Source organism: Hyperolius riggenbachi, chromosome 8 (genome assembly GCF_040937935.1).
Source record: "Hyperolius riggenbachi isolate aHypRig1 chromosome 8, aHypRig1.pri, whole genome shotgun sequence".
Taxonomy (NCBI): domain Eukaryota; kingdom Metazoa; phylum Chordata; class Amphibia; order Anura; family Hyperoliidae; genus Hyperolius; species Hyperolius riggenbachi.
Genome location: NC_090653.1, coordinates 199,968,547 through 200,040,635, shown reverse-complemented (window position 1 = coordinate 200,040,635; position 72,089 = coordinate 199,968,547). Strand labels below are relative to the sequence as shown.

The 72,089-nt window shown below is 42.4% G+C and overlaps 1 protein-coding gene across 1 annotated transcript; it reads left to right on the top strand.

Moving 5' to 3' along the window:
• The first annotated feature begins 14,275 nt into the window (after nucleotides 1-14,275).
• Nucleotides 14,276-64,914, top strand: TLR4 (toll like receptor 4). Its single transcript, XM_068249712.1, has 3 exons — nucleotides 14,276-14,358; nucleotides 27,538-27,704; nucleotides 62,379-64,914. The coding sequence occupies exons 1-3, from the start codon at nucleotides 14,287-14,289 to the stop codon at nucleotides 64,612-64,614; spliced, it is 2,475 nt and encodes an 824-aa protein (XP_068105813.1). The 5' UTR covers nucleotides 14,276-14,286; the 3' UTR covers nucleotides 64,615-64,914.
• Nucleotides 64,915-72,089: the final 7,175 nt, after the last annotated feature.

The following is a 72,089-nucleotide window of genomic DNA, read 5'->3' as shown; positions in this document are numbered from 1 at the left end:
GGGTCTGCCTCTACCTCTTCCTCTACCTGGTTTGTCCATTTTGTCCATCTCGGGGGTATGCTAGCTATATGCAGTGAGGTGGGTTCTCACTCAACACAACAGGTAGTTAGATGCAGTGAGCTGGGTTCACTGAACAGTAAAGGTACTTAAGATGCAGTGAGGTGGGTTCTCACTCAACACAACAGGTAGTTAGATGCAGTGAGGTGGCCAGGTGGGTTCACACTCAACACAACAGGTAGTTAGATGCAGTGAGCTGGGTTCACTCAACACAACGCTAGGTATTTGCAGTGATGAGGTGGGTTAGGTAAACACAACAGGTACTGGGTAGTTAGATGCAGTGAGCTGGGTTCACTGAACAGTAAAGGTACTTAAGATGCAGTGAGGTGGGTTCTCACTCAACACAACAGGTAGTTAGATGCAGTGAGCTGGGTTCACTCAACACAACGCTAGGTATATGCAGTGATAAGGTGGGTTAAGTAAACACAACAGGTACTGGGTAGTTAGATGCAGTGAGCTGGGTTCACTCAACACAACGCTAGGTATATGCAGTGATGAGGTGGGTTAAGTAAACACAACAGGTACTGTGTAGTTAGATGCAGTGAGCTGGGTTCACTGAACAGTAAAGGTACTTAAGATGCAGTGAGGTGGGTTCTCACTCAACACAACAGGTAGTTAGTGCAGTGAGGTGGCCAGGTGGGTTCTCACTCAACACAACAGGTAGTTAGATGCAGTGAGCTGGGTTCACTGAACAGTAAAGGTACTTAAGATGCAGTGAGGTGGGTTCTCACTCAACACAACAGGTAGTTAGATGCAATGAGGTGGCCAGGTGGGTTCTCACTCAACACAACAGGTAGTTAGATGCAGTGAGCTGGGTTTCACTCAACACAACGCTAGGTATATGCAGTGATGAGGTGGGTTAGGTAAACACAACAGGTACTGGGTAGTTAGATGCAGTGAGCTGGGTTCACTCAACAGTAAAGGTACTTAAGATGCAGTGAGGTGGGTTCACTCAACACAACGCTAGGTGTATGCAGTGATGAGGTGGGTTAAGTAAACACAACAGGTACTGGGTAGTTAGATGCAGTGAGCTGGGTTCACTCAACACAAAGCTAGGTATATGCAGTGATGCGGTGGGTTAACTAAACACAACAGGTACTGGGGTATATGCAGTACTGGGTAGTACAATGTGCAGCTCCCTGTCACACACACAGGTAGTCACTGAATGTGCTGGGCTGCTGGCAGTGGCACACACAATATCAATTAGCAAGGCTGTGCATGCAACAAAAGTGTCAGTTTGACACACACAAAAAATGTACAGGATGAGCTCTGAAAAGAAGAAGAAAGAAGAAGAAAATCTTTATTGTCATTGTAACAACCGAAATTGTACAACGAAATTCTTAAGTGCAATTTTCCAACAAAAGCAAAGACAGCATAACATTCCATTCTTACATACATTGCATTGCACACACCCCTTAGACCTTCTATGAAAAGAGCTGTTGCTGGGTGCTTTAAAAGCAATAATAATCAGTCAGGAGCAAGCAAAGCAGCCTAGAACCTAACTAATCTGTCCCTAGGAGAAAAAGTCTGCAGCAGCTGTCCCTTTCCTCTCTCTAGCAGGCACACGAGTGAGGCTAATGGCCGCCGGACCCTGCCTTATATAAGGGGGGGTGGGGCTCCAGGGCTCAGTGTAGCCTGAATGGCTACAATGTGCCTGCTGAATGTGATGCAGAGGGTCAAAGTTGACCCTCATAGTGCATTATGGGGCGAATCAAACTTCCGCAAAAGTTCGCCTGGTGCAGGCGAACGCGAACCCCCTAAGTTCGCCTGGAACGGTTCGCCGGCGAACCGTTCGCTACATCTCTAGTTTCTTGTAGCATCAAAATCCGAGGATTGAGTCTTTTAATTACCGATAATATGCCTCATTTACTTGGGGAACATAAAACCCTTCACCCCTCACATTATATGTCAGAATGACAAAAGACAGTTAAAAACAAAGAAAACAGATAAAGAAAGAAAATATAAATAAATGAGGAGGAAGGGGAAATACAACTGGTACATTGTGGCTACTCCTCAGCATAAAGCTATTTTTAGACTACTTTTGCATAATCATAACTTTTTACCTGTGTCATATAAATTAAACAATTTTTTTATAGCCCTCTCAAGGCAAGGCTCAAGGAAAATCACCCTCTCCTCTGGACCGGCCAGAGGGCTCCCAGCTGGGGCTCTGTCTGGTTCAGAGGAAGGGATGCCTCGCCCACATAACCAACCCAAAACAACTCCAACTCTCTCTGCTGCCCCATCAACTTCCAAATGCAGAAAAGCGGGTGGGGAGGGCAGACCACAGGGGATAGGACAAGGGTGGCTCAAGGAGAGTAAGGGATGGGGGGGGGGGGGAACCCATGGATGAAACAGGCTTCCACACACTTTTATACTAAGCATGTATTCATCTCCCAACCCCCCACCATACCACCACCCCCTGCCATCTGACCACCCTTCCCACCCCCACCCCCCTCTCCGACTCAGCCCCCCCCCGCCCACATGGGTGAGAAGGATGGTGGGGAACCACTAAGAACATGACAGGGGTCACACAGAGATTGAGGGATTATGCATATATAGAAGGGCCGTCAACCGCATGCCAAAACAAAAAAAGAAAAAAAACAGCAGTGGAAATTCTCCTCAACCATAGCCTCGTTATATCATCATATTACTCCTCTTCCCATGACACATGAGGTCATTTTTGGTTCTAAGTGTTGCTGCTTTTTAATTCAATGTTGCTGTTAACATAAAGGGAAAGTCCCAGCGATATATTGCCCCTGCTTTTCTCAGTTCCTCTAATAGCAGACGAACCATTCTTCTCTTCATTAAAGTTCTTCTAGATAAGTCTGAAAATAAACTAATTAGTGAGCCTTTAAACTCCAACTAATCCATATGACGTGCTTTTAGCATAATGTTGTTTTTTTAAAAGTATCTCAGGAGTCGGCAAATAACATCCCGTGGTTTGTCTGAGCCTCTGCGTCTAATGATGTATTGTAAGGATCTGTGCATGCAGATCTTTATCAAGACAAATCAGGAATAAGAGATCACTTGTAAGGAACCACTGAGGTCTGCACAGATTGGATTGAAAGGTGAATAAATGTGTATTTACAAAAGTGCAAATTAACATATATACGCACACACAAGCAAAATGCATGCAATCACACAATGACAACAGTGCACCGATATCACCCTAACTAACTAATATTTACAACAAATATGCAAGACACGGTTTACACAATACATACAAAGTAGCAGCACACAGGAACACGGATCACATGATATATCTACACTGGCAATTATGCAACGGCACTGATAATGCAATATATACAGACACGTATCAGCAGAATTAGCACACAGGAGAATATTCATACAGGCCAGGATCAATGATCAGAATATCAGAAGTATACAGACAATGGCAAGAGAGTAATCAGACAAAGCAGGAGGCCGATACCAGGAGATCAATGCAGATACAGAAGGCAAGGAGTTAGGAACAAGGAACAAGGATAGTGACCAGAACACTAGGCCCACTAGCACAAAATGATCTAGCAATGTTCCTTTGCCAGAAGCAGTCTTAAATACTGCACAACGGTCAGGTGGCTGTTCACATAGTTCCACACAGGAGGTGAGACCTCTGCTGGTGGACAGCGGAAGTTCCTGTAAAGTCTGTAATGCTGCCACCAGCAGGAATTCAAGCAGCATGACATGTATGCTCTATGTTCTCTTCCTATTTCTATCAGTGTATGCAATGGTTGTTATAAAAATGTATTGAGAATAGCCAATATTGTAGTTTTTAGCTCTGAATCTTCCATATTCTTGGACAAACCTTTTAATCGAATACTTTGCCTCCTTGAACGATTTTCGTAATCATCCAATTGAAGTAACAGATCATTTATTTTTTATCCTTTTTCTCTTTTTTTCTGACTCAAGGCTCTAACAGTATACAGTGGGATGTGAACGTTTGGGCAACCTTGTTAATCGTCATGATTTTCTTGTAAAAATTGCTGGTTGTTAAGTTAAAAAATGTCAGTTAAATATATCATATAGGAGACACACACAGTGATATTTGAGAAGTGAAATGAAGTTTATTGGATTTACAGAAAGTGTGCAATAAAGGTTTAAACTAAATTAGACAGGTGCATAAATGTGGGCACCACAAAAGAGAAATGAAATTAATATTTAGTAGATCCTACACACATACAGCATCTCCTTGTGTAAAGTGCACCGAATGGTTGAATGATGTACAGTGACTCCATCTGCAGCAAGATGATGTTGTAGGTCTTTGGTGCTGGTCTGTGGGTTGACTGACTGTTCTCACTATTCGTCGCTTTTGTTTATCTGAGATTTTTCTTGGTCTGCCACTTCAAGCCTTAACTTGAACTGAGTTTGTGGTCTTTCATTTCCTCAATATGTTCCTAACTGTGGAAACAGACAGCTGAAATGTCTGAGACAGCTTTTTGTACCCTTTACCTAAACCATGATGATGAACAATCTTTGTCTTCAGGTCATTTGAGAGTTGTTTTGAGACGCCCATGTTGCTACTCTTCAGAGAAAATTAAAAAAAGAGGAGGGAAACTTACAATTGACCCCCTTAAATACGCTTTCTCATACTTGGATTCGCCTGTGTATGTAGGTCAATGGTCACTGAGTTTACCAAGCCAATTTGAGTTCCAATAATTAGTTCTACAGGTTTTGGAATCAATAAAATGACAACAGTGCCCAAATTTATGCACCTGCCTAATGTTATTTAAACAATTATTGCGCACTTTCTGTAAACTCATTAAACTTCATTTTACTTCTCAAATATCACTGTGTGTGTCTCCTATATGATATATTTAACTGACATTTTTTATCATAACAACCAAAGATTTATACAGGAAAATCATGACGATTAACAAGTTTGCCCAAACTTTTGCATCCCACTGTAGCATATTTCTTCATTCCTAGTCTTCTCCCATAGAAGTTATATCTGTTTTAAGGTCATCTAATTCCCATTCAAAAGAACTTTCTATACGACTTGCGAATTCCTCTAAGACATCTCATGTAAGTAATTATCTAAATAAGATTTCCAGTCCACCTCATCACCATCTGCTGGTGATGTATATGTGGCTGGGCCTGTATCCAATACTTTTTGTGATTGTGTCTTAGTTGAAGTTGTATTAGAAATGGCCATAGATACTGATAGTGGTGATAATGTCTTACTAATCCTGGATTGGGGGTTTAGCCTTTCATTAGATTCCTCCATTGTGCTCATTCCTTTACTCTTAGACTGGCCTTTCTCTGTATTTTTTTCTCCATATAGTCTATATACACCCCCCCCCCCACACACACACACACAAAGTTGCAGTATCTGGTTACTGTCTTACTGTTTGTCCTGGATCTGGTACGTGTCCTACTGCTTGTCATGTTACTTATACAACCATAGTAGCACATTGGTGATGCTTAGGTACCACATGTGTCACAGGTATCACACAAATGTCATTAAAAAAGGAGGGGGGCCAGAGAAAAGCAGATGCACTGTAATAGCTAGCTGCGGTCAGTCAATGGCTGGGTGGCAACAGGCTGGTCAGGCACCCCTTTTTGTTTCAGTAGCCAGGCTGATAGGTTGAAGATAAGTTACCAGTGGTGTAGCAATAGGGTAGTTATGGCTAGCCTTGGCAATCCAGCTGTGACAAAAGTACAAATCCCATCATGCCTCTGCCTCCCCAAATTATGCTTAGAGCTGTCAGAGTATTGCAATGCCTCATGGGACTTGTAGTTCCACCACAGCTGGAGTGCCAAGGTTAGCCACCACTGCAATAGGGGTTGCAGAGGTCTCGACCGCACCGGGGCCAGAGAGGTGCCATAAGGCCCTCCCTCAACTACAGTTTTAGCTCTTTCTTGGTACTGTGCTTGTAATAATCACTTCTATAGATGCTTTGAATGGTAGTAATCATTAACAGGCTGTTCCCCACCCCCTTCTTACACCTTAGACACTGTGGTTGTCCTTGGCAGGTTTTGGTGCGTCGTATCAGTTGTTACATATAGAGTGCTTGGGGGACCCCAATGTAAAACTCACACTGGAGCCCAGAGCTCCTTAGCAATGCCACTGCCAATTGCATATAAATAATCAACAGTTAGCGCTTTGAGTCCTATTGGAGAAAAGTGCTATAGAAATGTTATTGTATTGTATTAGTCGACAACTGGTTAGAGCAATATGCAGAGCAATTCAGATGCAATATAGTGGTTGGTGCAGCACAGACCAGAGATATAGACAAAAGCTGATGAGTAAATGCAGAGTTCTGGCAGTATTGCAGTAAGTCATGGCAAGATATGGAAGCACAATGACGGTAATAGAGGTAGCAATCTTTCCAATGTGTTTAATATATACAAATACTTGCATCTGACCGCTCACTGGCATGCTCCCGATGTCCTGGCATTTTTTCCTCCCTATTATGTTTTATTGTAAAACAAGAAAATACATACAGTATACAATGAAGAATGGCCTAAAACATATGGCTGCAAGTGTAAATAAGAAAATAATACTTAACACGACCAATGCAGTGGGGAATTATATATTTAAGCTTCTACATTAGACTAACAACAACAAAAGTACTGTGGGCCGGCACTCAGAAATCAAAAGATGGTGGACAGGATGACTGAGGCTGCAGTGTGCAGCTAGTTAGTGTGCTCAAAGCCAAAGCAGTACTAGGCAGCAACAAAAGAGGGAATGAAATGGCTTGGCACTACTGACAATAATTTATTGCTTCATACGCTTGACTGTACAAAGAACATGCATAAAAATCCATATTGTACATAGCATGCAGTGAAAAAGTGATACTCATCGTGTACAGCGTTGTGGGAATGTGGGATGGCAGTGGGTGCTGCTTGGTGCCTGGCCTGATGACGGTTTCGTTTATGTGCACATTTGCCCATCCAAGCCTCAGAAGAAGATGATTAAGTAAAATGGTCATCAGGCCGTGCACCCAGGGGCACCCACTGCCATTCCACATTCCCACAACGCTGTACATGATGAATATCACTTTTTCACTGCACGCTATGCACATCATGGATTTTTATGCATTTTCTTTATGAAGTCAAGCGTATGAAGCAATACATTTTCGTCAGTAGTGCCAAGCTATTTCAGACCCTCTTTTTTTTTGCTACATTAGACTAATGCTGTGCCCTTTATCAGTAAATGGTATAACAATAAAACAGACACATAAAAAGTCAGGTAAATTCAACCAAGCATAGAACCACTATAAGCTAACAGTAAGAGAGGAAAAAGTAAAGTCCAGTGAAAAGAAGGAAACGGATAGTACTAAGAACAAAGTTTTGACTCCTCAGGAGGCCATAATGTTCTTAAATTCAATCTAAGTATTGAAATTCTACCCCTACTGACCAGGTTATGACATATTGTTCATTGCGGTCAAGGGAGAGAAGAATCAGTTCCTCCATAGCTGCAATTGAGTCCACTCTTCTAAGCCAAGCTTTGATAGGAGGTGGTGTGGTAGATTTCCAATGTAGGGGTATTAAGGCTCTGGCTGTATTTATCAGGTGAATCATTATAGATTTCTAATAGGATTTTATAGACTCGTGTATCATGAAGCAAGAGAGTGCCTGGTGAGAAACAAATCTTAACACACAAAATATGTTCTATCAAATGATGTACCTATTTTCAATAAGGCTCAATCAGTGGGCATGACCAGAAGATATGGAGAATTCGACCATCCTGTAACCCGCATCTCCAGCCCTTTCAGAAACCAAGGGAAATGTTTTTTGTAGGATTGTTGGAGTTTTGTACCATCTGGAAAGAATTTTGCAACCCAGCTCCTGGGTGTTGACACTCAGAGACTTTTTATGATTTAAGGTAAAGAGTCTTTGTCACTGCTCCTCATTCACAGGCATACCCAAGTCCCTTTCCCATAGCTCCTGAAGTTTAATCCTGTTAGTCTGAGGTGTTACTAGTAACATTTTATATATCTAGGTGGTGTTTCGCTAAGTATTACGTTTTCGAAAGCTACTCAAGAAATCATCCCTGGATTCAGATATTCTGAGCGGCTACATACCTATTTCCAACCTCCCATTTCTGAGAAAAGTCAGTGAGAAGGCTGCATATCTCCAACTTGAAGCCATGCTCTCAACGAACAACATTTTTGACCCCTTCAATCTGGCTTCAAGAAGCACCACAGCTGTAAAACAGCCCTTGTCCAGATTTGCAATGACCTGCTCATGGCCAGTGACAGAGGTGAGTGCTCCTTCCTGATACTGCTTGATCTCTCAGCGGCTCTTGATACAGTTGATGATGAAATCTTGCTTAACAGGCTGCAAGAGTACTGTGGCATTGATGGTTCAGACCTTCAATCATCCTCCTGCTTCTTGGCTGGCAGAGCACAAAGGATTGCCTTGGGGCCTTTCAAGTCCAACCCTACACCACTAAAATATGGTGTACCCCAGGGCTCGATACTATCCCTTTAGTTGTTTACCATGTACATGCTGCCACTTGGAAAAATCATTCAAAAACACAGTCTGACATACCACTGCTATGCTGACGACACCCAGCTATATTTGTCGTTCAAACCCGAAATGACAGACCCCATTCCAAAAATAAACACATGCTTGGCTGAGCCTCAGGAAAGGAGTGTATGAATGAAAACTGGCCTAAACTAAATGCTGACAAAACTTCAGCATTCTTGTTATCGGAGGTCAGCGCCTAGCAGCAAAGCAGCTCCAAGACAAATAACATTTATATTCCACTTTTTTTCCAGGTGGACTCAAAGCACTTGAGCTGCATCCACTAGGGCGCACCCAGTAGGCAGTAGCTGTGTTAGGGAGTCTAGCCCAAGGACTCCTTAATATGTGCTGGCTTACTGAAGAGGAAGAGCCAAGGTTTGAACCCAGGTCCCCCCCCCTAGGAGCCCTTAACCATTACACTATCCGGCCACTGCTCCAGATATAGTCCACACCACTTAGGGTAGGGAACTCTTACCTTACTAGCTCCAACAGCTTAAGTTTACTGATTGATGGGGAAATAAACTTCAGAAATCAAATTTCTGCTGTTGTGAAACACTCCTTTCACCTAAATGGCTGGATAGTGTAATAAGTGGCTAGATAGAGTAATAAGTGGCTGGATAGTGTATTGGATAAGGGCTCTGCCTGACACAGGAGTCCAGGATTCAAATCTTGGCTCTTCCTGTTCTGTAAGTCGGCACCTATTCAGTAAAGAGATCTTGGGCAAGACTCCCCAATACTGAAGCCAGTGGCTACTGCTCTGGTGAGTTGAGTCTGCCAGGAGAAAAGTGCAATATAAATGTTCTGTGTTATGTGTTAAGCACCTCATTCCTTCAAAGGATCTTCCAACCCTAGTTTACACCTTCATCACATCTCAGCTGGACTATTGCAATGCCCTCTATGCAGGCCTTTCAAATAAAGTCCTACACCACCTGCAGCTAGTACAGAATGATGCCACAAGACTGTTAACAAGCCAAGGTGTGAGTTTGCCCAGGAAGAATGCCAGGCCTACACCAAAGAGATGTCTCCTCACTTTTTTTTATTGTTGCGATCATGATAGGATTATCCCATTGTTTCTGCTATCTACCTACATTTTTTGCCCACCCTAGGTCCCGTGCTCTACATCCCACCGTTTTCCTGTTCCACTAAAGGAGCCCATACAGCTAGCGATTTTGCTGAATGATCGACCATTCAATTTGATAATTTCATCGAATTGTTAGGGAATCAAGGGAGAATCGAGTGTGTTCCAGTATGCCCAATCGATGAAAAGTGGTTGATATAATTTCGAATCGACCAGCTTATTCAATCAAGCAGGATGCAAGATATCTGTCGATTGCACAGTAATTGGCTACTGTTTATGTATCATCTGATTGACTCTGAATCAATTTTTGCATTCAAAGCATGGAGACACAACATCAGTCAGATTTATAAGTGAAGGTGAATCGCATAGGAATCGCTTCTAGTTTGTGGGTCACTAGCTGATCGACTTTTGATCAACTATGCTTAAGACGATTCCTGAATAAAGTCGATCGCTTTGTCGATTGAATCAGAATCGCTAGATGTATGGCTACCTTAAGGCTCACTTCTGGGGGGATTTAATGTTGGACTATTCCACCACTCTACAAAGCTAAGAAGATAGATGATATTTGTGCAAATCTAGAAGACCCATGCCACCTATTTCGGAAGTGATAACTCTCTTTGTTCTTGGAGGCTTATTTTCACAGATACATTTATTGATATGCTTTTCCTTTTAATGCTTCCAAAAATGTTAATGATTATTTAACTTGTTGTCAACCAGTACTCCTAGGTTTTTCTCCTTGAAAGATGAAGGAGGCACACAAATAGCATATTAAACTTACGTTTACTAATATGTTAGCAAAACAAAGCATGCTTTGGGGTCTCCCCTTCCTGATGAAGCATGTTGTGTTTTGCTACCATATAAGTAAAAGCAAGTTTAATACGCAGTTTGTGTGCCTCCTTCATTTTGTATACTGTTTGCTACCTTTGTGGACTGGTGACCCACAGGAGGATTAGTGCACTGGCAGACCAGGTGTGTGAAGCCCGGTAAGGACTACTCCAGCACACAGTCTACATTGCCTGTCCCCATCTGCATCCTTGTGAGGCCTGGCGGATCCACTGCCTTATATCAGTTCCTATGCCCCAATCTCCACCACAGTCTTCGCCTTATGTGGCACGTCCCCGGGCAGCTGAGGGATGACTAGTACGTTGTCCCAACACCCGGTTACACTCAGGACTTGAAGTGCGCAAGTTATATGAACTGACAAAGGTACCACCAGAACCCACTAAGCAGGAAACAGGCAAATCGTACTCAGGAACAGTCCAGGTCAGTAACAGATCTTAGATGTAAGGTACAAATTGTACAGCAAAACTTTATCCAAAAACGGTCCAGGGGTCACACAAGGAGTGTCAGCAGAGACAGGTCAGGTAATTTCCAAGGTTGATCCAGGCAGCAATCCAAAATGAGGTCAAAAGGTCACTCAAAGGTCAAACACAAGAGCTCAGAAAACAAGCGCACCCAGCAGAGCAACCCTAAGGCAACTGAAGCTATAACAGGCAAGGACACACTGCAAGGAGGAGGTTTATATAAGTGAAGGTCAAACCCCATTGGCTACACAACTTGAGTGGCTTCTTTAATTAATTACATCAGGCAGCTGCTAACGCCTGTGCCTGAGTGAGTAGATTGGGCGGGCGGCTGCACGCATCCCTGCCTGCTTATCTCTGGAGGATGCACTCACGCCCACGCCTAGAGGGATGCCGTGCACCTGAGATGGAGTCCTGCGTCGTGCCAACCTAGAAGCAGAAGAGCCCGGCCAACTCTTGGATGAACAGAACCGGCCGCCTTGCCGATGAGTTACTAACAATCCTATTTATTTTGTATTGGAACCCACTGCTATCACTCATTTTAAATATTATTTATTGACCACAACTCTTTGCTTCCTGTCCATAAGCCAGTTCCTTATCCATACACACAGATTTTTTTTCCAGACCTTGCATGTATTGTGTATTGTGCTCCTGTACAGCTGTTTGCAGCAGCTATGGCCAAGAGCATCTTGGGCATGCAAAGATTTGAAACATATGGAATTGCACATGTCCAGTAACCCCCGGTGGCAGCTGCTATATAAAACAAAGCAGGAGCACGTGGAGAAAGGGCCTGCCCAGTGGATCTCACCGAAGTTCCGAATGGGGACTACAGCTGCAAGATGAAAGGGAGGCCAGGCAGAACAAGGAACCTGGAGGTGTCTGGACACCTTATAGATAATCTCAGTAAATGTTTTTGGTCACTCTTTCCCCTCAGGTTTACTTTAAATACCTGCAAGTGTCCCTTCTCTATGAACAGAGGATATGTGTGGATCCTGCCAAAATATGAGGAGATAAGTGTAAGTAGAAAACCCCTGACAAAGTAAGTAGTAGGCACCCCTGTTAAAGCTATAAGTGAAACAGGTAGGGTGAGGAGGAGACACCGCCACTGCATGCTTGCATTTTCTGCTGGCTACTAGTAAGTGCCCCTGTCAGACGGACCCTTGATGTGAGTTCTCTATTACGTTATGTTTTAAATTGGATGTTATTGCATGTTATTATATGTTTAAGAAACAATATTTTTATGGAACGCTACACTTATATAGTATTTTTCATTTCCTCACTGGGCATATATGGGACTACTGCCATGGAGGATATATCTGGTGTATGTTTGACTCTTTGGAATCTGTAAAGACTATTTGCAGTCTGAGAAGATTGTTGCTGTGTGCCATGAGGAGAGCTAATATGTTATATGACCCTGTAACTCAGCTCACTTACAGTCCGTTAAGCTCAGTTACATCCTGGGTTGCGGGCACAATGTTTATGTGCTGAAATTTACAGCAGTGCAATTGTGAACATGGAGAGTGATGCGCTGAATTGATTAGGACTTTTTGTTGAGGTGCAAAAATTAGCCTGCACACTTCGGATTGTGACTGTTTTGCGCTGATGCGGACTGTTTTTATAAGTGTAAGTAGATAGGGATATAGGTCTGCTTCTTAGGCAGCTTTATTTATCTCTGTAATTTTTGCTCACATTTTTATGTGTTTTTCCAATTCTTCATTTTGCAATTTTTCAGTTCCGATCTTATTTTCTTGTAAACATTTTGTATGAGTTTTTCATGCATACCAATAAAGTTAATTCAAGGGAAATTTTATGTAATTAACTTTAAATTTCCATTGACTATTATTAAATGCGATGTAAGAGTGAACAGAGGCGCCAACAGGATAAAAGGTTCTAAAAGGCTTAAAATCCCCCAGGAGGTGGTGGTGGACTCGCCTCCCCAAAGCAGACAGGATGCCGTCAGTTTTATGACAACAGGTTTATTAAAGCGGAATATAACCCTGCATTTCAACTTTGCTCTAAAACATTATTTACAGCATATTATATGCAAAAAGCATTTTTTTTTTACTAGACCAGCATTGGAAGGGTTAAACACAGAGGTTTAAAGTTCCGTGGAGAGATATGCAGAACTTCAGATTGTTACATTCTATTTAGTCAAATGTATCTATTGAGAAATGTTACTCACTCTTTGGCTGTCCTCCAGCTCCTTCTCAGTGAGAGAGAGTGAGTCACATTCAACACTTAGATACATTTATGTAAACAAAATGTATCTATGTCAGCTTCGGATGCGTCTGCAGAAATCTCCAGGAATTTTAAAGCTCTGTGTAACCCTTCCAATGCTGGTCTAGTAAAAAAAAATGCTGGTTGCATATAATATACTGTAAATAATGATTTAGAGCAAAGTTGAAATGCAGGGTTATATTCCGCTTTAATATACTCCAAAACAAACAGTGCAATGCGTTTCAAGGGTATGTTCCCGCTTCCTCAGGCAATAAACAGATAGGAGTACACAGTATAGTCTCAAGGTCACGAATAGCGCCTCTTGTTCTTTTGTCTTCTTTTGTCTTTATTATTAAATGCGATTTGCACATCATGTACAAAAAAATGCAGCATTGCCGGGCATTTTAATGGAGTGAATTGCTTTTGAAAGTTTACACAAAAACGCAATTGGAATGGGATGCCATTGAAACAAATTAGAGGTGCGACAAATGCAAAATCGCAATCCAGCACAACACATGCAAATTCTGTGTGAAAGGGGCCTTAGGGAATTTTGCTATAATTTAAAACTGACATAATTATAGATCAGTGCTGCAAAAGTCATTTTGTTATATGATGTTATAAAAAAAAAAAAAAAAAAAAAAAAAAAAAAAAAGATCTTTACATTTAAACTTGCAGCCAAGTAAGATTTTCCAAAATTAACATTTAGATCATATTCCACCATGGCAACAGTAATCTATTTGGAGTACAGTGTATCTCTGCTGCATAAGCAATTCACTGCAGAGAGCAGAAACACTAGTGGCTGGTTGCCAACTCTCATATTCCTGTCTGCCAGTTCCTGTTAGAAACAAATGAAAATGTTATATACTAAAAACAAAGTTAGAAAGCCAAAGTGATATTTTCTGTTGGCCCTTGCAATATAAAAATATAAACTGAATAGACTGAAAGTTGAACTTCCCTTTAAACTTTTGTTAAGCTGACACATAGTATGACATGGAAACGTCACGCATTGTGCAAATTAATAATTTGAGGAAGTAACACTGAGGAAGTATTTTTCTGTCCTTTCACTGTGAATCATTTGCTTTTGATTTGATAGCTCAAAGAACACAAATAAAATATACGTACGCATTTCAAAACAGAGAACTGAGCACGGGTCTTTTAAGAGGCATGGAGCATCGATGGATTTTACTCTTTAGTGTTTGCCTTATATTTCAGCAAGTTTGGAGCTGCTGCAAACAGGTGAGTGGCTAAGAAAAAAGTAATTTTTATAGCATAAAATGCACTTAATCTTAAAAGTAATCCAAAGCATGGCAATTCACTTTTTTCTCCTGAGTTTTCTCCTAGATGATAGTTTAAAACTTGTCAATAAAATGCCTTTTAAACTACCAGCAAGCAACAAAATACTCAAAATAATTTTGATAATACTTTATACCTACTTATTTACACTGTTTTCCATTGCAAAATGCTAAAAAGTTATTTTAAATCAAAGATGAAATGTTTTCTCCTATGAGAAAACTAAGGTGAAAAATTGAATTGCATATGGCCCAAGTTGTCTGTATTTCTTTCTAAACTTTTTTTTGGTGTATATATAGCCCTGTACATTTTTATTCAGTGTTTTCTCACATCTTGTCTTCTTATCTTATCTACAAAATACATTTTCAGCATCTAGAAAGTGAAAAGGTATTAAAAGTGGTGAAGAAAAGTAATATCAAGATTAAGCAAACACGAGACAACATAGTTTGAGTACTTTTTTGGAGGGAGGGTGTGGACAACAGATTGAATTTACAGTATAAAAGGTTAAAACATCTTCAGTGAGAAAACTCAAAAGAAACATTTATTGAGTCAGGGTCATGCGATTCTCTCGCGCAGCACTGACACACTCTCATTTAGCAGTTCAAGCTGTAAATTGTAATTTCATTACTACTGGGCTGACATAATTTATTTGTTTATTTTTAAGTAGCATGTATACTAATTTTACTTTTATACATTTGTACTCTTTTAATGAATCCAGTCGTTCCTCTGTTCTGTGCTAACCTAGTGATATATCCAGTATGCTCACTTTAAAAGTAATGCCCAACCCATAGAATTTTCAGTTTTTTAGACAAAGTTGAGAGTAGTAAAACTCTTGTCAGGTTTTTAGTACGGTCTTATGGTTGTTGGGGATATTTCTTATTCTGCCCATTCCAGTCTCATGGATTTCAAATAAAATGTTCCTGAATGAAATCTGCTAGTCTGTTGTCACTGAAACCGACACATCTTTAGAGAGGTAATACACATGTCCTAGTGATAAATTTACATCTTTCTGTTTTTATATCAATTGTTCCTGACAGGAAGTGATTAGACCGCCACAGTAGGGATGAGCAGCACTATAAACCTGGCCGAGTTTCTAACATTCCTCCATTTTGTCCAAAACTGTGTTACTTCTGTGTCTTTAGACATGATATTTTCTATAATTCTTTACTTTTATGGTGATATGACTTTTATTTTTATTAGAAACTAAACAGAGTACTAAAAGCAAACATGAACTGTGCTTTAAATTGTAGACTTTTACTAACCTGGGGCTTTTTCCATCCCTTGTAGTCTGTGAGGTCCTTTGGCGTCCTCTGGGTTCCCTCCATTCTCCTGCTGGTGTCCCTGTAAGTCGTGCAACTGGAACTCCAGTCATGCTGACTTTGCAAGCGTGGTCCTGGCCATGCACCCTTCTAGATAGTGCCCCTGTCAACAGGAGCCTTATGTGCATGCACGGTTTATTCTTTTGAAAGGGGAACATAATTGAGAAGGGCACACAGATGGGACCAGGCACGTCCAACCTGGTGCGAGTTCCAGTGGCACAGCTTATGGGACCACCAGCAGGAGAATGGAGTTTTAAACTCAGTTTAGGTATGCTTGTGAAACTGGTTTAGGTATGCTGGTAAAACTAGAGTTAAATGTTCCCTTCTTTAACAGATTTGTGACACTAGTTTAATTGCTAAGGGGAAGGTTAAAGGATCCTCTTTAAAGAAAGTGCCTGAAATAGTTCATAATGCTTAGTTTCAGTTTGTCCCTGGAGTTTTAACATGGAACTAAGCCAACAGGAATCATACTGCACTGAGCTTTTGCTGATAGGAATTTGTTAAAAGATCTAGGAAATTCAGAAGACAAGGCTGAGCAAACAGTGGTGATGCAGTTCTGTGTGTACAGTATATGCATGCCAGCTACAGTGACTGTGTGACAGCTCTGTCTCTGTATTAGAACTGACATCACCATCATCATCATGTAGCAAGGCTTCTACCAGTGTGTGTTGTACTGTACACTGGAATGGGAGGCGGATTTAGATTTTTTCACAGGTGAAACTCCTTTGAAATAAAGACAGGCAGAATAATTATATTGGCACTTAAAAGTTAAGAGAAAATGTTTTATTGTATTGTATGCCAGATTGTAATTCCTTTTTCAAGCAAAACCAAAAGTTGTAGTGTCCTTTTGCTGCAGATCTCTCTGACCCACGCCAACCTCAAGAAGAGATTACTTATGTAAATGCCAAGGAAACTCCTTTCTTGAGAGGATAGACAGCAGGTCAAACATCTGTGTGGACTTTGCTGTCACTACTCTCAATTCTCCATTTCATTCTTTCACTTCCCTGTTTGACTGTTGTACTGTTTAGCTTCCCAAACCTGAAGGTATTTGCAAAAATTCAAATTTAATTAAACAGGAAGTTATTCCCATAATATATATTTTCAGGGCAGTGATCTGCTGGCATCAAACCAACAAATGTTGATTCAGGTACTAGCTTTTTTGATTTAAGGTGCCTATTAATGGTACAATAGTTTCCTCAGATGCAATCATTCAATCAGATTTGTGGGATCGTAAGTAATTGGAAGGTAATTTTCAATTTGACATAGATTGAACCATTCTCTTTTCAGATACACTCATACAATCCAATATTCTGATCGACAAAATTCTGTATTTCTCTCAACCATACAACCGTTTCACTTTGATTTTCTCCACGTACTATCAGAATCAGAATACATTTGATTCACCATTCGTACATGACATATGTACCATTACAACAGTGTTGTATGCTGAAAGTACATTATAGGGTGCACTGCATAACAGTGGGTATTGCTGAAATGGAGGGGGGGGGGGGCTGAGTTGAGGAACATGACATCTTGTGGGAAGAAAGTTTCTGTGCCTGAAAGTTCTGGTGGAGATGGTCCTGAAGTGGCAAAACGATGGGAGTAGGTTTAGCTAGAGGTTGCTGTGGTGGGAGGTGTCTGTTGCAATCCTGACAGCCCTGGATTGCAGTCTGGAGAAGTACAAGTGGTCTAGAGATGGGATGGGGGACCTGATGATCTTCTCAATAGTTTTGATGAGTCTCATACAGAGAAATGTATTAGTGCTATCAGAATACAGTGAAATAATAATGCACTGGAGTGGTTCTGTGCCTGCAACTTAATGAGGCAACAGTAGTATGCACACAGCTCTGGGTGTTAGTGGGCTGTGAACTGTCACACAGAAAAAAACCCCACAGGAGAACGATGTGCTAGCCTTCAAAAGGGTTGTTTGCTTTCACAGTTAGTGAGGAACAAGGACACAGGCCTAGCTAATGCGTTCCCTACCTATCTGCAGCAAGTCTGACCCTGCTCTCACTAACAGTCAGTAGCCAGCAGAGAATTAAACCAATATGGCCATCGCAACTGCTTTTTAATAGGGGGTGCATCGGTCCAGGAAGGGGTGCTAGCTGATTGGCTGCCATGTGTCTGCTGACTGTGAGGTAAAGGGTCAAAGTTTAGCTAAATGTATAGGGGTCGAATCAAACACGCCAAATGTTCGCTGTTTGCTGCAAATGCTATCAGATGATGTTCGCAGAATACTGCTCCCCGGCAAACTGTTAGGGCCATCTCTAATAGAAGGGTGTATCAGCAAGCTATATAGCTAGCCAATATAATAGACAGTAAAACCATAGCTATCAAGTGCAAAAAAACATATCCCAGAGGAAATCCAGAGTGATATCAACAGCAGAAAAAACATATATACAGTGCTGCCCATAATTATTCATACCCCTGGCAAATGTTCACTTAAAGTTAATTTTATTCAACCAGCAAGTCATTTTAGCAAGTCATTTCAAAATAGTACTTGCTGGATGAATAAAAGTAACTTTAAGTCAAAATAAATAATTATGGGCAGCACTGTAGGTATAATAAGCCCCAGGTGAAATATAGATGAAAGTGCTTCTGAGTAAGAGCCCACATACCAAGAAGCAAAACAGTCATAGATATCTGAACATCGTGCAGCTTGTACAAGTCCCACATAACAGAGAACAGAGTAAAAGCACTCCGACACAGAGAAGAGGACAACAAAAAAGCAGCAGGGGTCCTCAAACATATAACTCTCACAGCTGGTATAATTTAAAGGGAGAAAATGTAAGGTAATTGGATACATAAAGAGCCAGTGGTTGAGTTGAGCCTCATCTACACGTGTAGATGAGGCTCCGATGTTCCTTATCAATCGAGCCGCTGATGCGAGGGGACAATAGCAGGGAATCAAGCGGAAGATAAGCGGCGCCGGCAGGGAACGAGCGGGAAATCGTATCCGACGCACACGCGCGGGCGAGCGGGGTACGCGGCGGGTACGCACGGGGATGTGGAAGAGGCGATGCGGCGGCTAATTGAACTGCCGGATCGGAGCCTCATTTACACGTGTAGATGAGGCTTTGGACGTGTAGTTGAAATGATTGGGAGTAATCTAGTGTAGGTAAACGCAAATAGAAATAGCTCTTGAGTATTGTGCAGATAGTATAGGACTGCACATCTATTGCATTAGATATAGATCACAGGTTATGTCATCAACTAGATATAAGCATAGATTGTACATTACACCATCCATGCATGTGTAAATACAGATAAGGGTGCAGATAGAAATGGTCCAGATAACTCACCCAATCAGTAGGTGACTGTGGCACCCCAACTCCTATCTCTGTGTCTGGCATGTTGGAGTACAAACAAGCCCATGCACAGATAGGTTGAAATCCATGCCAGGCTCATAGGCCAATCAGGAGTGTTATTAGGGAGAAACTGCGGGCTGAACAAATAATGGTGGACATAGATTGGGCAGGGTATCGCCAGTGCATGGCATCAGTGCATAACTATGTATAACTATGTAAGCGGAGGATTAGGGGGAGGGAGGGGCGACTGGGGGGAAAGTGTTAGTCAAACACTCAGGAGTGGCTGATGGGGTCAAGTGGAATGACCTGCATGGCTGTCCTTGCCATTTTGATTGAGGGTAACATTGACCATTTATGTATGTATGTATGTATGTATGTATGTATGTATGTATGTATGTATGTATGTACTGTATGTATATCTATAATCAGCCTTCTAACCTCTGAGGCATGGAGACTAAGTGAGCACGGGTCTTCACCAGTGCATCCCGCAAGGTATGATGGGCCATCAGCCCCTAGTGGGTGATGAACTACTTTGCTGCCTATTGCACACGAGGTCAAACCCCTCAGGGCTGCCCCACCAGAGATGGGAAGAATAGGAGGCGCAAACTCTGAGATGTGGGTAGAAGGAAGAACTACTGATCAACCTGGTTGAAGGCAGGACTAGGGGTTATGGCAACTGGACTGACAAGCAGTAGAGCTGGCTGATGGCAGGACTGGAAGACAGGACTAGATAACATTAGATAATCAAACTGACAGGTCTGGCAGGACTGGCGAGACAAGACTAACATGACATGGCGTGACAGGACTAGCTGACAGAACTGACGTGACTGGGCTGACAAATGGCTTAGAGACAAGATGGAACAGCGCTGAGTGGTCATCATTTTAATACCCTGGTCTTTGCACCAGTGCTTTTGCCCCACCCCCAGCCACAGCTACAACCAGCTTGAGGAAGCGCGCACACTCATAACAGCGTGCAGCCGCTGCCACAGGAATAGGAATGGAGTGGACGCAATTCCCGGAGATCTGTCAGGATGGCAACTGAAGAGGCCTTTGCTGGACGGACCCTGGGACCGGTGAATATAACAGAGCATCAAAGAACAGGTTCTGGTGCATCTTTGGCTGGACAACATCCCTCCTGAAAAACTTTTTTTAACAAAAGGACTCTCAGATATCCACTGCCTCTGCTGCAGGGTAATATGCAAGGTGATCATTCTGCCCCGGGCTCTCCTGTCGCAGGAAAGTCGCACCGCACCATGTGTAAAACTAGCCTAAATTGTCACCCCAGTGCTTAATTGTGACAGAAATTGATTGTGTATATGTGTATGTGTTCCTTCAGCCTAGTTTTCACAAAAAAGATTGATGCTGACTGTGACAGCAGGTGACTGCAATTTCTTTGAAGTATTTGGGGACTCTACCTGAGGTCTGCTATAACCGTAAGAGGATAAGGTACAGAGCCTGAAGGTACAGAGCCTGAAACAGATCTCTGAGGTACAGAACCTGAAACAGATCTCTGAATAATGACCCCACTGGAGCATGGGAAAAACTACAAACCTTCTATAGGAAACTACAGAGATTCCAAATTAACAACAAAAAGAAAAAAACTTCAGAGACTTAGAATTAAGAGTGGACGCCTGGATACACAAGCAGCCAAAAAAGAGAAACCCACAAGTGTAATGAATCTTTCCTGTTATCAGGCTATTGAAGCTGAAATGTCAGTACTCTCCAAAGGCCTGTCATTCTGCCCTGCGAGACCCATAGACAGGACTGCTCTCTGTGGAGATATGGAGTAATTTTTCAGAAAGCTGCGACTCAAGGAACACTACCATGATAAGGAGGCCTGTGATACAATGGATAATGAACCAAAACGCACCAGATCTAAAAAGAAGAAAAATAGATGGACCCCCAAAGAAGGAAAAAAACTGACCCTGGATAAATACATCAACAAATTCAGATGCAGAATCTCTGACAGGATCCTGAATAAAAGAAAGACACTGGCCCAGAACGTAACACCACAGGAGCAACAGGCCATCAGATCCCTTAAGGAGAATAAGGACATTATTATTAAACCAGTGGATAAAGGTGGTATCATAGTCATAATGAACACCAGTGACTACATCCAGGAGACACAAAGACAGTTATCCAACACCACTCACTATGCCAAATTACAGGGGGACCCCACAAAAGGCTACAGGATAGCACTCAATAGGATGGTTAACCGATTGCCTGCAAATATCAGACAACATGTAAGGACTCTTATCCCTGAAGAGCCTAGAACAGCCTGCTTTTACATGCTTCCCAAGATCCACAAAGAGGGAAACCCAGACAGGCCCATAATCTCATGGAGCAGAACTCTTACAGAGAACATCTCAGGGTGGCTGGAAAACATCTTGAAACCTCTTGTCTGTAAAAGACCCAGCTACATACAGGATACCACCCACCTCCTGAACAAACTGACAGCCATCGGTCCAGTACCTGATGGAACCATACTGGCCACAATGGACATGGAGTTCTGTACACGAACATCCCCCATGATGATGGGATTGCGGCCTGTCGTAAATATCTTCAGGGTCAGGGCATACCTGTAAAGCCTATTGCTGGACTAATCAAATTCATTCTTACCCATAATTATTTCACTTTTGGACAAGACCTCTATTTACAGCAGATGGGGGTGGCAATGGGTTCACGATTCGCACCACAGTATGCCAAGCTCTTCATGGCCAAAATCGAAGAGGAATACCTCAATGCATGTGGCATAAAACCCATGGCCTACTTCCGCTTCATTGATGATATTTTAATCATCTGGTCCGCAAGTGAGGATGATCTCCAGTTCCACAGGAACTTCAATGCCTTCCATCCTACAATCAAATTGAAACTTACCTACTCTCACACAGAGATTAACTTTCTGGACACCACCATATACAGTACATTAGGGGTAACAACCTACAAGCGTCTGTGTATCGCAAACCTACAGACCGCCTCACATACCTAAGATATGACAGTTTTCATCCCAAGCACATTAAGAACTCTATAATTTACAGCCAAGCTATAAGGTACAATCGGATTTGCTCTGACAGGATGGACAGAGACAAGCACCTGGATCGCCTTAAGAACACTTTCATTAAACAAGGTTACAGTCCTCCTATGATTGAGGCACAAATCAAGAAATCCAACATCATCCCCAGGACCAAACTCTTGAAATATAAGCAAAACCAGAAAGAAGATCGTGTCCCTTTGATTGTCACCTACAACCCACACCTGGAAATCTTGAGGATTGCTAAGGAACATCATCCCATTTTACACAAGGATCACAGACTGAGAAATATATTCCCTAAACCTCCGCTCTTGTCATATCGGCAACCACACAATCTAAAACAGATGATTGTCAGGAGTTCTTGGAATAGGCCACAACAAAATGGAACATCACCCTGCCGACAAAACAGGTGTGGGACCTGCAGATACATTGACTCCACTGACAGGTTTACTACCAGGTTCACAACAGGAGTTTTGTACATATGTAGTTCACGGTCCCGGGTAGCCGCTCACACACATGCTGCCTCAGACCCTCTTCACCAGCTACTTCCTCATAGTGCCGATCACGTGACGTAGCTCCGCCCTATGCATTTCGTCAGGGAACTGACTCATCAGGGACATACGTCACAAAGGGCACATCGGAACTACATATGTACAAAACGCTTGATGATCTTCTACACTTGTGAGTGCAATATTTTATGCTTTTAAGGATATTAAAAGGTTTTATACTATCTGGTGCTTTCTAAGTCTTAGATTGCTACGTGATTGGAAGTGAGCCTTGCCACATCCCCTGTTTATGCCTTATATCCAGACCTCCGGATTAATAGGAGGCTGACTGGGTGAGTGCGGGAGCATTGGGGGGAGTGTGATCCTGCACGAGGTGGACCTTGAGGTCACTTTGATTGGTGATGGGCAAGTTGTAAGTGTTGGATTACGCTATGTGCCCTTTTCTCTTTACATCTATATGACGTGTTGGCCAAGCTATCAAGGAATCGGTTACAGCCCTGGGAGGTCCAATCGGATGTTCTAAACCTCTGGATGGTGACTCTCTGATAAACTGAACTTTGTGTGGTCTTTGAGCCGTGAGCGCTTCTGAACTTTTTGCATAATTGATTTTCAGGCTAGTTACAGACTGCCATTTATCAGTGCGCTCCACTTAAATCTTTATAACTCTGGTTTTTTTCCTAAGCGCAGACTTTTTTTCTTTTTTCTTTCACAACAGGAGTACAGAGTACAAGGCACATTTTCCTGTACATCCACCAATCTGGTATATCTGATCAATGTATATATACATTGTACAGCGCTGCGTAATATGTCGGCGCTATATAAATACTAAATAATAATAATAATGTGTGCTAAATGCCCCAATGTTATGTACGATGGTGAAACTGGACAAACGAATGAATGGACACAGACACACTATTAATGATAGCAAACCTGAAATCCCAGTGGCTACACACTTTTGTTCCAACGGATACAGCATGTATGATCTTCATGTCGCTGCCCTGAAGGGTGGCTTAAAAACGTCAAATGATCGATTAATAGCAGAATTTTTTTTATAAATTGGTTCAAAGCGGTGGACAAAGGTTTGAATAAGGACAACATTTTTTTTTATATTGGTATGAGGCTGATGATATTTCATGTCAAAACTTTTTCTCAGCCTATATAGCTAAACTTGTGAACTCAGAATTTACGATCAGTGGCGTAGCTAAAGAGCTATAGGCCCCGGTGCAAGTTTTGCATGGGGACTAATCTCCCCCAAACACTCTTTACATTATAATTGATATGGCGCACCAAAATCTGTAAAGGACAACAACAGTGTCAGAGGTGCAAGTTGGGGATGGTAAACAGTTTGTTAATGTTTAAATCATTTATAGAAGTGATTATTACCAACACAGGGCCAATAGAGAGCTAATATTGTGCTTGAGAGAGGTCCCCTCGGGGCCCCTCTGAACCAAGGGCCCCTATGCGACCCCTATTGCTACACTACTGTTTACGAAGCCTCTGTGACAGTCCAACTCCCAGGTCTGTGAGCATGATGTAAACAAGGATTCTTAACTCGGCTAACAACCTCCCACCCCATTTAGATGTTCTGTTTCACTTAAAGGAAAAATCCAAGCCATCATCCAGTCTGTACTGCGCAGGCGTAGAACTACTGCGCCTGTGCAGTACAGACCTGATGACGTTGGCAGGACCATGTGACCCTCACCATGGAGAGCAGATGAAGCTGACCCGCGAAGGACACTGGGAGCCACCAGAGCTGCGGCGAGGGCACAGGATGGATGCCAGGGACTGGAGGAAGCCCCAGGTAAGTGAATTTTGATTTAAATTTTTGCTTGGACCATTACTTTAAGGCATCTTAATGACATGTATTTATGCTTGAAAAAAAGCTATATATTACCTTTTGATGTTGCATGTATAAAGCTGTACCATCAGCCTGCAAGCAAACAGGATTTAAGCCCGACAAAGGTTGCAAAGCCGAAAGCTTGCTTTTTCTTATTCTTTTTAGTTAGCCAATAAATGGTATCATCTTGATTTAAAACTTCTTGCTTTTACTGATGGCTAACACGGTACAATACCCTACTGTTACTACCTGAGATCTTTAACCACTTAAGGACCGCAGTGTTAACCCCCCCTAAAGACCAGGCAATTTTTCACTAAAGTCATCGCTGCAGGGCCGTACATGTCAGCCCACAAGTGATCACCCCCCTTTTCTGCCCACCAACAGAGCTCTCTGTTGGTGGGCAATGATCGCTCCCCCAATGTTTATTTTTTTGTTATAAATATTTATATGATTATTTTTATAAAAATGTTTTTTTTTTTTTTGCCCAGCCCACTCAGTGTGATTGGCTGTCATAGGCTTCCTTGCCGCCCAGGGTGACAACCGTGTCACACGGCTGTCCCCAGTACATCGCTGCCATAGATCGCAGCGCTGTACATAGTAAATAGATGGCGGTTTCGGTGTCTAACAGTCTCCTAGCGGCGATTGCTGCTGTTAGACTGATGACGGAGCTCCGCTCTGTCATTCATGTGGAGATGCGTGTGCATCGGCATGCGTGATCTCCTGCAAAACACGCCCCCAGGACTGCACGCAGATCGGCGTTAGGCGGTGCTGAGGCTGCCACCGCGTCCACGCCAATTGGTGTGGAGTGGTCCTCAAGAGGTTAATGCAATATCTGAAATATGTTTTTGATTGCATTTCAGCAAAACAGTAAGAAAATTGAAAGAGTGAGTGGGCGAGCATGTGAAAGATGTAAAGTTGGAAGAGCTGCAAAGTCCCATTGCAGTACACTTTCAGAATATTATAATGGAGACATCACCAGAACAAAATTTAAAGAAATCTACAAGAGAATGCCAATGCATTTATAGATTAGGCACCCAAAAACCTGTTGAGCAAATTATTACTATTTTAATGTTTTTGGATATAAGCAAGTAAGTTGTTGAAAACTGTGGAGCAATAGGGGGTGATAAAATCTTCATATGAAACTGCTGTGACCGAAAGGGGAAAAAGTACTGCGTTGCTGAGCAGTGGCAGATGATCAATGATACGCATATATTACTCAGTTTATGCAAATGTATGTATACATACATTTGCATAAACTCAGAAATGTTTGCATATCATTGATCATCTCTAGTGGCAATCAGTCTGGAACATAAGAAAGCTGTAAAATATAGAAAGAGTTAATGATAGTCAGACACTGGGTATAAAGAGGAGTGACTGACCATCTGCCAATCACACCCTGACGCAGCCCATAGTGGGATGAGCTAAATGCATCGGTGGCAGGGCTGCATGATCTACATCATCATAAGAGAGCATTCCTATTCCCATACACCTGACAACACCTAAACATTCCCACACACCTGACAGCTGGTACCGGTGTATGGTTTATGGCGGATCAGGTCATTTGGGCACAGGGATCAGCAGGTATCTAACAGACACCTGTGCTAATTATCAGCAATCAGTCACTCAATCTGTGAATTGGGTGCTTTATGCAGCTAGTAGCCAATCGACTAATACATAGACTACAACTAGCAGTCATTCAGGCGCCAGGGTTAGGAGCTTTGTTTTAGGCACTTGGGGGATACAGGGAGGATTAGGGTTAGGCAGTAAATGGGGGTTTTCATTTCAGGCACTTGGGGTAGGGGATTAAGGTTAGGCATTAGGTGGGGTTTTTCTTTTTAGACACTAGAAGAGGAGGGTTGAAGGGAGAATGAGTGATAGGTAGTCCATGGTAAAATATTGGTAATTCAGATTACAGATATTTTATTAGTAGTGGCACCAACTGGCAACCAACTCCTGCGGCGGCACCGCAATAGGAACTTGTTGATGGGAGTGAGTTGGTATGGTATGTGTAGTGTGCTGCTGGTCTGGATCACCTAATTCAATTTAGTATTCGGGTTGGAACTTGTTATACATCTTTTTACTAATAAATCTTGGAATTTTTAACACACACACACACACACACACACACACACACACACACACACACACGCACACACACACACAAATATCCTATATAATAATGTGCAAGTGTCTCTGCATCCCATCCCTCACTTCCTGTGTGTGTTCCGTGTGTTTTGCGCTACTGAGAATGTGCAGGGAGGGACGAGAGACACTGAGGAGGGCGGGGCCAGAAGGGGCGGGCTTGTGCGCACAGGGCGGGCATGCACGCAGGGCGGGTGCGTGCAGGGCATGTGCGCAGTGGAGTGGTGACTCGCACGCATGTGCGCAGTGGAGTGGTGACGGACCTAGCCCGTTTTTAAATGGGCTAAGGTCACTAGGATATATAAAGTCCACGTGCACTTTATTGTATTTATGGGGGGGATTTTTGTTGTATTTGGAAGCTCTCCTCTTGTGGGGCTCAGGTATTAGTGAGACAGGTGTGGATTGCCCTCCAATTTATTATTATTTCCTATGTTTTTGATTGTGCCTAAACTAATTTCTACAGCTAAGCATACAGTGGTCAGAAATGAATGATGTTTGTTCTGTTTTCAAGTGGATTGTGAGATCAAATATGGCAAGCAACTTCCTTCCCCTTCCCAAGGGAGGCACTTCACCAAACCGTTCATTCAATGTCTAACAACACAAACTGAAAAATAACATGCCAGGAGCCCTCACAGTCTTAGCACTGTATCAATATGAAAACTGTTTATGATTAATGTGGAATAGTTACTATGTATTGTACTATACACATCAGCACCTGAGCGATGAATTATATAGTGTGTTGGATTTATAGTTCACGGAGTAGATTGGAAGGTGGTGGAAGAGGTGGTGCTTGTTAATATTTAACCTCAGGCAGCAGAATAGATAGGAACAGCCCTTTGATTTATTCACTCAGCAGTCACCACAATTCATTACAATTAGAGAATGTAAGATGGAGCCACGGGCCCTGTTTATATCAAATTGTTAATTTACAATGACCAGAATTAAATATATGTTAATAACATTATTTTCCTTTTCACTGCAGGAAATTCATTTGGAATCCTTGAACTGTTGTAACTGCAATTTCTCCACAGTTCCTTTGGATTTGCCTGAAGAGGTTAGGAAGTTAGATCTTAGTTTTAATCCTCTTAAACATCTTTACTACAAAAACTTCTCAGGAGTACCTCAACTCCAGCTTCTTGACCTCACAAGGTAAACAGATGTTCTATCCTTAGAGTATTTAGCTCACTGTAGTATGTTACATTTCATATTTAATTATTACATTTGTTAGCTAATATCTTTTCAGTTATCATTTTTATAAGCGATTACAGTTTGGTTAAAAAGACATTTGTTTATCAAGTTTAACCAGAAGAAAATAAATAAATAAAAATCATGTACAATTAGTAATTATAGCTGTGGATATTCTGCAATGCAAAGAAAGCCTATAAGCTTCCTTTCAATGCAGATATACAGTAGAATTTGTCATAATTACTTCCTGTGGTAAAATATTCCACATTTTAACCACTCTTACTGTAAGGAACCCCTTCCTAAATACAGTAGATAGCAAAAATTAATTCCTCCATATGCAGATTATTTACAACAGTCAATCCAGAATACCATATATCATTGAATATAAAATTGACCTCGTGTATAAGTCAACTCCTAAATTGACCCTCTAATGCTGGCATTTTTTTAATTACACAGGTATAAGTCTACCCAGCAAAGTTAATGGCTGCACTTGCTGACCAGGAGGAGTTAACAGCTATACTTGGGGATCAGGAGGGGTTAATGGCTGCACTACCTGAAGTATTGCAGCCATTAAATCCTCCTGGTCCCCAAGGGCAGCTAATAACTCCTCCAGGTCCCCAAGTGCAGCCATTAGCCCTCCTGGATTCCCTGTCCCTATCCCTTCTTGTAATTAAAGTGGTTAATATCTATCTTGCCTGACCCTCCCCCTTATTTGTTAATTACTGTGGCCATGTATGCTTCACCATACTCCCACTTAAGGATATTGTACAGCACGACCTTTTTCCACCAGGCTGAAGATGCCTATTGTTGTAAACACTAGAAAAATCTCATATTTAGGTGACATGTTGTTGCTCTCTATCTGCCTTCTCTCCGCTCTCTGTACATACTCTCACCTCTCTAATCTCCAAATCCCATGTAACTACCAGTTCTTTAAATCCTATTCTCTCCCATCTCATTCCACAGCTATCCTCCTCCTTCATGCCTGTACTAATTCTCTCCAATGGCATCTTTCTATCCTCACTCAAAAATCCTGTTCTGAAACCACTACTTACAACCATCTCTAGATCCCACAGAACTTCCCAACTACTGCCCAGTGTCACTTCTACCATTTGCATCCAAATTACTTGAGTGCCATATACATGCTGAACTAAGCCATTATTTATCTGCTACCTCCCTGCTTGATCAGTTCCAGACTGGCTTTCACTCTAACCACTCGACAGAAACAGCTCTTACTGAAGTGACCAATGATATTCTTACGGCTAACTCCAAAGACCATTATTCCATACTCATCCTTCTTGAACTGTCATCGGCATATGATACTGTCAACCACACCTTACTCCTACAGATCCAATAAAAAAGTAGATGACGCTGCTTCTCTTAAGTATTATATTGTGAACTCTACAAATTGATCCTCCCACCTGCTGCTATCTTATATGCAGTGGTATACCCCTTGACCCCACTGACTAACAACTTACATAATTATATTACAAAAAGAAGGAGCGCAGGGGATCAATATTAAAATATCATAACTTTACTTTAAATTATTTCATCAGAAGAAATATTCCTTACATTCCCTCTCCACACACAAAATACACTGCGCATACACACATGGGAGTTTTGCGGTGCCCTGGAAAAAAAAATTATATATATATATATATATATATATATATATATATATATATATATATATATATATATATATATATATATATATATATATATATATATATATATATATATATATATTTGTAAAAAGCATACACACAAAAAAAAGTTCAAGCTATGATTTGTCCGGTTGATATAAAAGGCCAGCTTTACTATCGCCCTTTCCAAAAAGAATATTCACATTGCACATGAAAAAAAGGGGGGAGTTGTTATCTTGTTTTCAATATGAGCTTAAGTAAATAATGAAGTATACAGTGGCTAGCAAAAGTATTCGGCCCCCTTGAAGTTTTCCACATTTTGTCACATTACTGCCACAAACATGAATCAATTTTATTGGAATTTCATGTGAAAGACCAACACCAAGTGGTATACACGTGAGAAGTGGAACAAAAATCATACATGATTCCAAACATTTTTTACAAATCAATAACTGCAAAGTGGAGTGTGCGTAATTATTTGGTCCCCTTTGGTCTGAGTGCAGTCAGTTGCCCATAGACATTGCCTGATGAGTGCTTATGACTAAGTAGAGTGCACCTATGTGTAATCTAATGTCAGTACAAATACAGCTGCTCTGTGATGGCCTCAGAGGTTGTCTAAGAGAATCTTGGGAGCAACAACACCATGAAGTCCAAAGAACACACCAGACAGGTGGCTAGAAAAAGATTTCTAAAGCCTTGAACATCCCACGGAGCACTGTTCAAGCGATTATTCAGAAATGGAAGGAGTGTGGCACAACTGTACACCTACCAAGACAAGGCCGTCCACCTAAACTCACAGGCCGAACAAAGAGAGCGCTAATCAGAAATGCAGTCAAGAGTCCCATGGTGACTCTGGACGAGCTGCAGAGATCTACAGCTCAGGTGGGGGAATCTGTCCATAGGACAACTATTGGTTGTGCACTGCACAAAGTTGGCTCTTATGGAAGAGTGACAAGAAGAAAGCCATTGTTAACAGAAAAACATAAGAAGTCCCGTTTGCAGTTTGCCACAAGCCATGTGGGGGACACAGCAAACATGTGGAAGAAGGTGCTCTGGTCGGATGAGACCAAAATGGAACTTTCTGGCCAAAATGCAAAACGCTATGTGTGGCAGAAAACTAACACTGCACATCACTCAGAACACACCATCCCAAATGTCAAATATGGTGGTGGCAGCATCATGCTCTGGCATTGCTTCTCTTCAGCAGGGACAGGGAAGCTGGTCAAAGTTGATAGGAAGATGGATGGAGCCAAATACAGGGCAATCTTGGAAGAAAACCTCTTGGAGTCTGCAAAAGACTTGAGACTGGGGTGGAGGTTCACCTTCCAGCAGGACAACAACTCTAAACATAAAGCCAGGGCAACAATGGAATGGTTTAAAACAAAACATATCCATGTGTTAGAATGGCTCAGTCAAAGTCCACATCTAAATCCAATCGAGAATCTGTGGCAAGATCTGAAAACTGCTGTTCACAAACGCTGTCCATCTAATCTGACTGAGCTGGAGCTGTTTTGCAAAGAAGAATGGGCAAGGACTTCAGTCTCTAGATGTGCAAAGCTGGTAGAGACATACCCTAAAAGACTGGCAGCTGTAATTGCAGCAAAAGGTGGTTCTACAAAGTGTTGACTGAGTGGGCTGAATAATTACGCACATCCCACTTTGCAGTTATTGATTTGTAAAAAAATGTTTGGAATAATATATGATTTTCGTTACACTTCTCACGTGTACACCACTTTGTATTGGTCTTTCACGTGGGATTCCAATTGAATTGAATCATGTATGTAGCAGTAATGTGACAAGCTTGCTCCTTGCTGGTTCTTATTGCTAAAATAGCACCCCACAACAGCTCTTTTGAGAGCTAATCTTGTTCTTGTGAACTATTTTTTTTTCTGTGTGTCCCACTGACACTTGTGTTGCATAGACAGCCTTGATAATCCATACTGTGTGTGTGCCACTGCCAGGCCCAGCACATTCAGTGACTACCTGTGTGTGTGACAGGTGCACATTGTAATACCCATTACTGCATATACCTACCTACCTACCTGTTGTTCACAGTGCACCCACCTACCTATGTGAGTGCACGCAGTATTACTGTGCCTGTCCGCTACCTGCCTGTGTGTGTGTGACAGGTGCACATTGTAATACCCATTACTGCATATACCTACCTACCTGTTGTTCACAGTGCACCCACCTACCTACGTGAGCGCATGCAGTGTCACTGTGCCTGTCCGATACCTGTCTGTGTGTGTGTGACAGGTGCACATTGTAATACCAGGTACTGCATATACCTACCTACCTGTTGTTCACAGTGCACCCACCCACCTACCTACGCGAGTTGAGCGCATGCAGTGTCACTGTGCCTGCCTGCTACCTGTCTGTGTGTGACAGGTGCACATACCTACCTGTTGTGTTCAGTGCACCCACCTACCTTCGTGAGTGCACGCAGTGTGATATACCACTCCGTGCATACCTGTAAACTGCACCTGTGTGACTGCACATTGTATTAGTCAAGTCAGTGTATACCTTTCACTTCATCCCCCCCGATATGGACACAACGGACAAAACAGGCAGTGGTAGAGGCAGACCCAGAGAAGGCCACCCGGCAGATCTGTGCAAGGTCGTGTTGATGTGATTTCGTGCGGCCCTTGACCAAAGTACAGTGCTCAGAAGAAGGCACGTCCTACCAACTTCCAAGATTGTCAGGACGTGGTTGACTATTTAACACAGAACACCTCATCTTCCGCAGCCAACAGCGCTACTACAAGCACCACATCCGTTGCATTTGACACTTCACAGGAGTTAATTGGTGGGAAATGAACTGATTCACAGCTATTATTGTTACAACCAGATGAAGGCGCTAAGCAAGTTACACCACTTCATGGGCTTGATTCACAAAAGAGTGCTAACTGTTAGCATGGCCGTTTTCAGGCAAATTTTCGCATTGTGCGCGATAGCAAATTTTCACGCGAAACGATAACGTTTTTGCGTGCAAACGCAAATTTTTACACAAAAACGATAACTATTTCGCGCAAAAACAGTTTGCACGTAAAAAACTGTATCATTTCGCACGAAAATTCGAGATCGCGTGCAATGCAAAAATTCACACGAAAACGCCCATGCTAACAGTTAGGACTCTTTTGTGAATCAAGCCCCATATGTCTGAGTTAGGTGCTGACACTATGGACTTAACGTGTGAAGATGATGAAGTACCTGCTGTTGGTGCAGTTTTGGAGGTGTCTGAGGCAAGCGAAGCTGAGCAGGATGATTATGATGATGACGATGATACGGATCCCACGTATGTTCCCAATAGAGGAGATGAACAGGGGGACAGTTCAGAGAGGGAGTCAGAGAGGAGTAGGAGAAGACAAGTTGCTGAAAGAAGCAGGGGAGCTCGTCGTCAGAAACAGCTGGTGGCAGTGTCCGGCGCTATGTATCGCCACCTATGGACAGCCAGCCAACATGCCCTTCAACGTCAGCTGCTGATGCCACCATAGTGCCATCACCCCAGGGGGGCTCAGCGATTTGGACATTTTTTAATGTGTCTGCCTCAGATTGGAGCAATGCCATCTGTTGTCTCTGCCTCCAAAAATTGAGCTGTGGAAAAGCCAACACTCACGTAGGGACAAGTGCCTTACGAAGGCACATGGAGAAAAGGCACAAACTGCAATGGGAAGAGCACCTGAGCAAAATCAGCACATGAAAGAAAAGCCACCCTCCTTCTCCTCTTCCTCCTTCAGGTGCAGCATCTTCAGCCGCTTTTTCCCTTGCACCTTCACAGCCACCCTCCTCCACTCAGCCTCTGCACTTGAGTGGTTCCTGTTTCTCTGCCCACAGCAGCCAGGTATCCGTGAAGGAAATCTTTGAACGGAAGTGTTAGGATCCCCAGTTCTGCCTGTCATTGCAGTGATGGGCTGACTCTGCATTTGCTTCAGTCTGCACATTACTGCAATGGAATTGTATGCAAGTCTGTGAGGATTCTCAGTTCTGCCTGTCATTGCAGTGATGGGCTGACTGTCCACCGGTTTTTGTCTGCACATTGCTGCAATGGAATTGCATGTGTGTGTGCAAGGGAGTGTCTGAACACCTGCAAGGTGAGGGCCTTGTTAGCTGAGTACTTAAAATCCAGACTTCCCAGCAGCCTTTGCTGTTGCATTGTTTGTCCTCCCTGCTTGTTCAGCCTCAGTTCCTGCTCCTGTCTTGCCTGAGTCCTAGAATTATAATCTGTCTGGTTGCTCCAGTTCTGCCTGACCTCTTGGAGTTATAGCCCATGTGTTTGCTCTTGTCCTGTATGCTGGATGAATATCTACATACCTGCTGGTGGACTTGAACTTACTAATATTGCCTGGGTAAATACTCCTGTCAAGTTGCTTCATGAACATAATGTTGCATGCTTGTTCCTGCACGGTCTGGAATCTACTTTGAATACTGTTGATGTACATACCTTCACTGTAAATAAAACATCACTTTGCATCATATCCTGGGTGTCTTACCCGCATGAAGCAAAGTCTCGCCAGACGGAATGCCTGCTGGTGAGCATGACAGGAAGAAGCCAATTTCTGCCAGTCACCCCCTTGCCCAGCGTCTGACAGCTGACGTGGGGGAACTGTTAGCTCACCAGCTGTTACCATACAAGCTGGTGGACTCTGAGGCCTTCCGTACATTTGTGGCCATTGGGACACCGCAGTGGAAGATACCAGGCCGCAATTATTTCTCTAAAAAGGCGATACCCAAACTGTACCGTAAAGTTGACAGGCAAGGGGTGCCATCTCTGGCACACAGCATTGGGTCAAGGGTCCATCTGACCACGGATGCTTGGTCTAGCACGGTCAGGGCCGCTACATTACTTTCACAGCCCATTGGGTCAACCTGGTGACTGATGGCAAGCAGGGAGTATGTGGCTGTGCAGCAGGCCAACTTGTGACACATCCACGGCTTTCAGGCAGGCCTGCTGCCACCTCCTCTCCTCCTCTTCCCTGTCGTCGTCCTCCTCCTCCTCCTTGGCTGAGTGGCAGTTCAACTCTACTGGTGCTGCCATCTCCTCTCCAGGTCACACACCCCAATCTCCCCAGGGCCTATGCTGCATGCCAGGTACGACGGTGTCACGCCACCTTAGACATGTCTTGCCTCAAAGAGGAGAGTCACACTGGACCAGCTCTCCTGGCTGCTCTTAACAAACAGGTGGATAAGTGGCTGATCCCGCACCAGCTGGAGATTGGCAGCGGGGTGTGTGACAACAGCAGCAATCTCCTTTCCGCTTTGAATTTGGGAAAGCTGACACATGTACCCTGCATGGCACATGTGCTGAATCTAGTCATTTAAAGATTTGTGTCAAAGTACCCAGATTTAGAGGACATCCTGAAGCAGGCCAGGAAGTTGTGTGGGCATTTTAGGCGGTCTTACACGGCCATGGCACGCTTTGCGGACATTCAGCGGAGAAACAAGTTGCCGGTGAGATGCTTGATATGTGATAGCCTGACTGGAATTCGACCCTGGTCATGTTCTCTCACCTCTAGAACAGGAGAAAGCCGTCACCCAGTACCTCTACAATTTCAGTAGAAGGACACAATCTGAGGAGATGGGGATGTTCTGGCCCCCAACTGGATACTGATGCGAAATGCATGCAGGCTCATGCGGCCGTTTGAGGAGGTGACCAACCTGGTGAGTCGCAGTGAAGGCACCATCAGTGACTTGATCCCGTATGCTTACTTCCTGGAGCGTGCCATGCATAGAGTGGTAGATCAAGCTGTGGAGAAGCGTGAAAAGGAACAGTTATGGCAGGAACAGTTGTGGGAGCAATTTTTATCAGAATCAGATGTTTCCTCAACACCTGCGGCAGCACAGAGAGGTGAGGAGGAGGAAGCAATGTGTGGGGAAGAGGAGTCAGACTCGGATGATGAGGAAGGAGTGTCACGATCTGCATCTGCTGGTAACATCATGAACTCTATGGATGGACTTCCTATTTCTCACCAGCAGATGTCACCAATCTCTTCAGGGATTGTGCAGCCTGAACTGCTCTCTGCCCACAAGCAGAGGTCTCTATTTCCAGAAACATTTCTGTTACAGACTGCTAATGAAGGCAGGTCTGGGATCACATGGACATTGTCACCTGACCTCCCAGCACACCATTTAACCAGCTTCAGCAGACCAGTTCAGTGCTAGTTCTTCAAACCTGTTTCCTGGACCTGATCCCCGAGTTCTAGCTTTCCCTGATTCAGTCTTGTTACCTGCCGTGTATGACCTTTTGCTATTTCCTCGACTAATCTTTTGCCTAAGCGATTATATCTCTGTATGATTTCCTGGTTTGACTCTGCTTGTATGACTATCCATTGCCTGTCGATATCTGCTTTAGCCGCCTTGTTTATGTATATATTGTATATAGTTGTGTGTATATATATTAACCAGGTTCCAGGGTTTAGTGTGCACACTAGTGATATATGCTTAAGGCTGCCTTGCATAATCACTATATGCAAGGAGCACTTAGTGCATATATATCCCTGACTATTACTAGTCCTGTGTATGGTTTCCTTTTTGCAGTTGCATATCTTCTTATTTTTGCCTGGTTTCCGTGCATGAAGCTAATGTACGTTTAATGCTATGTGCTTAATTTATGTTGCAATAAACCTTGTTATTTTTCCCTATTCCTGGCCTGAGTCTTGGTGTATTTCCACATTAGTGACTAACCTGCAATTCCTATGCACTGCATGTGATGTTTTATGTTACCAGTGCATTGGTATCGTAACAAGGTGATTCTTTGGAGGAGGAGGAGGCGGCGGCAGAAGAACAACAACCGCAGCAGGCATTGCAGGGGGCTTGTGCTGCTCGACGTTCCCGTTCGTGGCTGGGGGGAGGAGGAGGACTTACCTGACGTCACTGAGGAAGAGCAAGAGGAGATGGATAGTACAGCTTGATCCAACTTTGTGCAGATGGCGTATTTCATGCTGTCCAGCCTGTTGAGGGACCCCCGTATAAAAAAACTCAAGGGGAATGAGCTGTACCGGGTGGCCACGCTACTAGACCCTCGGTATAGGCACAAAGTGGTGGACATGTTACCAACTCACCAGAAGGCAGAAAGGATGCAGCAAATGGAGAACAAGCTGGCAACTATGCTTTACAATGCGTTTAAGGATGATGTCACAGCACAACGCAATAAAGGTACCACTGCCAGTAATCCTCCTCCCATATCCATGCAGGCAAGGACAGGACGTTCCAGCGATCTCATGGTGATGTTGGACATGCGGACATTCTTTAGTCCAGCGCCTCAAGCATCCTGTCAGAAAGAACCTTCAGCACAGCTGGAGTCATTGTCACTGAGAAGAGAAGTCGCCCAAGTCAAAAAAGTGTTCAGTACCTCACTTTATCAAAATGAATGAGGCATGGATCCCGGAGGGCTACTGCCTGCCTGAAGACTAAGTCAGTCCCCACGCACAGCATCTCTGCCTGCATGCCGTGTGACTGGCTGCCTGCCCCAAGACTAAGTAGCTCCCCACACAGCACCTCTGCCCGCAGGCCACATGACTACCTTCTCCGCCACCACCAACAGGGTCCAGGACTCCAGGCGGATAGCAGCAGCCGCTATAATAATTTTTCTGGTGCGTGTACATGCCTGCCTAATTTTTCTGGCTGCACTGCGGCTGCAACAACAAAACAAAAGGCATGTACATGTGCCCATTCCCCTTTATGATCCTTACCTTGCCACGGTGAAGGGGCTTGCGTATCAAAATGAAGCAATGACCACCGGCTATATGAGTGTCTCGGGGGGGTGGCACACCAAAGATAATAAGGTTGTTGCTTCATTGTGGACAGACCAAATTCGATCAGCTGGACAGTCACTGTTCTGTCATCGAGCTACCTCAGCCCGGCGACCATATGGGCTGGAAAGCCGCCATCACCTGCACTCTCGCCATGGTGCGCACCAGTCCAACACGGCCGTCACTACACAAAAAGCTGTTTGCAGTCACTGCATACCTTTCACTGCATCTCTGACTGCACATTGTATTATACCTGGCAGTCAGGGCATACCTTTCACTTGAATGGATGGCAGACTTGCCCTCCATAACAGATTCTCGTTAAAGGATTTAAAGTTGATTCACATCATATACAGCAGGGCCTCGATAGTCCTCCTGAATTGTTACTGCCGCCTCCCTTGGATGTGTGGTGGTAGCCATTCCTGCTCGTTTCCCAACAGCGTGCCTACTGCCTTCCTTGGATGTGTGGTGGTAGCTGTTTCTCAGGCTCCCACTCTGGACCAGAATCACCCCTGATTTCCCAGCCATTACCCGTGGTCACCATGGTACTGGGAAAGTAATATGGAAACTTGCTTATCAGGCACACAGTTGAATGAATGACAGACTTGCCCTCCTTAACAGATTCTCGTTAAAGGATTTAAAGTTGATTCGTCTCATATACAGCAGAGCCTTGAAAGTCCTCCTGTATTGTTATTTTTCGTCAATACCTCCCTGAGTCAGGACCTGCATGCCATGCCTTCTGCCTTCCTTGGATGTGTGGTGGTAGCCATTTCTCAGGCTCCTACTCCGGACCGGAATCGAACCCTGATTCCCCGGCCATTACCCGTGGTCACCATGGTACTGAGAAAGTAATATTGAAAGTTTATCAGTCACACAGTTGAATGAATGGCAGACTTGCCCTCCATAACAGATTCTCGTTAAAGGTACTGAACAGCAAACAGAACAAGTATTTAAAAAAATAGATGTAAGCTTTAACAATGGTAGAGAAAGAACCATCGAAAGTTGATAAGGCATTCAGACATTACCTGACATCACTGAGTGAGGAAGAGCAATCTCGCCATGGTGCGCAGTAGTCCAGCACGGCCGTCACTACACAAACAGCTGTTTGTGGTGCATTACACAGTGAGTTTGGTCCGTCAGTGTGAAGCAGTACACTAATTACACTACCTGATTGTTGCATACACATGCAAGATGTTTTAAAGCACTTTAGGCCTCCAATTTAGTATGCAATGTGATTTCTGCCCTTAAAATGCTGCTGTGCGTCAAATCCAGATTTTTTCCGGGACTTTTGGCATGTATCCCACTCCGCCATGCAAAAACTCAGACGTTAGACCCATTGAAACATCTTTTCCATCACTTTTGTGGCCAGCATAAATATTTCTAGTTTTCGAAGTTCGCCTCCCAATTAAAGTCTATTGCGTTTCGTGAAAGTTCGCGCAAACCGAACTTTTTGCGGAGGTTCGCGTTCGAGGTTAGCGAACCGAAAATCGGAGGTTCGAGCCATCTCTACTCTTTTATTACATAAGCAATTGTGCCTTGTAAAGACAGAAGCAAGGCATACATTTACTATTTCAACTTTAATGCAGATTTAGCCCTCTCATGCTTTAAAGCTATAAATGCATTCCTTTTACACTTAATTATGTTAAAAACATTTTTATGTACTTATAGTAGAATTTTTTATAAGAAAAGTTTATGAGTTAAAGTGAGTTAACTCCATTCCGGTTAGATACTTAACTATGAAGAGGAAAGGCATTGCATACCGCGTGCATAAAAAAAGGGCGCATGGAAAAAAGGGCGTGGGATATAGTCGAAATTATAAGTTGTAATGATAAACAATATTTTTTGTTTATAGCTTATAAACGAAAATCTAGTGCTAAATAGGTTGAATAAACGAAAATGAAATGGCAAAATAGTGTCTATAACAAAAACGAAATAGGAAATGAAACGTCAAATAAGGTCTATAACAAGAAAATGATATTTACACTTGTATTAAGCATAGTAATACAATGGTAGATTTTACAGGTATTTTACTGCAATTATACCTATACCTAACTGTAGGCTCACACAGATCTCTCCCTATCCCTATTCCTAACCCCTAGACCCCCACCCCCTTTGTGTAAATATACATAATTTAATAAATTACAAATACTGTACTGTAACTAACCCTAGCTCTTGCGCAGATTGGCAGTCTAGTTGAGGTGTATGGGTGACTGATGCAGAGGTGCGAGATGTGTGCTGCATTTAAGGATTATTGAAAAAGTGATTGATGTTTTAAACTTTTTATTAAAACAATCAAATATTCATATTCATATATGATTTGATAGGTGCAGAAAATATAATTATTGAATTGTTGTTTATTGGTGGGGGTGGAGCAAACCCACAATTTTTTCTTGCAGCCTAAATTCAATTAGGAGAAGCGCAACAACTGAGGATATTGTGTTTAATAGAATAAATAGCCTTAAAATCACGTACACATTAATAATATTATATATAGAAAAAGGAAAAAAAAATAGAATAAATAGCCTTACAATCAGGTACGCATTGAAAATCTTAAAATAACAGTAATATTAAAAGAGATATATTCGTAAGATAATATATCTAAAAACTATAATTGACGCATTATAAGTCTAAAAAACAAAGTTAATACCAAAAGCGATGTATTTCTAATAGAATAAGGTTGAAAACGTTAAACATATGTATGAAAATGGATTTTAAAAATGATAAGATAAGTGTAAACAAAAATGTACTTGTTACAGTCCTGAAAGCGAAATTTAAAAATGAAAAAATAAGTAAAACCTCCTAAAAGCGAAACTTAAAAACTTAAAAAAAAAAAGTAAAACACAAAGTCAAAACGAATTTGTAAACGATATTTGTAATAAACCTTATTTTGTAAACAAAAACTTTTGTTAGCACGATCATGCAACCGCTGTTTCTCGGGCACCCAAATTTCCTGTCGGGCGCCCAATAGCCAATATTTTGCATTGCAGTCTATGGCGGTGGCCTTTTTGTCCATTAGCCATATGCGCCCTTTTTTCCTGCTTCCCTGCATACTATAGAGCCCTCCCAATCCTTAGTCTGCCTCATCATTTTAACTCTACCCCTCATTAAATTTATTCGACCTTCTAGGTCAAATACCTCTTTGGCACTTCTCAAGCAGCTTTGGCACTTCTTCAAGGCGGTCCTTGAACGGGCATGGGCGGAGTGATCCCGTCATTCGTGACGCGATCCTCCACCGGGGACTGGCTCTGCCCCCCTCGCGCTGTAACTCGCCGGCCGTTCGGAAGCGCCGGCGGGTTACTAGCACCTGGATCGCCGCATACAAAGTGTATAATACACTTTGTAATGTATACAAAGTGTATTATACACGCTGCCTCCTGCCCTGGTGGTCCCAGTGTCCGAGGGACCACCAGGGCAGGCTGCAGCCACCCTAGTCTGCACACAAGCACACTGATTTCCCCCCCCCTGCCCCCTGATTGCCCACAGCACCCCTCAGACTCCCCCCCCCACCTGCCCCCCCCAGACCACTGTTTGCACCCAATCACCCCCCTAATCACCCATCAATCACTCCGTCACTATCTGTAAACGCTATTTTTTGTATGCCCTAAACTGCCCCCTGCTCCCTCCTGATCACCCCCCATCCCTCAGATTCTCCCCAGACCCCCCCCCCCCCACAGACCCCCCCCCCCGTGTACTGTATGCATCTATCCCCCTGATCACCTGGCAATCACCCGTCAATCACCCATCAATCACCCCCTGTCACTGCCATCCATCAATCAGCCCCTAACCTGCCCCTTGCGGGCAATCTGATCACCCACCCACACCAATAGATCGCCCGCAGATCCGACGTCAGATCACCTCCCAAGTGCATTGTTTACATCTGTTCTCTACCCTAAACACCCACTAATTACCCATCAATCACCCCCTATTACCACCTGTCACTGTTACCCATCAGATCAGACCCTAATCTGCCCCTTGCGGGCACCCAATCACCTGCTTACACGCTCAGATTGCCCTCAGACCCCCCCTTATCAATTCGCCAGTGCAATATTTACATCTGTTTTTCCCTATAATAACCCACTGATCACCTGTCAATTACCTGTCAATCACCCATCAATCACCCCCTGTCACTGCCACCCATCAATCACCCCCTGTCACTGCCACCCATCAATCAGCCCCTAACCTGCCCCTTGCGGGCAATCTGATCACCCACCCACACCAATAGATCGCCCGCAGATCCGACATCAGATCACCTCCCAAGTGCATTGTTTACATCTGTTCTCTACCCTAAACACCCACTAATTACCCATCAATCACCCCTTGTCACTGCTACCCATCAGATTAGACCCATATCTGCCCCTAGGGCACTCAATCACCCGCCCACACCCTCAGAACGCCCTCAGACCCCAGCCCTGATCACCTCGCCAGTGCATTGCTTGCATCTATTCCACCCTCTAATCACACCTTGAGACACCCATCAATCACCTCCTGTCACCCCCTAGCACACCTACCCATCAGATCAGGCCCTAATTTGCCCCGTGTGGGCTCCTGATCACTCGGCTAAACCCTCAGATCCCCCTCAGATCCCCTTCTGATCACCTCCCCAGTGCATTGATTGCATCTATTTTCCCCTCTAACCACCCCCTGAGACACCCATCAATCACCTCCTGTCACCCCCTAGCACTCCTATCCATCAGATCAGGCCCAATACAACCTGTCATCTAAAAGGCCATCCTGCTTATGACCGGTTCTACCAAATTCGCCCCCTCATAGACCACCTGTCATCAAAATTTGCAGATGCTTATACCCCAGAACAGTCATTTTGAGACATTTGGTTTCCAGACTACTTATGGTTTTGGGACCGTAAAATGCCAGGGCGGTATAGGAACCCCACAAGTGACCCCATTTTAGAAAAAAGACACCCCAAGGTATTCTGTTAGGTGTATGACGAGTTCATAGAAGATTTTATTTTTTTTCAAAACTTAGCGGAAATTGATTTTTATTGTTTTTTTTTCACAAAGTGTCATTTTTCACTAACTTGTGACAAAAAATAAAATCTTCTATGAACTCGCCATACACCTAACAGAATACCTTGGGGTGTCTTCTTTCTAAAATGGGGTCACTTGTGGGGTTCCTATACTGCCCTGGCATTTTAGGGGCCCTAAACCGTGAGGAGTAGTCTAGAAAACAAATGCCTCAAAATGACCTGTGAATAGGACGTTGGGCCCCTTAGCGCACCTAGGCTGCAAAAAAGTGTCACATATGTGGTACCGCCGTACTCAGGAGAAGTAGTATAATGTGTTTTGGGGTGTATTTTTACACATATCCATGCTGGGTGGGAGAAATCTCTCTGTAAATGGACAATTGTGTGTAAAAAAAATCAAACAATTGTCGTTTAAAGAGATATTTCTCCCACCCAGCATGGGTATGTGTAAAAACACACCCCAAAATACATTATACTACTTCTCCTGAGTACTGCGGTACCACATGTGTGGCACTTTTTTACACCCTAAGTACGCTAAGGGGCCCAAAGTCCAAGAGTACCTTTAGGATTTCACAGGTCATTTTGCGACATTTGGTTTCAAGACTACTCCTCACGGTTTAGGGCCCCTAAAATGCCAGGGCAGTATAGGAACCCCACAAATGACCCCATTCTAGAAAGAAGACACCGAAAGGTATTCTGTTAGGAGTATGGTGAGTTCATAGAAGATTTTATTTTTTGTCACAAGTTAGCAGAAAATGACACTTTGTGAAAAAAAACAATTAAAATCAATTTCCGCTAACTTGTGACAAAAAATAAAATCTTCTATGAACTCACCATGCTCCTAACGGAATACCTTGGGGTGTCTTCTTTCTAAAATGGGGTCATTAGTGGGGTTCCTATACTGCCCTGGCATTTTAGGGGCCCTAAACCGTGAGGAGTAGTCTTGAAACAAAAATGACCTGTGAAATTCTAAAGGTACTCATTGGAATTTGGGCCCCTTAGCGCAGTTAGGGTGCAAAAAAATTGCCACACATGTGGTACCGCCGTACTCAGGAGAAGTAGTATAATGTGTTTTGGGGTGTATTTTTACACATACCCATGCTGAGTGGGAGAAATCTCTCTGTAAATGGACAATTGTGTGTAAAAAAAATCAAACAATTGTCATTTACAGAGATATTTCTCCCACCCAGCATGGGTATGTGTAAAAATACACCCCAAAACACATTATACTACTTCTCTTGAGTACGGCGGAACCACATGTGTGGCACTTTTTTACACCCTAAGTGCGCTAAGGGGCCCAAAGTCCAATGAGTACCTTTAGGATTTCACAGGTCATTTTACGACATTTGGTTTCTAGACTACTCCTCACGGTTTAGGCGTACATTTGAAAAAGTCACGGTCAAATTTAGGCGCGATTTATCGGGAAAAGAAAAATATCGTAATTAAGAAATATTGATAATTTAACAGTATTTGTAAAGTAAAATCGATAATTCTGATTATTATTATTACAGGTATAAAACTGATGTGAGATGAAAACGAAAATATAATAATGTTAAATATCGTAATGTAATTCAACTACACAGCTTAACCCAACCCTACTCTCACACACAACCCTCCCTTGGTGGTGCCTAACCCTAACCACCCCCCTGGTGGTGCCTAACCCCCCATGGTGGTGGCTAACCCTAAATGTACCTAACCCTACCCTGACACAGAACCCTCCCTGTTCCTATCCCTAACCCCTAGACCCCCCTATTGGTGCCTAACCCTAACCACCCCCCTGGTGGTGCCTAACCCTAACCACCACCCTGGTGCTGCCTAACCCTAACCACCCCCCTGGTGCTGCCTAACCCTAACCACCCCCTGGTGCTGCCTTACCCTAACCAACCCCCCTGGTGGTGACTAACCCTAAAACTCCCCTGGTGGTGCCTAACCCTAACCACCCCCTGATGGTGCCTAACCCTAAAACTCCCCTGGTGGTGTCTAACCCTAAATTATCATAAATACTTCATATATTATCGTAAATAGAAATGTCAAATATCAGTATTACATCTGTACAGTGAATGTTATATTTTCGTAATTACAAATTTATATGTATTTGGACAGAATTTGCTTACATTCCATCATTAAACATGTTCATTTACCGTTATTACACCAAAAGACTTTTTAAGTTATCGTTATGACTGACATCGTTTTTCTTTATTTAGCGTTATGATATTCGTTCTGATATGTCATCATAAACTTTAAATTACCGATATTACCGATTCCACAACACAATTAGGAATATTACCGAGTTTACTTTATCGATTTACGCAAAATATTAATTTTAGGCACTTGCGCCCAAACATATGCAAAATTGAGTGTAAATTTACAAAAACCATAATTAACATTAGAAATATAGCCGCGCCCAAATCTATTAGCGCTATTTTTAGCTGATCCGCGGTTTAGGGCCCCTAAAATGCCAGGGCAGTATAGGAACCCCACAAATGACCCCATTCTAGAAAGAAGACACCCAAAGGTATTCCGTTAGGAGTATGCTGAGTTCATAGAAGATTTTATTTTTTGTCACAAGTTAGCGGAAAATGACACTTTGTGAAAAAAAACAATTAAAATCAATTTCCGCTAACTTGTGACAAAAAATTAAATCTTCTATGAACTCACCATACTCCTAACAGAATACCTTGGGGTGTCTTGTTTCTAAAATGGGGTCATTAGTGGGGTTCCTATACTGCCCTGGCATTTTAGGGGCCCTAAACCGTGAGGAGTAGTCTTGAAACAAAAATGACCTGTGAAATCCTAAAGGTACTCATTGGACTTTGGGCCCCTTAGCGCAGTTAGACTGCAAAAAAGTGCCACACATGTGGTAGCGCCGTACTCAGGTGAAGTAGTATAATGTGTTTTGGGGTGCATTTTTACACATACCCATGCTGAGTGGGAGAAATATCTCTGTAAATGGACAATTGTGTGTAAAAAAAATCAAACAATTGTCATTTACAGAGATATTTCTCCCACCCAGCATGGGTATGTGTAAAAATACACCCCAAAACACATTATACTACTTCTCCTGAGTATGGCAATACCACATGTGTGGCACTTTTTTACAGCCTAACGGCGCTAAGGGGCCCAAAGTCCAATGAGCACCTTTGGGCTTTACAGGGGTGCTTACAATCAGGCACCCCCCAAAATGCCAGGACAGTAAACACACCCCACAAATTACCCCATTTTGGAAAGTAGACACTTCAAGGTATTCAGAGAGGAGCATAGTGAGTCTGTGGCAGATTTCATTTTGTTTTTGTCGCACGTTAGCAGAAATGGAAACTTTTTTTTTCTTTTTTGTCACAAAGTGTCATTTTCTGCTAACTTGTGACAAAAAATAAATTCTTCTATGAACTCACCATGCCTCTCAGTGAATACTTTGGGATGTCTTCTTTCCAAAATGGGGTCATTTGGGGGGTATTTATACTATCCTGGAATTCTAGCCCCTCATGAAACATGACAGGTGGTCAGAAAAGTCATAGATGCTTCAAAATGGGAAAAAACACTTTTTACACCATAGTTTGTAAACGCTATAACTTTTACCCAAACCAATCAATATAGACTGAATGGGTTTTTTTTAATTAAAAACGTTTGTCCACATTTTTCGTGCTGCATGTATACAGAAATTTTACTTTATTTGAAAACTATCAGCACAGAAAGTTAAAAAAAACTTTTTTTTTTTTTTTACAAAATTCATGTCTTTCTTGATGAATATAATAAAAAGTAAAAATCGCAGCAGCAATCAAATAGCACCAAAAGAAAGCTTTATTAGTGGCAAGAAAAGGAGCCAACATTCATTTAGGTGGTAGGTTGTATGAGCGAGCAATAAACTGTGAAAGCTGCAGTGGTCTGAATGGAAAAAAAGGGTCTGGTCCTTAAAGAGGCTCCGTAACAAAAATTGCATCCTGTTTTTTATCATCCTACAAGTTCCAAAAGCTATTCTAATGTGTTCTGGCTTACTGCAGCACTTTCTACTATAACAGTCTCTGTAATAAATCAACTTCTCTCTCTTGTCAGACTTGTCAGCCTGTGTCTGGAAGGCTGCCAAGTTCTTCAGTGTTGTGGTTCTGTGATGCATCTCCCCCATCCAGGCCCCTCTCTGCACACTGCCTGTGTGTTATTTAGATTAGGGCAGCTTCACTCTGCTCTCTTATCTTTTACAAGCTGGATAAATCCTTCTCTGAGCTGGCTGGGCTTTCACATACTGAAGAATTACAGACAGGCAGAGCTGTCTGCACTCTGCAGGAAGAAACAGCCTGATACTTCAGTGGAAGATAGCTGAAGGGGGAAAGAAACACACAAATGATCTCTTGAGATTCAAAAGGAAGGGTGTATACAGCCTGCTTGTGTATGAATGTATTTTCTATGTGTGGACATACTGTACATCAACCTACTTCCTGTTTTGGTGGCCATTTTGTTTGTTTATAAACAAACCTTTTAAAACTGTTTTTAACCACTTTTAATGCGGCAAGGAGCGGCGAAATTGTGACAGAGGGTAATAGGAGATGTCCCCTAACGCACTGGTATGTTTACTTTTGTGCGATTTTAACAATACAGATTCTCTTTAAGGGGGGTAAAGCCCACGGTCCTCAAGTGGTTAAATGCTAAATCACATCGCTCCCATGTGCACACACTGGATAACATTAGCAGGAGCTTTTAAAATCACAAAGCGCTCAGAAAAGCTCTTCTGGTGTGCACCAGCCCACACTCTGACAGCTCTGAACCTCTTATCAACAGGTTTTGGATTAGTACATTTTCTTGTAGGGGATTCTCAAAGTTTCTTTTATGTTTTTCAAAAGTGCTACCTGAAAAGGGTCTACATAAAGATGCAGACCTGCTTGCTCATGTACACACTATTCTGCCACTTGGACTGTGTTACTGTTGTCCATGAAGTGCTTTTGAAAATAAGGACCATTTGAAAAAATCCCCCATTAGGATATGGGCTATTTAAAAACCTGTCCGTCAGAGGTTCAGAGCTGTCTGATTAACACTACCTACTTAAAGTGACTGCTGTTTAGAAAAAAAGTAATTTACAGTGATTTTTTTTATCTCGGTCTATTGTAGGCATACACAAATATTTTAAATATTACAATTTTTGTGATATTAGAGTGAACAGAGGTGCCAGCAGGATACAAGGTACTAAAAAATTTAAAATTCCTCAGGAGGTGGTGGTGGACTCGCCTCCTTGAAGTAGACAAGATACTGTCAGCTTTTTAACAACAACAGGTTTTTTTATATACTCCAGACAACCATGCAACTCGTTTCGCAGGTATATTCCTGCTTCTTCAGGCAATAACAAATAGGCGTACATGCTGAAAAGACAGAGACAAATAAGTGAGGACACTTTATTTGTCTCTGTCTTTTCAGCGTGTACTCCTATTCGTTATTGCCTGAGGAAGCAGGAATATACCTGCGAAACGAGTTGCATGGTTGTCTGGAGTATATAAAAAAACCTGTTGTTGTTAAAAAGCTGACAGTATCTTGTCTACTTCAAGGAGGCGAGTCCACCACCACCTCCTGAGGAAGTTTAAATTTTTTAGTACCTTTTATCCTGCTGGCGCCTCTGTTCACTCTTATATTACCAATATCCACCCCTGGTGGAGGGGTCGATCCCCATCTCTATTTTCCTGATCTACAGAGAGCGACTTTTAATCCTGAGTGAGGACAGATCTAATCTTCTCACCTGCCTGCACAGTGGTTACCTAGGAGGTAACCCACTTTTGTGAGTATATACACTATATACTTTTCAATTCCAACCTATTGTTTTGCTTACTACACTATATTGGGCTCTCAGTGTCCCCACTTTTGTTTATAATTTTTGTGATAGTGTTTCTTTAATCCTCACACACACACTGGCTTCATCTCAGGCAAGGATTTTGTGTGTGTTTAGCTGCCTTTCAACATCATTTAGTGGTACGCCCTCCCAGATCTCTGAATAATAAGTGAGGAACAAGGGCAATGTTCATTAATGGCAATACTGATCAATAAGAACTCACACCTTTAGTGAGTTTCTGAGCTGTTTAAACATGGCTTTCTTAAAGTGAAACTGCAGTGAAAATAACGTAATGAAAAACAGTGCTTAATTTTACATTATTTATAAATGATTTAATCAATGTTTGCCCATTGTAAAATCTTTCATCTCCCTGATTTACATCCTGACATTATATGGCGACATTTTTACTGCTGGCAAGTAATGTATGTGGAAAGAGATGATGAACTTTTTTGGCTGTTATTTCCTACAATGAACAAGGTTCCCACAGTGTGATGTCAGCACCCTCATGGTTGAACTCGATGGACGTATGTCTTTTTTCAACCCAAATAACTATGTATATGTAACACTGAGGGGTTTCACCACAGTATCAGCCATACAGAGCTCCCTGGTGATTAGTTAGAGAAAAAACAAAGATTTCTCATGGGAAAGGAGGTTTAAGCCACTGATTGGGAGGAAGTTAAATCCTTGGTTACGGTTCCTCTTTAAATTCATGGTGTTAGTGGTCCCCTTGCTCAAAGCTTGACAGTTGGTTAACTGGCTTCAGCCCAATGGCCTGACTATAAACTCTTGTTTAACTGATATTCAGCAAAAATAAATAAATAAAAATATTATGTAATAGTATAGATTGGGGCAGGCTCCAAATGCAAAGTTACATTAATAAACTAAATTCTAAAGAAGGTAAAATTCGATGGAAAATGAATTTGCTAGAAAAAAAAGAGTAACCCATACACACACTGCACAGACACACCCACACACTGCACAGGGACCCTTAACCTTAAGTACACACGTGAGTATTGTCACCCTTAGGGACCAGGAAACAATCCCTGAGGGTACAGATGTGTACAGACACAGCCCTAGCTTTGAGGCTAGTGATGTTTTCTGTTGCTATTGAGGGGAGAAGAGGGATGACTATTAGTTGGTGGGGGTTGAAAATAGCACAGCGATCGGTGACAAAGTGCTGTACTGCGTTCAACAAATAAATAAACATAAAGACAGGCTGTAAAGTAACAGTGGAAAGGAGAAAGTAAAAAGGAGTTCAGGAAACAAAGTTTATGTGCTGGGAAATAAATAAAGTAAATGCTTGTCAGACCTTACCAGAGAGAAGTAGTTCATATGTCCGCTGGTATATAGTTGCTTTATTCGAGGTTCCCACGTGTTTATCTTTTCTAAAAACAGAGGTCTCCCTCTGCACCTGCGCCCTGAGGTTTCTGACCTACTACTCAGCAGACCCAATAGTGCAGCGCGACCTACAAATTATGACTGATGTGCAATATCAGTTAGTGAGCCTTCCCCCGACCCCCACGCCTCTGATAGGTTAAAGCTGAACAAGTGGGCAGAATGATGGAATCGGAGAGAATACTGTGACAGCGGTATTAGGTTGAAAAAAAAAAAGCTTGTTTAATTGCCACCTCAAATGTTATCATATTATTATTCCCCAAGTGATCCCCAGGTTGCATTTTTAAACAATACCTGGTCTATTTGAAAGGACCAGCAGAGCATTTCCCCTAGTTTTTTCAGGTAACATTTGTGTCCACTTATTACCGTAACTTTTAGCATTGATACAAGCTATGTGACTTTTACCAGAAGGAGTAGCTTTATTATCTCAGTTAATGCCTGGATAATTGAATTCATGCTCAACTATGAAACCCATTTTTGCTTGCTCCTTATTTTCCTGGTTTAGTACGTATATTTCCTCAGTTCCATTTATGAGAGGTGGCTTCTAAGATTTCCAGTAAGCAATAGATATCCCTTGCTTCCACCGTGAATATTCACCCATACCTTAGCCATACCTTTTCCACATTGTTAGTTTTTAGCCATTTTAACAGGCAAATCTATCCACAATTCTGTATCATCTGTCTTTTATTAGCACACAGTATCTACACTGTAAAATCTGTAGACAACCATTTTCTCAGTCACTTATTTAACTCCAAGGATGTTGATTCATAAAAAACTTTTCTTATGCGTTATCTCACCTCTGTTTTGTACCTTATCACATTAAAACCCTTTAAAGGGAACCAGAGATGAACGTTTCACACAAAATAAACATATCAGTTGATAGCTTGTAAAGAATAAATGCTCTACCTGATAATTTCGCCGCTCTGGTGTGCCTTTTTTAGTGTTTTTTTATCCATTATTGCTCCAGGAAAAATCAAATATGGCCGCTGGCTCATATCCCTTCTCCTTCCGGGTTATGAGTTTTTCTGGATGTGCTGTCTAGGCTATATGAGACTATGCTGCTATCTAGGCTATATGAGACTATGCTGCTATCTAGGCTAAATGCAGCCTTTCATCTGTGTGCTTTCATTTTGGTATGATGTACAGCTGCCTGTAGGAAGTGTCTCTCATAGGAATGAAACTGCAGTCATCATCAGTATCTAGTGCACACAGAGCACACAGGGATCATATTGCAGCCACAGAGCTTCTCTCCCAGAAGGAGCAGCCCCTCCCATGTCATGACAGCTCTCAGTATGCAAATCAGGAAATCTAAGCCAGGAGGGGGAAGGCTTTGGCTTGAAAAGACTCCACAGAAGAGTGACTCAGCTCTAATGATTCCAGGTCAAACCTAGACTGAGCCAGTCGGGGATTCTTATCACAGCTGCTAATAGACTAATTAAGCAGATAACAATGAAACTAAAAGCAGGGTAGGTGTTTACTGTCATGTTCCCACTGATAAATGTAATAAAATACATGAGTGTGCTTCGTCTCTGGTTCTCTTTAAAGACTCAATAACCAAAAAGTGCCAACAAACATTATGAGAAAGTAACATTAAAGTTATTTAGAAGCAACTCATTTTGAGGGATTTGCTAAAAGGTAGGTGAATTACCTAAGCTGCTTCAGCTTCTCGCGTGTAGCATGTGACACTGGCAGTATTTCTGAAAACATCACTTTGGAGGTCCTTGATTTGTTCTATAATCAAAGTGTAACACTATTGTCTTCTCAGATTGGTCTACCAATGACATCTATCCAGTCCATTATTATCTCTGCTGTTTGACTCTTCCTCCTCTCTCTCCCTCGCTTCAGCTCTCTCTCTATTCCTCGGCTCGTTGCCTATCAAATATAGGATTAAAACCCTCTTCCCGACAAGCTCTTTCCAATACATTACTAAACTAAATTCCACTGAGTTTTTTCCCAGGGCCTGTTCTTTCTGCTGCCGGACGCAAACATTGTAAGGATGTGCCCCTGGATCCCCCGCTGTTAGCTGAAATCCGGCAGGGGATTCACTCCACTACTGCTGTTAACCATAGTAACTGGAGTTCGGCTATGCTAAAGCCGAACTCCTGTGCACAAATTCCCTTCCTGCCATTCGCAATTTCTACAGCAATCTATGACAGCACCAAAATCATCAAGTGTGCCGGAGGCCCGATTTAACTGATCCGCTAAAGCACTGCACAGAGACCCATACACACACTGCACAGCGACCCATACACACACTGCACAGACACACACACTGCACAGAGACCCATACACACACTGCACAGGGACCCATACAAGCACTGCACAGGGACCCATACAAGCACTGCACAGGGACCCATACAAGCACTGCACAGGGACCCATACAAGCACTGCACAGGGACCCATACAAGCACTGCACAGGGACCCATACAAGCACTGCACAGGGACCCATACACACACTGCACAGAGACACTTACACACTGCACAGAGACACTTACACACTTCACAGACACACTCTCACACTTCACAGACACACTCTCACACTTCACAGACACACTCTCACACTTCACAGACACACTCTCACACTTCACAGACACACTCTCACATTTCACAGACACACTCTCACATTTCACAGACACACTCTCACACTTCACAGACACACTCTCACACTTCACAGACACACTCTCACACGTCACAGACACACTCTCACACTTCACAGACACACTCTGACACTTCACAGACACACTCTCACACTTCACAGACACACTCTCACACTTCACAGACACACTCTCACACTGCACAGAGACCCATACACTTACTGCACAGACACACTCACATACTGCACAGGGACCCTTAAACTTAAGTACATACAAAGGGCGAGTGGGGCGTAGACGCGGGTGGATGACGTCCACTCGCTTTTTTCAGAGAGTGGACGCCGTCCACCCTGGCATTTGTGGAGGGGAGCAGTGCAGTGGAAGGAGAGTTGTGGGCAGCTTCCCCTTCCCTCACCTTGGGGCTCTCCATCCCTCACTCTCCCCTCCAGAACTATAATGTGCGGTGACTGGCAGCGGACGGGACTTACCTCTTCCTCGTTCCGGCACCGGATCTGCGTGCCGCTGCTCTGGTCTGGACCAGACCAGACTAGCGGCAGTGGAGTGTTCCCTCTCGCACCGGAACGAGGAAAAGGCAAGTCCCGCCCGCTGCCAGCCGCCTGCACATTAGTTCTGGAGGGGAGAGCGAGGGATGCAGAGCCCCAAGGTGAGGGAGGGGGGGGGAGACGTCCCCCCTTCTCCACGCTGCTCACAGCTCTCCTTCCACTGCGCTGCTACCCTCCTGCTGGGGGACACCTGTCTACCTATTCTGGGCACATATACCCCTGCCTACATATACTGGGCACATATACCCCTGCCTACATATACTGGGCACATATACCCCTGGCTACATATACCCCTGACTACATATACTGGGGACATATACCCCTGGCTACAAATACTGGGACATATACCCCTGACTACATATACTGGACACATATACCCCTGACTACATATACTGGGCACATATACCCCTGACTACATATACTGGGCACATATACCCCTGGCTACATATACTGGGCACATATACCCCTGGCTACATATACTGGGCACATATACCCCTGGCTACATATACCTCTGACTACATATACTGGGGACATATACCCCTGGCCACATCTACTGGGACATATACCCCTGACTACATATACTGGGCACATATACCCCTGACTACATATACTGGGCACATATACCCCTGGCTACATATACTGGGCACATATACCCCTGACTACATATACTGGGACATATACCCCTGACTACATATACTGGGACATATACCCCTGACTACATATACTGGGCACATATACCCCTAACTACATATACTGGGCACATATACCCCTGGCTACATATACCCCTGGCTACATATATTGGGCACATATACCCCTGGCTACATATACTGGGCACATATACCCCTGGCTACATATACTGGGTGGGCACATATACCCCTGGCTACATATACTGGGTGGGCACATATACCCCTGGCTACATATACTAGGCAACTATACCTCTGGCTACCTATTCTATGGACAACTATACTCATGGCTACTTATACTGGGGACACCTATAGACCTGGCTACCTATGCTGGGGTACCTATTTTGGGGGAACTGCTGTCAGATTATCTGCATTTTTGTGGAACCGCTGTTATGTATTTTGGGGAACAGCTGCCAGATTATGTGTATGTTAGGGGAACGTTTTCTGCCAGATTACGTGTATTTTGGGGAACTGCTGCCAGATTGTGTATGTTTGGGAGACCACTGCTGCCAGATCATATGTATTTTGGGTGATCCGCTGCCAGGTTTCGCGTATTTTGGGGAGCTGCTTCCAAATTATGTGTATGTTGGGGGAACTGCTGCTGCCACGTTGTCTTTTTTGGGGGAACCACTGCCATATTATCTGTATTTTGGAGGAACTTCTACCAGATTATGTGTCTTTTTGGTGAAATGCTGACAGATTACATCCATTTTTGGGGGATACACTACGGCAGAGCTCAAACTTCCCCGGCAGACCTTTTACATCACTGCTAAGGTCATGTATATTTGGCCCCACCCATGACCATGTTATGCTTGACCATGCCCATTTTTTGGTTTTCCAGGCGAGCCCACTCACCTCTTTTCCCAGGACTAGACCCCTGAGTACATACATGCGGGTATTGTCACCCTTAGGGATCAGGAAATGATTCTTGGGGCGACAACTTGAGGAACGATGCTGTACAGACACATCCCTAGCCTTGAGACTAGCGATGTTCTGTTGCTATTGCGGGGGGCAGAGGAAAGACTATCGGTTGGTGATGGTTAAAAATAGCATTGTGATCAGTGACAAAGTGCTGTAGTGCATTCAACAAATAAATAAGTGTTAAGCCAGGCTGTAAATTAACAGTGGAAAGGAAAAAGTAAAAAAAGAGTTCAGGAAACAAAGCTTATGTACTGGAAATAAAAAAAAAGTCAATGCTTGTCCGACCTTAGCTGAGTGAAGTAGTTCATATGTCCACTGGTATATAGTCGCTTCATTTGAGGTTCCCACACGTTTATATTTCTAAGAATAGAGGTCTCCATCTGCAACGGTACCCTGAGGTTTCTGACTTATTACTCATCAGCCCCAATGGCGCAGTGAGACCTACACATCACGACTTATGTCCAACATCAGTTAGTGAGCCTTCCCCGACCTTCACACCTCTAATAGGCTAAAGCTGAACAAGTGGCCTGAATGAGGGAACCGGAGAGAATACTATGACAGCAGGCGAGGTCGCAAAAATTGAGTAGCCGATGCCCACTGTTCAAATCAGCTGAGGTGCTCTGTTTTTCTGTCTCTAGCACAGCGGGCAGCTGTAGACAAATGTTGGGAACCTATGGCACAATGCAAATGTGGGGAATGATGTGGGCACTTCCCCACCCGCCAGTCGGCATGCAAGCATGTACTTAAGTGTCTGCAAACACATGCTCAGTACTGTTGACTGCAGGAATAGGGACTCCGTCCTTTAGGTTACATTTTGAGGTCAAGTTCTAGCAACATATTCTGATGCTATGGAGGGGAGAGGATGAACAACGGCATGGTGTATGACAGAGTGGCTACAAGTAGGCAGAGTTAATAGGAGAATAATGGGCTCGGCCTGCACTCATCCAAGACAATCCAGCACTCCAGATTTCTCAGTGACATACGAATCCCACTGTACACACGCTAGATTATTGACCAAGACAGCTCTGATCTGCCACCTCGGTCATTGAGGGATTGTATTAGGCTTTAACCTCCCTGGTGGTAATCCTAGGCTGAGCTTGGGCTAGCCGCCGGAGGCGTAATGGAAGAGAATGGAGGCAGACGTTGGTAGCCATTCTATTTCCTGTCCTCGGAGGCTCTGAGTCACTCTGGTGAGATCACTCATTGATCTCACCAAAGTGTTGCAGCGCCACCCGGAGGATGGAGGTAAAATTGCAGCGCTGGAACCCAGGGAGGTGAGAGAGCAGAGGCTGCTGCTGGCTTCCTGGCAGCGTGATTGTTTCCTGACTTTAGGGTCTGAAATGTTCAGAAAAGACCCTAAGATCTGGAAGTATTCATACCACCAGGGAAATTAAGGAAAATGCAGTTTTTGCATGAGAAGGAAAGCCATATTACACCTTTGCATATCAGTTTTCACATCCATCCATTACTTTGTCTAGGTCATTATGTATTGTGTTGCACTACAACATTTTGTTTTGCCAGCAAGTGCAAGCATAATATTTTCAGTGGGAATCATTGTGCACACAAACATAGTCTGCAAGAACTACATCTACAACAACATCTAGTAACAAATATCAAGTGGATTTGGTTTAGTTAATTTACAGGGACCTTAAACAGAGGCATAACATTTAAATCTGAACTTACCTGGGGCTTCCTCCAGCCCCCGTAGCCTGCAAGCTCTTCCAGCATTCTCTGGGTCCTTTCCATGGTCCCATTGGTGGCTCCGGTAATCTGGCGAATCTTTGGCTGAAGTGGCCAGTGCATCATCATGACAGTTGCCATAAGCATTCTGCACATGCGCGGTCCAGTCTTTAGAGAACCATGCATGCGCTGGACGCATATGGTGACAGTCGTGATGATGCACCGGGTGCACGCACAGGCGACTTTGGCCAAAGTTGTCGGAATTACCACAGCCACCAGCGGGACCATGGAAGGGACGGAAGACCTTGCAGGCTACGGGAGGGGCTAGTGGAAGCCACAGGTATGTCCAGATTTTAATTTTATGCCTCTGTTGAGGTTCCCTTTAATCTCTCTTATTTGGTATCATCCAAGCATTGAAGAGGTTACACAAAACTGCAATGTTCCAATTATGTATATAATAAAATATTCTCTCACAAACCTTGTATCTAGTAGTGACCTGCCCGTGTCTCTGCTGTGTATAGAGCTTTCCAAGCTCCATTTCTCCTCCAAAGCTATGTTTCCTCAAAATAAAGCCAAAGGGGGAAAAAACATACTTGCGCCAGTTACATAGCATGTGTTGTTCAAATAGCACAAAGCAAATTATGTAGGTAACATACGCATTACTAGTGCAATGCCTGTTATGCAAGTAGCATAAGAACTGGTATACCAGCAGGTTATGTTACATAGGTAACACCAGTTGTTTTATTTGTGCAACATAGGCTATTTAACCAGTATAAGAACTTAGCAATTGCCTTGCACTGCCTGCACTCGGTAATTCTAACGCAGTTTTAGTAATCAACCCCATAATGATTGAGTGATGCTGCTCTTTAAGTATTCATGAAAACAGGAACTCTTTGGGCTGTATAAAATGGAAGTTTGTTTAGTTATAAGTTCCCATACAAGAGTCAAGCTTAACTACAGTCTATGGTTGATGTGTAAACCACACTGAATACCACTGAGTACCACTGGGCACCACATTACAGGAAAGATATTGCAATTTTAGAGCAGGTGCAGAGACGAGCAACAAAATTGATACGTGGGATGGAAGGTCTCAATTACCAAGAAAGGTTAGATAAACTGGGTTTATTTAGTCTAGAGAAAAGACGCCTTAGAGGGGATCTAATTAACATGTATAAATCCATCAGAGGGCAATATAAAAGCTTGGCGGATTAGTTTTTTGTCCCTAGGCCTTCTCAAAGGACTAGAGGACATGATCTGCGCATGGAGGAAAAACGTTTTTAGCCATTTATTTAGGAAAGAGTTCTTTACAGTAAGAGTGATTAAGATGTGGAATGCTTTCCTTGCATTGAAAGACATCCATGGCTACAATTACTAGGAATGCCCATTGATGTTGATCCAGGGACTTTATCTGATTGCCATCTGGAGTCGGGAAGGATTTTTTTCCCTTTTGGGGCTAATTGGACCATGCCTTGTAAGGGTTTTTCGCCTTCCTCTGGATCAACAGGGATATATGAGGGAGCAGGCTGGTATACTTTGTTCTCTGGTTGAACTCGTCTTTTTTCAACCCAAGTAACTATGTAACTATGTAACCAGTTCTTTTATTGTCTAATACCAAAGTACTGACACACTACCAGTTTCAGATCCACTGAATCTTTTCACACACATAATGTAATATGTTGTATGTTGGTAGGCTTCAATGCCACTCTGCTATGTGTCTCCTGCTCACATGAGTTCATGTGCTTGATAAAAGATTAAGGCCCGTTTCAACCAGAGCGTTGCTATGCGGAAAGCGCTCCGCATTGCAACGCTAGGAAACGGCAACCAATTCAGGTCAATGGAGTAGTTTCCATTGATGCGAGTTTACCAACACGATCCGGCGCGATTCGACACGGGGCGAATTATTAGCATGCTGCAGTTTTCCTAAGCACGCATCCGAGTCCCTATAGCCGCTGACAGGAAGCCGTATGATGTCGCATCTGGTTGTACAGAAGATCCCTGTCAAGGGATGCGAGGCAGCGATCGCCTCGCATCCTAAACGCTATTGGAAACATGCCCTTAGTGGATCCAAAATTGCTGTTGCAATACTCTGGATAAAGTACTTACCGGTAATACACTAGTCCCTAATGGCTATATTTTGAAGCTCAGCTTGGCTGTCACACTAAAACCTTTAATAAATAAATTAGGGCTCATTCACACCTAGGACGTTTTGCGTTTTTTTTAAACGCCAGTGAATTTCAAAATTGCCCTAAAAGTGTTTGCGCAATGAATCCCTATGAGAGTGCTCAGCAAAGTGCAATCTGTACCATTTTCTGAGCATTTTTGCTCAATGGAAGGTATAGGAAAATCGCAAAGCGCTTGAAAAATTTCCCCAGCACTTTTAAGAATAAATATATTGTATTTATTATTTTCCGGGTCAAATTGCTCTGCAAAAAAGCTTTGAAGAGCGCTTTACACAAAATCAAAGTGCACAGGTAACCGCCGGGAGGGGGGGGGGGGGGTGCAAAAAATTGAAAATCACTGCCGTCAGATTTTGATTTTAGATGTGAACAAAGCCTTTGGTATGTGATATGCACCAATAATTTAATTGTTTGAAATCGATTATTTTAACTTAACCACTTCAGCCCTCAGTCGTGTTTCACTTGATGCATCCAAGCAATTTTCACCTCCCATTCATTTGCCTATAACTTTATCACTACTTATAATAATGAACTGATCTATATCTTGTTTTTTCCGTCACCAATTAGGCTTTCTTTGGGTGGTACATTTTGCTAAGAGCTACTTTACTGTAAATGCATTTTAACTGAAAATTCATTATTTCTCAGTTTTTGCCCATTATAGTTTTAAAATAATACATGCCTCTATAATTAAAACCCGCGTATTGTATTTGCCTAATAGTCCCGGGTATTACACCGTTTCAATTATGTCCCTATCTCAATGTATGGCGACAATATTTTATTTGGAAATAAAAGTGCATTTTTTCCATTTTGCATCCATCACTACTTAACCCTCCTGGCGGTTTGCTAAAAAAATCGCCAGGGGGCAGCAAATCTTTTTTTTTAAATTTTTTGTCTCGCTACATGATAGCCGCTGCTCAGCGGCATCCCCCCAGCCCCTCCGATCGCCTCCGGCGATCGGCGATCAGGAGATCCCGTTCAAAGAACGGGATCTCCTGGAGGGCTTCCCCCGTCGCCATGGCGACGGGGCGGGATGACGTCACCGACGTCGTGACGTCAAAGGGGATTCCGATCCACCCCATAGAGCTGCCTGGCACTGATTGGCCAGGCAGCGCACGGGGTCTGGGGGGGGGGGGCGGCTGCGGCGCGACGGATATCGGCGGATCGGCGGGTAGCGGCGGCGATCGGGCACTGCACGCAGCTAGCAAAGTGCTAGCTGCGTGCAGCAAAAAAAAAATTATGCAAATCGGCCCAGCGGGGCCTGAGCGGTGCCTTCCGGCGGCATAGCCCGAGCTCAGCTCGGGCTTACCGCCAGGAAGGTTAAAAGCTTATAATAAAAAAAATGGAAATATTTCATCTTTACATGGATATTTAAAAAGTTTAGACCCTTAGGTAAATATTTACATTTTTTTTAGCGTAACATGTACGCTTAGAGGGACGTAAGAGACAGAAAGAGTGTGGCTTCTGAGAGAAGCCATCGCTTTTTCTGCCGGAGAAAGGGATCAATGATCGGGCACCATGTCCACGAACTGCGGCCCGGGAGCACGCATGCACGTGCGCGATCGGCTGCGGGAGTGCACATGCGGCCTTTTGGACATATATTATACATCCAAAAGGCCAAGGTAGCATTAGAACTTATAATTTCGGCTATATCCTGCGCCCTTTTTTCCCCCGCCCTTTTTTGATGCACGCTTCAAATTACTCTTTTTTGCCCCCTCTAAGCCAGGTGTGTATTTGGAACCACTAATTAACAGCATTCCTATAACAAAACATGTAACTCTCTCTCTCTCTCTCTCTCTCTCTCTCTCTCTCTCTCTCTCGTATGTCTACCTCATTAACTAGTTACGCGCCCCTGCACAGTATATCTACGCCCCGGTAGACTTCACCTCCATGCTCGGGGTGTAGATATACGCATCCCTGCCGCTACTGCATGGGTACTCGCCCGGAGATCAATGAATGGAAACGCAGTTACCATTCATTGATCTAAGTCCCAGCTGCAATGATCGCCAGCTTTGATGAGAAGCAGCGATCATTGTGGAAAAAAAAAGTTACACATACACACTTTACATCCTGTAAGCATAATAGTACGCTTACAGAATGCTTAAAGAATGACATCTTGTGGCCAAATAGTACAATTACACCTACATGCATTTATGTTAACAAAAAGACACACAATTACATTGAGTATTAACTCCTTCCCTCCCACACTCTCCCATTGTACCCACATTTTTTTAGCATTAAAAAAATGAAAAAAAAATACATAATTAGTTACCTTAGGGACTGACATTTTTTAACCACTTCAGCCTTTAGTGTTTTTTCACCTTATGCATCTGAGCAATTTTTGCCTCCCATTTATTCACCAATGACTTTATTTTTAATTATTTTATTTTAATTATCACAATGAAATAATCTATATCTTTTTTTTTCCGCCGCCAATCAGGATTTCTTTGGGTGGTACATTTTGCTAAGAAATATTTTATTCTAAATGCATTTTAATTGGAATATTAAGAGAAAAATGGAAAAAATTCATTATTTGTCAGTTTTCAGCCATTATAGCTTTAAAATTATACATGCTACCACAATTAAATACCACATATTTTATTTGCCCATTTGTCCCAGTTATTACACCATTTAAATTATGTCCCTATCACATTGTATGGCACCAATATTTTATTTGGAAAAAAAGGTGCATTTTTCAGTTTTGCATCCATCACTATTTACAAGCTTATAATTTAAAAAACATATTAGTATTATAACCTTTTGACATGCATATTAAAAAAGTTCAGACCCTTAAGTAACTATTTATGTTTTTTTTATTGTAATTTTTTTCTAATATTTTTTATTTGAGTATGTTTGGGTGTGTCGGAGGTAAACAGTTAATTTTAAATGTAAAAATGTCTATTTAAAAAAAAAATGTAGATGTAGTTTTACTATTTGGCCACAAGATGGCCACAGTAAAAAAAATAAATATATATATATTTTGCTTCCTGTAAGCGTACTTACAGGAAGTGAAGAGGGGATGTGAAACAGAACAATCGCGGCTTCTCCATAGAAGCCAGCGATCATTCTAAAGGACTTAGATCAATGAATGGGAATTGCTTTCCTATTCATTGATCTCCAGGCTAACAGGCAGCCTGTGCACTCTGGCGGTTGCGGCCCTGTGAACCCCGGTGGCTCAGTTTTTTCATGGACGTGGCTCCTATATCCAGCATGCATATTTGAATGTAGGAGCTACGTCTTGTGGGCTAAAGTGGTTAATATGTATGTCAAGAGGGTATATTACTGTTATTTTTGAAATTATAGGTTTTTAATTAGTGATGCAAAACTGAAAAAATGCACCTTTATTTCCAAATAAAATATTTGCGCCATACATTGTACTAGGGAAATATTTTAATTGTTGCAATAACCAAGACAAATGGGCAAATAAACGTTTTATTTTAAAACTATAATGGCCAAAAACTGAGAAATAATGATTTATTTCAATTTTTTTGTTATTATTCACGTTAAAATGCATTTACAATAAAATAATTCTGAGCATAATGTACCACCCAAAGAAAGCCTAATAGGTGGCAAAAGAAACAAGATATAGATCGTTTCATTGTGATTACCAATGATTAAGTTATTGGCTAATGAATGAGTGCTGAAAGGTGAACATTGCTCTAGTGCTCAAGGGAAAAAAAAACCCCTCAGTGGTGAAGTGGTTAAACCAGTCCCCAATATTTTGCTTGTATCCAAACAGGTACTCTTTTGTAAAGCAGGTTGTTTCGGCGCACGACTCAGCGCCGAGTGCCGAAATTAGGCTCGTCATAGCAGTAATGTAATATTGCATTGGGCGCATAAGGGTTATTCGGGGCTCCGGCAACCGGTTTCCGCAACCCAAATTACACCTCCCTTCGAGTTGCAACAACTCAGAGGGGGAACAGTATCTAACGCTGCCGGGGAGTTTTAGGGCAGCGAGGAGAGCCGTCATTCGGCTCGCCCTGCACCCAACTCACCAGCGACGCATACATGCATACGCCTCTTTTGCCTCTCAGTGATTAACTAGGAAGAAACAGATTTTCCTTTTGCCAAGTACACCAACATATACCGTAGTCTTGTCTGTAATCCTTTTCAGCAGTGTTTTTTTTTTCAGCTTCCTGAGAATCTTGCCCTTTTAATAACTACACTTGCTACATACTAAGATCAATTTATTTCTTTGGATCACATAGCTGGTCAGACATGCTCATTCCACTTTCAATTTTGGTCTGATCACAAGGAGCACATTATTGGCTGCTGTTTTGCAGGGAAGTAAATAGAAGGGTAGAATGAAAATATATCTGCATTATCCAGCAAATGCTGTGGGCGAAGAAACAGTTAAAAGTACAACTCTTTAAATGTGTACTTATCAGGTCTGTGTGTTTTCTCTATGTTAATTATGTTCTGTATGTTAATTATATTGCATTTTGTTTCTTTGCAGGTGCAGTATAATCTCAATAGAAGACAACTCATTTGTTGGTCTTTACAATTTGCATACCTTGATCCTTACAGGGAATCCAATCAAGCGCTGGGCTCAATTGACCTTTGCTGGTCTTTATAATTTAAGAAGGCTTGTTATAGTTGAAACATCTGTTCCTTCACTCTCTGAACTTCATGTAGAAAACCTAACATTACTACAGGAAATAAATGCTGCTACAAATCAGCTTAATTACCTACATGTGCCCTCCCATTTGTTTACTGTCCATGTTCTTGACCTACGTGCAAACCAAATTAGCAAGATCCAAGAAGAAGACCTAAAAAATCTACGATTTGCAAATACCTCACATCTTACTCTTATATTATCTCAGAATCCAATACGTTATATTGCTCCTGGTGCCTTCAAATTTATTGTTTTACATATGTTACAATTGAAAGAATGTTTTCCTCATGAAGATGTTATGAAGGATAACTTAATCGCTATGGGAGGTCTAAATGTACAGAAGCTATTCATTGGACAGTACAGAAATTCTCCTTCAAAGGTCCACTACATAAAAGGAGTTTTTGAAGGGCTATGTGGGATGGATATTCAAGAGCTAACAATCAATGAGATATCTTTTTTTACTACAGTTAGTTTTTTCAATTGCATGAAAAACCTCACATCTCTACGTTTAATACATACTAATTTAGAAAGTTTTAGTGATGAACTTATTACTTCAAACATGCAAAAGATGGAGCTAAAAAATGCGTACATTTTTGCCATGCCTTGCAAAATCTTTTCAATGTTACCACACCTTAAAGAACTCCGGGTTACAGACAATCGACGCCTCACCCTCTACGGTTGTACTGGAGAAAATAGGCTAACATTATTAGATCTGAGCAGAAACAAACTCTTTATTGAATCGTGTTGTAATTCTATTGGTTTAGACATGTCTGAACTTAAGTATTTGAATTTTAGCTACAATACATATATTGGTTTGAGGAGTGTTTATCTGAATATGCCTTACCTTCAAATATTAGACTTAAGTCATACAAGAGTGAGCAATATAGGACAGTTTCCAATATTTGTGCTTCTGGTTAACCTTACTTATCTTGACCTGTCTCACACTTCATGCCATTTTACTATAGATTGTTCTTTTTGTGGACTTAATAATTTAAAAGATCTACATATATCTTACAATACTTTTGCTCCAGGCATATTGGGTTCTGTGTTCCAAAACCTAACCCAACTCCATTTTCTGAACATGTCATCTTGCAATTTGCAGAACATTCCCGAACAAACATTTAAATACCTCACACTGTTAAGAGTACTAGATCTGAGTAAAAACAAATTAATACATATCTCTGCATCAGTTCTTATTACTCTCTCTAGGTTAATATATTTAGACTTAAGTGCTAATAACTTCCAGGGATTATCTAATGAAACAAGTTATACGTTAGCCAAAAGTCTTGTGAAAGTGGACCTCTCAGAGAACCCTTTTGATTGTTCTTGCATTCAGAAACAATTTGTGTCATGGGTTTGTGAACAAAGTAACACTGGTCTGATCCTCACTAATCGTATGATGTGCAAAACACCTGAACACCTACAGGGTTTACTACTCCAGGATGTGAATTTGGATTGCAATGGGACATTCTATGTATATGTAGGCACATTAAGTCTTGTGATAGCTATAGCTGTTTCTGTACTAATATACCACATCTACTTAAAGAACCATTTTGCAATTCTGCAATTTTGTTTATGTCATCGGAAAAATAAGAAATGGACTTCAGAGAAAACATATGATGCTTTTGTTATTCACTCCAGCTTAGATGAGGAATGGGTAAGACAACAGCTAATTCCAACACTGGAAAATGGAGTTCCATCTTTTCAGCTTTGTGTACATTATAGGAACTTTCAACCTGGAAGACTCATTTTGGAAAACATTTTTTATGAAGGTATTTGCTGCAGTCGCTATGCTCTTGTTATTGTTTCTCAGAACTTCATTGACAGCAAGTGGTGTGCCTTTGAGTTCAAATTGGCTATGTTTTGGAAATACCTGGAGAATAAGTGTGATATCATCATAGTTCTACTGGAACCAATTAATGAAAACCAGCTTAATCATATGTATATATTGAAAAAACATCTGAAAAGAAACACTTACCTCATATGGGAAAGGGGGCATCAAAAGGAGGACAATTTTTGGAGGCGCTTAAGGCATGCATTGAATACAGTTCAGCATGAGGCTGCTCCACTATTATAATAAAGGCACTGGGATGTTATTTCACAAGTATAATGGAAACAATACAGCAAATGTATGAAAATTATTTTCTGGGATATCTGAAATGAACATTTCTGTGGAACTGAAATATCAATTCAGGAAGACATTTCATTGCTGAATCCCTGATGGTAATTATGAACAAACCAATTGTCTTAATTTTGATGATGCCTTATTAAATATTTAATATATAAATGATATATTTCAAAGCAAGCATCCACTATTGCCCACCACAGAGCAAAACTGTAAAATTAAGCTAGTTTTTATAAAACTGGTAAACACAAATAACACATTGGTCATTTAAGAAATGTAAAATGTATGCATTGTATGACTGTGAACATGGCTATGTCTTGGCTATGTTTTGACTATGACAATGTCTATGTCAGTTTTTTTGTAATAAATCAAATTAATTTATGCCCAGGTGCACAGCTATCCTTTATAATAAAATCCTTTATTTATTTACAAATGCAAAAAAAAAATTGATAAGTAGTCAGACTTTCATGGACAAGTGCTCCAGTTAATGTAGTATCAAAATGTATTGTACAGGACTCAAGGGATGGGTCCTGGATGGAAGGTACGTTTCAACTTATTTTCTGCAAGGGTCCTTTTTGGAAGCAGGTGTGGACTAAGGAAGGAGCTCGGGGTAGTGTTTGGCAACCATCATTTGCCCTGTTATTGTTTGGTTACAAAGTCCCGATGCTCTTGAACAGAAGGGAGGGAAACTGGGTGGGCCTTCCTGTTCCACCCAAGTCCATTCCTGTTTTTGGGAACAGCCTTGTCAGGAGATAAGAGTGCTCTGAGAAGGTATGGTGCTTAGTGTATGCAGCAGGTGAGCTGCTAGCAGGATGTGAGCTAACTGAATACAAGGATTTTTTGGTGTTTTGCTTTGTTTAAAATTGTCAATTTACCAAGCTGGATTGCTCTGAAACAGTGAACTTTATGTGGCCTGAGGATTGTGTCTTTCCAGTAGGCTGAAGTAAGCCATTTGTGCATTTAAGTTCTGTTTTCCTGAGAAAAGAAAAAGAGTCCCGAATAATTTGGACTTTTTCATAAAATCAACTCCTGCATGCTAGCTGTGGCCCCAGGGCTACCCCCAAGATCACAGTATCTACCGTATTTTTCGGACTATAAGACACATTTTTTCTGCCCCAAAAGTGGGGGGGGGGGGGGAAGTAGGTGCGTCTTATAGTCTGAATACTACACTTCAGTCCATGCTAGTGATGCCCACCTGCCCTATCCCTGCTAACAATCTATAACCCCTTCACATCAATGATGGCTGCCCTTTGTCCACGCTAGCAATCCATGCTGTTCATGTTACTGATGCCCCCATCTGTGCTCCTGATGCCCGCCCCTAAACCGCGCTGAAAATCAATGTCCCCGTCTGTGTTTCTGATGCCTGCCCCTCACCCACACTGGAAATACATGTCCCCGTTCCGATTTATAATGCCCGTCCCTCGTCTGCACTGGAAATCTATGCCACTGTCCCTGCGCAGCAACTGCAGTTAAAACCGAAGCTTGAGCAGTCACCTGTTCATCCAGGGCACTCCGTGTCTTCCGCCCCATGACTTCTTTCTGCTTTGTGTTGTGTCTTGCGCCCTCTTGCTGTGACGTCACACTAAGAGGGTGCAAGCAACTATACAAGCAGCAAGTGGTCACGGGGCAGAGGACACAGAGTGCCCTGTATGAACAGGTGACAGCTCAAGCTGCGGTTTTAACTGCAGTTGCCACGCGAGGACAGGGGCACAGATTGCCAGCAGGGATGGAGAGGGGGAGCGGGCAACATTCATATGAATGGGGCAGAGATTGCTAGCATGGATGGGATGGGGCATCATTAGCTTTAAAGGGGGCATAGATTGCTAGCACAGATGGGAGGCAGACATCAGAAACATGAATGGGAACATAGATTACTAGCATGGAGGGGGGCAGGCACCATTAGCATGAATGGGGGGCATACATTGCTAGCATGGTGGGGGGGGGGTGGGTAGACATCATTAGCATGAATAACATAAACGGAGACAGCACACTAAGGGCTCCAGTAAATCACTGTATTAGCAGCATACAGAGGCACACAAAATGTTTCGGGCGGAGGAAGGGCTCTACCCAAAACATGTCGTGTGCCTCTGCATGCTGCTAATACAGTGATTTACTGAAGCCCTTTGTGTGCCGTCTCAGTTTGTGTTATTACATTGGTGTTTGCAGGAGTGGTGTACCTGCAGGAGTCTGGCACCGGAACGAAGTTCTACAATTAGGCCTACTAGGTGGGTGAAGTGTGAATATTCAACATCATTAGCATGAATGGAGGCATAGCTTGCTAGCATGGATGAGGGGGCATCATAAGCATTAATTGGGGCATAGATTGCTAGCATGGATGAGGGGGCATCATAGGCTTGAATGGAGGCAATGGATTGGGTTGGCAGACATCATTAGTATGGAGGGGAGGGTAAGGTAAGATTTAAGCCATAGATGGGAGGCAGGCAGCAAAGTGAGCATCTCATGTTTTCATGTATATTAGAGCAATGCTTTGAGAGGCAAGACACCCCTGCACTATGAATGCACAGCCCTGGATTTTGTCCTCTAAACCTAGGTGTGTCTTATAGTCTGGAGCATCTTATAATCCGAAAAATACGGTACAGTTATATATAATATATTACATTTTCTGCTCATGCTTCAACAAGTGATGTCCTCATTCAAAACACAATAGAACGAAAGAAATAAGCACTGGCACATAAGATTTTATGAAATAAAATAATACATTTGGTAGGGATTTATGGGCTCTATGAAATTATATTACTCATGTTAAAGGGAACCTAAACTGGGAAGGATATGATTTTTTTCTTTTTAAAATAATACCAGTTACCTGACTCTCCTGCTGATTCTGTGTCTCGAATACTTTTAGCCACAGCCCCTGAACAAGCATTCATAGCAGATGCTCTGACTGAAGTCACACTGCATTAGCTGCATGCTTGTTACAGGTGTGTGATTCAGTCACACTGCAGCCAAAGAGGTCAGCAGGACTGCCAAGCAACTGGTATTGTTTTAAAGGAAACATCCATATCCCCCTCAGTTAAGGTTCCCTTTAAGTGCTTGTGAATTCTAAAATCAGGCAACTCGACCGTCGCCTGATGCAATTGAAATTAACACTCAAATGATTTTCTCTGCAAGCAGGTTCTTTTCTCTCTATGTAATTACAGGTTTCATGTTGCTGGGAAGTGATGCTTTCTGGCAAATATGAAGACAAATGATTGAAAACTTTTGAGAAAAAAAAAAAAACATTTAACCCCACCCCTCCCTTAAGGGTTTTTTAGTCCTTTGTCCCCCATGTCGGCTGATATAGGCAGAATGGCTAATCTGATATATGAGTGGGGCTCCACCATACTAACCTATACTTGCCCACATGGTATATGATATGGGGGCTTTGGAAGAAAGGTGGTACAAAACCTCCCCTTTCCTTACAAAGCTCTGACTATATCATCATCCCCCCATTTGTTAGAGGAGGGAGTAACTACCTCCACGCATGTGGGGATAGGTATTGGGGGGACCTATGGTGATATATGGTGGTATATGGGAGCCTCCTTTAATAAAGAGACCCTCAGATGCCTGACCCTTACCTTTTAATTAGGCAAAGCGGGTAATTTATGTCTCCCTACCTATTTAGTATTGAAATTCAGTAAAACTTTATCAATTAAAAAAAACGTCTGCCTTTATTTTATCTCTTACCTTCTTTGTTTGGTATTCATGTGTCTTCCTTCTTATTTCTTCTATTTCCAATTAAAAAGCAAACCAAAGCAGTGAAGTTCAATGAAGATTCAGATCTATACATAAGATTCAGATGTATACATTAAAGGATTTTCCATATTTTTTCATACTTTTATTTTCAAATTAATTTACTTGTGCAGAGACGGCCACATGCACAGTTAATCTGCTCTGCTAGCAAAGTTAGTATTGGTTGTATCAGTTTATGGATTTGTACAGGTACAGTTATATGTCTCAATAGTTGTATAGTTGCAATTCCATCTGTTTTAGTAACTATGCTTGCAGAAACAGAGAAGATCCTGGTCATTCCCAGGTTTTGGAATGAGAACTGAAAATGAAAAATTTAATGCTAGAAAAATATTGCTGTGTGAGCATTGAGGCCCTTAAAGGGACTCTGAACAGACGCTGTGGGTATGCATATAAGCATACCTATGTCTATTTGGTAAAGACTATACACTCACCCGCCCCTTAAAGCGCTCCTGCTCCCGAGCTGGCTGCTATACATTGCATTGTATTTGGCGATTCTGAACTAAAGTCTCGCTGTGACCTGGAACTGAAATACTGTGGTTCCTTTCTGGCTTACAGGCTTCTTCCCCTCCCTTTGCCACACGTCATATTGCATGCGCAAAGAGGACCCGCAGACTTCCAGTTCTATGCTTATATGCATACCCTCAGCGTCTGCTCATGGTCCCTTTAAAGAGGCACAGCAGGCTACAAGCTAAAATGGAAATATAATTTCTAACGATATTAAATTACAAAATAACTACTGTACCACTGAATTTTTTTTTTGTAATTATGGTATTTGACTTTATACATCAGTTGAAAAATAAATGCTTCAGTGTTAATGCTATACACCTTCAGTGCACAGGACAACAGTTAATAGCAATGTTTGAGTTCAATGACTTGAGAACAAATATAACTACTCAAATGAAACTGAAAAGTGATGACTCTTTAAAGTGAACCTTCTTAACTTTTGATAAGGAAAAATTCTCAATTACTTTTCTGCAAATATTATACTCAACTGCAATCTCTGCCAGGCCATTTAATCCATCTTCCGACATGGATGATCTTAAATAGTTTTTAATTAAGTTTAAATGTGAGAAACGTCTGGCTCCTGAAACTACTGTAGCTTTTGTATTCAGGAGGATATATAATGTCACACTAAGATCTGGGTACAGAGCCAACAAATTAATATTATACATGTAATGTAGCATTTCTTTTTTCAACACAAGGTATTCATTGAAAGAGAAAAAGAAAGAAGCAATATGATATATGTCCGACATAGGCAATACACGGTAAACATAAGCAAGTAGGTGAAATCCCGAGTACAATTACAATTTTCCACAATCTGCCAGAAAAAATATACACAGTTCCCAATCACTTAAACAATACTAACATCACATCATATTAGAGAGAACTTATCAAACCAGCGTGACCATACAGCATCAAACTTGTCCTCTTGGTCAGCCAATAAAGAAAATATTCATCTTATGCATCAGGGTAAGATAGGGTATAGAGGGGGACTTCTATTCCCTGGCTATTATAGCCTTGGCTGTGTTACTAAATTGTACCAGTAGCTTGTTATCATGCTTAGTAAGTGAATGAGCTTTCTGATTTAACAAAGCTACCAACAGATCGGGAGAGATATTGTTCTCTAAAACTAATGAAGCTGCTCTGAAACACTCTACCCAGAACCCCTCCACAATAGGGCAGTTCCACCAGCAGTAAACTTGATCAGCTGGGGCACCACATCCCCTTAAACAGGTATTGGAGGGTGACAGACCTATGCTATAGAGCAAAGCCGGGGTTCGATTACCAGTCCTCTGACATCCAGGTTTTCTGGAGTCTATCTTTCCATTTTGACATAGCAGCTGTGACCTCTTCCTGACCGTTGTACCAAATCTCACAATAAATCAGGCTAGGGGTATGTTGGTAGGAATGAAATTCTTTCTCAATGGGAGGCAGGGACCTCTCCAACCCCTTCCTCACACAGCCCTGAGCAAAATGCCTGGCCTGGATATATCTGAAAACGTCATGGGGAAAAGGCAATATGTAACCCTAAAATGGGACCAAGAACGGACTGTCTTCCGAAAACAAATCTATCAGTTTAATAGGGTCAAGAGACAGCCAATTAGTCCAAGCAGAGATATTTCATCCAGTGGAAAAATCTCCATTCAGTAGAAGGGATGCTTCCAGCAAGTGTTGTTTCAGAAGACCCATTCCCTTCTGCTGAGATTTCCATATTTTACAAAGAATCTAGAAGAATGGCTAAAGGTAGTTGTTTATTCAATATGGGGCACTTGGTCCAGAGCAGAAAAGATAAATGGAAGGGAGATATCAGGGTTGCATCCAAATATACCCACTTGGTCATACCATAAACGGAAGACCATAAGGCCTCTCTGGCGCCTTATATCTATCGGCTCACTTATATCGGCACTGCTGTTGGCCTGAGGAGGGGGGCTTGAACCCATGAAGTGCGTTGCCTGTGCACTAATATATTTCTCTATCCCAAGAGATCGGCCTTTTTGAGGTAAGCCACCTCGTTTCTTCCTTTGAATTTATTATTGGTTTTAACCTAGTTTTATACACATCTGGGTGCCTCTTTACCTCAATGGTACTGAGTGTTACCCCCTCACACATTGTGGTGAAAGGGGTTTGATCTGGCTTCACATGGTGGATGCCATAGTGGGAACCAGCTTTTCACCTGAAAAGAGAGTGACCGTCTCCTGTCCAGGTGGAGTCAGGTTCATTGTCTCCACCTGCTTCAAGTGGTCGGTTGCCCCCTGCAACCTGCCTTTGTGAGTAGAACTTTTTATACCATTGTTTTTTTCAATTTATTTTTAACATACTATGCTATCTGGGCTCCCATTTTGCTGTTTGTGTCTTTTTCTTTAGGGTGCCGCTACACCCTACCCCACCTCGCCTGATAGAGTTTTGTCAATTATAGTTAGTGGAGCTGAATACAGAAAGGTAGCATGGACATGTATGCCAAACCTCATGGTGGATAATCCCACTTATGCATTACTTATGGCCAATGCAAACAAGTACAGTGGGTACATAGACCAGGCAATTACTTTTTATTCATGCCTTCTCAGAGTGCACATCAGACTTCTCATTCAGACGTTAATCATGTACTCTTCTTAGATAGTGGGTACCCATGATGCATTAAGGTTTAATATGAGGATAACACTATTTAGTTTAAACTTTTGGACTATGTCTTAGCTAAGACTTTATTTTGTATACGGTCTTCATTGTCTTGTGTTTTTTTTATGCCCATTTGATTAATTGATTCTGACATACTGTTCCTCTTATTAAGTGGATCAGTTAATCCCTGAAATGTATGTTAGGATTGCATTAAGTCACTGGAGTTATTGATACGGCTATCTTTGTGATTATTAAGATGGGATATGCTGTACTTCACTGGAGTTAAACCATATGAATGCACATATGAGATTTGGGTTTGAAAGGTTTTGAGACTAACCTGCGTGCATGTCAGTATTATCAACCTAGATTCCATTTATAGTAATGATATTAAAACTAAATGCTCTGACTTTTTTTTTTTAACTCTACCAGGTAATTTGGGATACAATAGCAAAATACATATGTATTTAGAATATATAGGAGTGTGTGGCGCGGTAATTGAATTCTAGGCCCTGGCAGAGAGAACAAGTCCCGAACATGTGTAGATTTCAATTACCAAGGTCTGG

What these genes read in the sequence shown, in the direction of transcription:
- TLR4 (XM_068249712.1), top strand. Translation starts at nt 14,287, where the DNA reads ATGGAGCATCGATGGATTTTACTCTTTAGTGTTTGCCTTATATTTCAG. An exon ending in TTTGGAGCTGCTGCAAACAG is followed by an intron (nt 14,359 to 27,537) that starts GTGAGTGGCTAA and finishes TTTTCACTGCAG; the next exon opens with GAAATTCATTTGGAATCCTT. An exon ending in CAGCTTCTTGACCTCACAAG is followed by an intron (nt 27,705 to 62,378) that starts GTAAACAGATGT and finishes GTTTCTTTGCAG; the next exon opens with GTGCAGTATAATCTCAATAG.